The 72,089-nt window shown below is 36.9% G+C and overlaps 3 protein-coding genes across 6 annotated transcripts; 2 read left to right on the top strand and 1 right to left on the bottom strand.

Moving 5' to 3' along the window:
* The first annotated feature begins 33,771 nt into the window (after positions 1-33,771).
* Positions 33,772-40,711, top strand: LOC132636507 (PAP-specific phosphatase HAL2-like). Of its 2 annotated transcripts, XM_060353419.1 has the most exons (5): positions 33,772-34,191; positions 37,702-38,386; positions 39,069-39,430; positions 40,084-40,237; positions 40,328-40,711. In XM_060353419.1, exons 1-3 carry the CDS (start codon positions 34,029-34,031, stop codon positions 39,370-39,372), a joined length of 1,152 nt encoding a protein of 383 aa, XP_060209402.1. In that variant the 5' UTR covers positions 33,772-34,028; the 3' UTR covers positions 39,373-39,430; positions 40,084-40,237; positions 40,328-40,711. The 2 variants fall into 2 exon arrangements, with proteins under 2 accessions (XP_060209402.1, XP_060209401.1); XM_060353418.1 differs by having other exon boundaries at positions 40,084-40,711.
* A 1,591-nt stretch (positions 40,712-42,302) lies between these two features.
* LOC132636505 (peptidyl-prolyl cis-trans isomerase CYP37, chloroplastic) lies at positions 42,303-51,844 on the top strand. 3 transcript variants are annotated; one of them, XM_060353414.1, is made up of 13 exons: positions 42,303-42,555; positions 43,928-44,188; positions 44,790-44,879; positions 45,501-45,596; positions 45,757-45,864; positions 46,282-46,331; positions 46,572-46,616; positions 48,738-48,840; positions 49,482-49,535; positions 50,957-51,115; positions 51,209-51,331; positions 51,447-51,496; positions 51,591-51,844. In XM_060353414.1, exons 1-13 carry the CDS (start codon positions 42,382-42,384, stop codon positions 51,703-51,705), a joined length of 1,428 nt encoding a protein of 475 aa, XP_060209397.1. In that variant the 5' UTR covers positions 42,303-42,381; the 3' UTR covers positions 51,706-51,844. The 3 variants fall into 3 exon arrangements, with proteins under 3 accessions (XP_060209397.1, XP_060209398.1, XP_060209399.1); XM_060353416.1 differs by having other exon boundaries at positions 42,416-42,555; positions 43,920-44,188; XM_060353415.1 differs by lacking the exon at positions 46,572-46,616 and having other exon boundaries at positions 42,304-42,555.
* Positions 51,845-52,045: 201 nt separating this feature from the next.
* Positions 52,046-52,942, bottom strand: LOC132636506 (uncharacterized). Its single transcript, XM_060353417.1, has one exon. The coding sequence runs from the start codon at positions 52,477-52,479 to the stop codon at positions 52,156-52,158; it is 324 nt and encodes a 107-aa protein (XP_060209400.1). The 5' UTR covers positions 52,480-52,942; the 3' UTR covers positions 52,046-52,155.
* Positions 52,943-72,089: the final 19,147 nt, after the last annotated feature.

Genomic DNA, 72,089 nt, shown 5'->3' with positions numbered 1-72,089 from the left:
ATCGACTTGGTAATGTAATTTAGGAAGAATTATACACCTCCCTTTGTGGTTTTAACTTGTAAAGCATGCTAACTTGTGACTTCAAATATTATATAAACTTTTAATTTTCTTTACCATCAAGGCGCGTATAATTTAATTGTATTGATGGGAGTCTCCAATTGAAGAGTTACAGTATTTTTAAAATTTTAAGTGGAATATTTCATTATAGTAGGAGAATTTTATCTCACTACACAAGGTTCCTTGTGGGTTCAATACCCATTAACCCTTTCCCCTTTCCCTTCTCAATCCCCCTATGTAATGGATTTTTTTTTCATTTTTTTAGAAAATATGACCTTGCTTTCATGTTTTATATAACAAATTAAACTACATTTTCATCTCTGAAATACACGAATTGACATCTCATATATATTCTTTATCTTTCTTCTGGTTTTCATCTATGAAATGCACGAATTGACACCATATATATATATATATATATATATATTCTTTATCTTTCTTCTGGTTTTCATGACAAAATTACTTTATTGTATTTTCTCATCATTTGATCCTTTTATAGCATTTAACTTCGTCAAATTATGTGTCTTAATTAGAGTCCAGTTAAATAATGACGAAAAAAACTAAATTAATATATAATGAAATAAAAAATTAAATCTCTCTAGCTATTCTCTTTTGAACTTTTTTTTTTTGCATGCCCACACATATTTAATTTTTTTATTTGATTTGATTGTGTAATTAGGTTTATCCATCCAATAAATAGCAGAATAATAGACATGCATGGCACAAAAGAAGAATAAACTTAAAGCATGTAAAGGAAAATTTTGCCCATGTATAGAGTTATTTAGAGTAATTTAGGAGTAGTGTGTTACATAAAAATTTTAAAAAATTGAGGTTTACATGAATTTAAAAGGTATATGTCACAATCTAAAATAGAATGTGTAATTCTCCCCAGAATTTATATTATAAATCCTCCGGGAAAGATGATGCAAGGAGTTTAATTTATGTATTAACTCATGAGTAGCTCAAAAGTTAGAAAGAATAAATGAAGCCACTTGACGAGATATATATGAGCAATAAGCCCATATGTATGGAGTTAAGATGTAAATCATTGCTGGATCACTAGGTAATATTGGATTACTCAACAACAAATTCATGTAAGCTCTTCTTTAATTTGCATCACTCTTGTTAGTAGTAGAACCAAGAATTCCAATAAGGGAATATAATAATATGTTAGAATGTCACAACTGGATTTGAACTTGCAACTGAAAACAGTTTTTAATGCACCTTAGACATTAACTTGAAGCAGTGGCGGAGCCAGGAATTTGGCGAAGGGTGTGCAAATTTTCTTCTCACTTGTGTTAAGGGTGTGCAAAATTAAATATATACTCATAGTAGCTGATATTTAACCTATGTACACCGCGTAATTTTCCGACGAAGGGTGTGCACCTGACCACCCTTGGCCGAAGGTGGCTCCGCCCATGACTTGAAGTTTCTCTTGTATAAACAAGAATTCAATAGTTTATATATATACAAAAAGAATTAACTCATTCTATATATTGCACAGTACAATTTTTTTATGAAGAGATTCGACTGAACCTCTTTGGACCATGTAGCTCTCTACTCCTAACTCCAATAATACTGTTCTAAACAATACAAATTCCTGATCGATGATCAAGGACTCACATAGACCGACAAACAAAATTGAAGATTGACACTTGGAACCCAACTTCTAATATAGAAAAATACTTATGACAATCTACTTTTTGAAAGAAGAAAAAAGGAAAATGGAAGCAGAAATTTTAAAAGGAAGCACTCGTGGCACACTTACTATATTAATATCCGGGGGTGATCCCCATTTTCTATTCTACCCTATTCCTCTCCCTGATTGCCTTAAATATAGTATTTGATGTTAGTTGAAAACAAATACTCATCTCGTCCCAATTTAAGTGTTTTACTCTTTTTTTTTTTGTCTGTCCCAAAAAAAAATGTTTCTTTCTATATTTACTAAGTTGACAATTCAAACATCCTACGTCACAAGTTTAAAACCACAAGATTCAAATAACAGTTTAGTACATTATACACATCTTTAATTTAGGACCACAAGATTCAAAAGTCTCCTTTTATTCCTTAAACTTTGTGTCCAGTCAAACCAAGACACTTAAATTGGGATGAAGAGAGTAATTAAAAATTGAATTTGTGTTTGGACATGCATTTCACTTGAAAAAATATTGAGATTTTACTAGGGAAATTGGTAACAGTATTCAAACTTCAAAAAAGAAAAAAAAAATTAAGCTGGATGAAAAATTGACTTTGATATGCAACCAAACAGTTATCTCTAAATATAATCAAATCTCATTCTCACGAGACGTTTCAACTTTCAACCACACCATAAATATAGTCAATCCAAGGCTGTGATATGTCAATTTAGTTAAAATGTGTTTTTCACGTGTTTAATGCAGAGAACCTCATGTACTGTTTAAATTAGTTCAACTTGGCCGATTCAAGTCCATGCGTTTTTTTTTTTCCTTCGATTTATTTTAGTGAAAGTGTTTGATGAGAGTATTGACTATTATTGGATACGAAATTTAGGAAAAATAACTTTTCAAATATATGACCTTGAATAGTGTTTGAGCAAATAGACAGGGAACCAGATAGCCTAGCTAGCCAGTAGCCAGGGAAATAGCCCGCCAGTAAACTTAGAGTAGTCTTACAACAGCTATCATTTTAAATGTTTTATCTATCCTATTAGGATTTGTAAATAGCTAAAGGAGTATAGAAGTAGCAGAGATGCTGGGACGTAGCTTTGTTGTGGTGCTTCAAAGTTCATATATACTTAGTGATTAATACAAGTGATTAGTTCAAAAGAAAAAAAATAGAATATGATATTTGTATAATTTATAAAATAATGTCATCGGTGTATTATGAAAAGTTTGAAGTTAAAATGTCTATAAATCAAGAAAGATTATCATTGTATTGTAACATACTAAGAATAAAAGTACTATCACATAAAATGAAACAGAAATAATATGGCAGGAGATAGAGCTCCCTTAGCAAATGGGATTCAATGGGATATTTTAATTAATTTGAAGTTTATTCAACTAAAATTCTGATAGGGAGAGCTTCTCTCGAACCTTACGTAACGGGAATTCGTATCCCGTACATTCCAGATACCAAATAGCTATTAAGAAAATATTAAAATTCAGTATAAATATTAAGAAATCTACTAAATAATTTTTTGTAAACCCAATTTTTATTGTAATTTTTTAATATGAAATCATCATAAAAATTCATAAATTTTAAATTCCAGATCTGCATCTGCTTGAACATCATATGACGGTTGAATAGAAGCTACCAGAAACGGATCACAACCATTCATCAAAAGCCATCATCAAACATAAAAGCATCAAAGAGTTTAGGTACAAACTCTTGACATCTTTTTCACATATCAATTTGAGATTCAAAATTAACTCAGATTTAATTAGATATATACATGAAATTCTCACAAACAACATCTGTACATGTAAAGTTCATGTGGAGCCAGTTGAAGAGATAATATCGTTGTTGTGTTCAAGGTTACAAACATTTCAACATTTTCCCAAGGAAAACAGGGGAGGAAATTAAATGCTAACAGCAATCCTAAGTTAACCGGAACCCTTAGCCGCAAACTAAGAATATTTTAAACGTGTTCTCCCTTTTTTTTTTTTCTTCAACTCTATTTGCTCGCAATCAATTATTTTATTGAATACGTTACTTTCTATCAATAGTGGCGAAGTTTCAACTAATAAAGAGGGTTCAATTGAATACGGCCCCTTCATTAAAAATTTATACTGATTAAATAAGTAAAATAATATATAATCATTTAGATCCCCTCAAGTAATTTTCTCTGTAATATGGCAAATGAATTGTTCAAAAATTGCTTTAAGTTACAAGTTTCGAATGTTTTAAATTCCTTGCCTACTAGCACAGGTCTGCATAATTAACTTTGTCTACCAAAATTTAGAAATATGGAAAGAAATTTGCCTCAGCCTAGTCTTCATAGGTATCGTGGTTAGGTGATTCTACAATTCTTGATTTTGTTCTTATTCTAATTAATAAAAATAATTAGTCCGATTTTATTTTATACGCATTGAGCTGAGTAATACTTGCAAATGTGAAAAATGCTCGGATGTGCGTACGCTATTCCTTGATTAGACAATAGACATCCATATAGATAGTTTGATGGAGTAGTATGTGTGTTGGTCCTTCACATTAATATTATATAACCTTCCAAATATTATACTAGCACTATATAATCATACCAAGCAGATTAAGAACCTCAAAACTTAAAACTGATTTTTGCGCGGAGTGCCCTTCTTTTGGGCTGGTCTTTATATTTTGCCCCTCATTTATGCATTCTTTAATTTTTGCCCTGCCGCTGTTTAATGAAAGTTTTTTGACGAAATTATCCTTACCCCATTAAAACTCTTTCTATTTCGTCATTTGTCCTTTTCTTTTCTTTTTTTGCTTCTTTGTTCCTCCTCTATTTTGTGTCTGTCTTATCTGTTCTAAAATTTAGGTATGAATTTGGATCTTTTGATCGTTTCAATTTTTATGTTAAATTGTTGTTTGTTGAATTGATATCTTTGTGTTCGTCGTTTTTTTATATTTAATTGATCATTTTTTATTTAAAATTATAGTGTTTTGTTATAGTGTCTGTATGATTTTTTAAACTTTAGTTTCGTTCCCCATATATATATATATATATATTTTATTTTTTTTTGGTTTTTTGAATGTCGTATTATGAATGTCGTAATATGTTTTAGTTGATTTTGATATGCGTTTTGGTTTTCTCTTTGTTGAATCTTTGAAGTTTTGCCTGTGACCAGCTGTTGTTGTTTTTGTTTAATAATCTGGTTTTTGTGAAGAATGTGTTTGTCTGAGGCAACATATGCCGGGTCCGGCAGAGTTCTTGATTTTTGAAACTGAAGTTATGCCGGTTCCGGCATAAAGTTATGCCTGCTCCGGCATAACTTCATGAATTAAGTTAATTTATGTGTGTCTTGGTTTTTTGGTGTTGTCTTGTTAATAATTTTGATTTTTATGCAATTTTATGTGTTTTTGGTGTTATTTTGTTAATAATGTTGGCTTTTAATGCATTCTTATGTGTTTTGGTTCTTTCTTCTATTATGCAGATATTTGTGTACCAGTCTAGGGGCTGATTTTTTATTATGGTATATGTTAATTATTTTCATTCTCATTTTGGTTTATTCTTATGTAAACTCTTGGTTTCTGTTAACATTAATTTTTCTTTTATAGGAGGAACATCCCTTGGTTAAGTTTGAACACTGGGTTGAAGGAGGTGGCATGTGGAATGGTGATTTTCATTTTCGGGGTTTGATTTTGTCTTTTTTGAGTGTCTCTCAATTGGACTTGTTGAAAAAGGGTGTGTTTGGACAGTTTATGGATTTGGTTGATGTCCACTTGAGTGATAGTATTTTCCATTGCTTGATCTTATCGCAACTTTCATCTAGTAATGATAGTGCGTTAAAGTTTAAGATATTTGATCGCGTGTGTGTATTTGATTCCGAGTCTTTCTGTCTTATTACTGTGTTGGATTCTTGTGTTGCCGATTTTAGTGTTGTATCTAGCAGACCAAATAGATTGTTGAGACTTTATTTTCCAAATCAGGATAGAATAAGGTTGTCTGATCTCAAGAGTTTCTTATAGATCAAGTCAAGTAATCGTACTGGTGGTTTTTGGGAAAGATCTTGATCCTGTTAGACTTGCTGAGGTCTATATAATGGAGAGGGTTCTGTTGGGTCGTAACGAGAAATGTGTTGTTAAAGGTTATCTAATGAAGATAATTTATGATGACAGTCTTCGAGTGTCTTATCCTTGGGGTTCTCTTAGTTTTAATTGGTTGGTACGGTCGATTCGTGGTTGTGTGAAGACTTTCAAGAGCATGCCATGCATGCCATCTACACGTTATATGATTAGTGGTTTCCCTTACGCTTTAAATGTCTGGTTGTTGGAGGTTTTCCCTCTCTTTCGAGGGTTTTCAAGTTTTCATGGTCTGAAGTCTCCTCGTATGTTGTCTTGGGGTCCTTCAAAGCAAGTTGATTATAAAGTTATTACTGATAATTTCTTCCATTCTGAAAAAGTATGTGTTTCCATTTTGTTGATGCTTCTTTTCTTGGTTCTTTTTCCCTCTTGTTATTTTTTGTGTTTTTGTCTAATTGATGTGTTTATATTGTGTTATAGAGATTCAAGAAATTTATTTTCCATGCTGTTGTTGTTGGTACGGAACAAGAGATGCTGGATTATCCAGTTGCACTTAAATTTTCTAATGATTCATGCCCTTTTTCTTCCCGTGCGGTTTTGCCATCTGAAGTTACTTCTTAGATAGTTGATGTAAGTTATACTTTGCCTTTTGTGTTTTTGGTTGTTTAACTGAATTCTGAGTTAGAGGCCTTGTGGTAGAGTATTTTAGTAGGAGACATTTTTGTAGTCTTTTCTGTTTTGGTTATGGAAATTAAAGTTTATGCCCCTTGAAGCATACTTTTTGGTTTGGCAAACGTAGAATCTGCCCCTTTCGGCATACATTTCTCTCATATTTCAGTTCTGCCCCTACCGTCATACTGTTCTTATTTTGACACTAATTTTAGTAGGTAACACATTTTGCAATATTCTCTGTTTTGGTTTTGGAAATGAAAGTTTATGCCCCTTGAGGCATATTTTTTGGTTTTGCAAACTTAAAATCTGCCCCTTCCGGCATACATTTCTCCTTTCATATTTGAATTTTGCCCCTACCGGCAAACTGTTTTCATTTTTAGACTTCAGTTCTGCCGGGTCCGACATACTTGTTCAACATCAATTTAGTGACATCAAAAGTAATGTGTTGTTTTATTGATCTGTCATACAGGGTGTTTTGTCTAGTGTGAAGAAGCAACTTGATGATGAACGATCTATAATTGTCAATCAAGTAAAGGTATGGCTTTTTATTTTTTTATTTTTGATTTTGTTAATATGATATGTATACTTTGCATGCTGCGCTCGTTGTTTTTGTTTATTCTCATTTTCTTTTCTTCTTTGTTTAATTTTTTTTCGTTGTTTTGTAATCTTTGGATAGCCATTTCGAAGAATTGGATAAAAATTTTGTTGGTGCGATTAATGTTGTGGATAGCTTAGTTCGTGTACATGATGAAACAAAGTCATGTGCAGCAGCTTCTGAAATTGTTAAAAGAACTTGTTTAGAAAGTAGACTTGACAGTTTGGAAAGTAAATTTGATTATGTGATGCATTATGTTAAAAGTTTAGTTCGACTGCATAGCGAAAACAAATCTTGTAAAGCTTGTGCATCTGGTAAAAGACAACCTGATTTGGGTTATTCAGTGAATGATGAGGTGAAGTTAGATGCACATCTTGGAAAAGAGGAGAATATGCTTTGTAAAGCAAGGTCTACAAAAAATGAGACGTCTCCCATGCTTGATATGCTCTGTGATGCTGTTGTTTCTTCATCAAGTCAACTATCTGATAAAACTCAAACTCTTTCTCAGTTTGAAAAGGAATTTGTGAAAGAAAATGAAGATTGCGTTAAAGAAATTGCTGCAATTAATAATGCTTTTCAATGCGGAGATTATGTGTTTTCTTCTAATGAAGCATCACAAAATGTAAATGAAGTAGCAGCTGCTGTTGAAGATAGTAGAAAACGTCCGAGATGAGAAGATGGAAACAAAGAAGATGATGGTTATCCTAATTGGTATTTACTTACACCAAACAGTAATCCAATTGAGAAACGGTTGAGTTCTGCTGTTGAAGATATATACTGTACTGCAGAAGAGTTAGGAAAGTGAATTGATTTTTTTGTTGTTATTTACGGCAAGTGTTATTTTATTGTGTTTCTCCCTTTTTCGAATGATGTATATGTAAATTGGTCTTTCACTTCTGGACATATAATGAAGTTTCACTTTTTCAAACTGTGCTCTATTGTAGTCCGCCTTAACCGGCATACTTTTGCTATTTTTGTGAATATATGTTCTGCCCTTTCCGGTATACTTCTAAGATGGAAATAACTGTTTTTCCTAAAAATAAAAAAGATAATTAAAAAGTGACTCTTGTTCCAAAACATCTCGAATAAGTGAGATAGTTACTTACAATTAACGTATTAATTGTTTTGTTTTTTTTTAAAAATAAAAATGGAAAGAAAAACTGAAAAATTCTTTGTATTTTTGTCAATAGTTGCGACAGTTACTCCAATTTAAATTTGAGTCACTGTTTTTGATTTAAAAAAAAACTGCAAACTTACTGTATCCTCATCCAATTGAAATCCAAAGAGCTTAATTTGCAAAAGTCAAGCCAAATAATCTTGCCGCCTCCGGCATAAGTTTTCCCGTTGGGAACAGAAGTTCTGCCCCTTCCGACATACTTCTAAATTCGTAGTAATAGTTTTTTTTTTCGCTAGAAATAAAAAAAGATAATGAAAAAGTGACTCTTATTCCCAATATCTCTAATAGGTATTGCTACATTTACTTCCAGTTGAAAATGTATTAATTCTTTAAAAAAAAAAAACTGAAAAAATCTTTGTGTTTTTGTCAATAATTGCAACAGTTACTTCAATTCAAATTTCACTAACTATTTTGGTTTTTTTCATTTAGAAAAAATTGCAAAACTCCCTGTATCCTCATTCAATTGAAATGCAATCGTTTCAACAGTTATTCCAATTTAAAATCGACTAATTTGAACTTCTATAGAAAGCCACACAGTTATGCCTACAACGAAAAACTTTTATTCCTAACACACTTACATTATGCTGCTTTTGGAATAAGTTTTGTCACGTGGTTAGCACGTGTGCAGTTTAAAAAAAATGTTCAATATATATTTGCCTGCTCTTCCTGTAATTTACTTTTTATTTTCTTTTGTTCACTTTAAAGCTGAAGAAGGCAGTTGTTTTGTCACGTTTCCTATATCATCTTTATCATATTTTTCATTGATTTCTCTTAGTGGGTTTTCAATTTCATCTGTAAGTTATTAGTTACTATTTTATTACTTGTTGATAAGTTATTTCCTTCAATTGTTTGTGTCTGTATTTTATTTGAATAGGGTTTTCTGTTTTTGTTTTCCTTTTACGTTTTTGGTAATGCATTGTGGTAATGTATTTTTGTTGGTAATGTTTTTTACGTGTTTTTTTTCCTTTTTTTGTCCTGATTGAATTTTATGTTTTGCTCATGTCAGTGTGCTAAATTATGAGACGACAATTTGGACAAGTTGCTGACTATTATATTCCTTCGGAAGAGTGGACAGACACACGCATCAGTGTTGTATGGCGAGGGGATGAAAAGTTTGTTAAATTTGTTGAGAAATTTCTTACAAAAGAACAGTTGGTAATTTTGAAGAATCGTCCTTTTGGGAAATTTATGGAATTACATAATATATTTTATTTTTCTTTTCTTAGTTTTCTATTAGTTATTGCTTCTTGCTTCTTCTTTTTTTCTTTATTGCTGAATTGCTATTTTTGTTTCCTTAACACAGCATATTGATGTGATGCTATAATATTTGAGGAAGAAAATGATGTATCATTCTCCAGCTGCCAATGTTGTTAAGTACACAACCGTAGATATGATGTTTGATCAGCTTGTACAATTTGACATCAACAGATACTACGAAGACTCGGTTAATTACCACTGGTTTGCTGGCGGTACTGATGATGCATTTTTGCTGAGTAATATTGTGTATGGGCAAATAGGAAAATGTGGTATATCATAGGAGAATGTCGACAGGGTATTAATTCTTATTCGCCCAGGATATGATGATCCTAAAGCAATTTCTCACTATGTACTTGCTGTTTTCATGATTAATGAGCGTAAATTGGTAGTTTATAACTCACTTGATCATAATGATGATCGTTTGGTTCGCATTGTTGAGGCCTACTGTGATATGATCCCTAAGTTGTTGATGGTCAATGATTTTCAATTATTTAGGCCATCATACAGTAACTTCAGTAATCTGATATATACTTGGGCTGCCTGTCCAAAGCAAGGATCGTACGTTTCATTCTTATCTTTTTTTTAGATTTTTCCATTTTTTTTGTTGATTTTTTTTATTGTTTTTGCTTTTCTGTTGTTCTAAAACATCTCTTTTATGACTTTCAGAGATTATAATTGTGGTCGTTTTTTGATCAAGTTTGCTGATATGCTGATTAGTGGTCAAAATCCTGCTGATTGGGATGGTTCTGGTTTGATGGACTACATGAAAGAGTAGTCAATCAATTTGGTTTGTCATGAGAAAGATAAGTTGAAAAAGGGTTGTGACATGCCACCAGATACAGCTGGAAGTGATTATCACGAGCATAACTATATAGAGTGTGAGTATGAGATGAAAAAGAGAGCAAGATCTGTGAAGAAAGCAAAAAAATAGTTTGTTTTAGTTGAGCTAGATCTGTGAAGAAAGGAAAAAAATAGTGTGTTTTAGTTATTTTTGCACTATGTAATTTTTTTTCGTGTGTCCTTGTGTTTTTTGTAAATGTTATAAGATTGTATAGTTTGTTTGTGTTATAAATTTTAACTTTAAACCCCTTTGTAATTTGATGGTGTTCATTTTTAATCTCAACTTCTCTGTTCATAAAAGCTGTTAGTTTGTTGAAGATCCAAGTTATGCCCTTTCCATGACAACTTCATGGTTGTTATGTAATAGAATTTTGCGGGGTCGGTAAAGTTTCTCATTATGTAAATAGAAGTTCTGCCCATTCAGGCATAATTTAAGTTCAGAAAACTTGCCAAAACCAGCAACAAAGACAAACCCTTTGAAGTATTGACCAGCCAAAATGCATTTATTGGGGATTATTTGTGATGGAAAGTTGTTATTTTGTTGAAAACCAAAGTTATGCCCTTTGCATCACAACTTTATGGTAGTTGTGTAATAGGAATTTGCCGGGGTCAGCATAGTTTGTCATTTTATGAACAGAAGTTCCACCGTTTCCGGCAGAAATTAAGTTCAGAGAACTTGCCACAACCAGCAATAAAGACAAAACCTTTTAAATTTTTTCGCCAGTCAGAACACATTTTATTGGGATTAGTTGAGACCCCATAATTGTTATTTTTGTATGAATAAATTTTTATTTTTAGTCTATGTTGTTGTTGTTTTTTTTCCACTCCAAAATTTGTATGAATGAAATATTAGTATGAATGAATAAAATATTTTACTTAGTGTTAATTGTATTGTGTTGAATGTTTTGTCCAATTTTCCAGCATTTTAAAATATTGTATAAATAACAAAGAACATAAGTATGCCCCTAACGGCATATTTATTTATTTTGCAAGCGGAACACCTGCCGGTTCCGGCATAAATGTAAAATTTAAAAACATCAGATAGAAACAATATTGTTATGTCCCAAGACATACATCTATTAAACTTACCAATGTAGTCTTTGAGATACCAATTTTGTTTTCTCGGCAAAAACTGTTATACCTGCCACAAGAGGCATAAATTATAAAACTGGATAACTAAAGTTGATGATTTTTTTTCTTTTTCCTCAATGTTTTATGGTAGAGAATTGTATATTTCATGTAGGGGTATTTATCTCTTGCTATTATATAGTCTTTTATTATCAGCAACAAGAAGATAACAACTTAATAAAAGAAAATAATAAAAGAAAGAATGGACAGAAGAATAAATGTGTGATAAGATGCTTGAAGTCTCAGTCTTAGTAATACCAAAGTTTTGCCATTTCTTTCAGGCAGAGTGTGCATTATGCGTCAAGAATCATAAGATAAATTCATATAAACCATGTATAAGAGTGTGATGTTAGGATGACAATTTCCTCTTCCTGTATCTTCTTGAATATGGATTGAGAGCTGGACCGTGGTTACAGGTTTCCCTAGTGTGTCCAAAGAACTTGTAGCTACCACATCAGTATGTGTACTTTGTCGATTCTCTTCTTGGGTGATATCTTTTTGTTTGTTTTCTTCCAGGTCTTATTTTAACATCAGGCGGCGTTATTTTAATATCCATATTGTTTTGTGGAATAATCCATGAGTCTTGATTTCCAACTGATAGTATTTCGCCTTTGTATGTCTCTTGACAGGCTTGTTTCTTGAACCAGTCCGCATAGTATGTAGAGTTTGGCAAACTTCTTTTGTCTATAACTGCCATGGCATGTGTGCACGGTAACTCGTCAGTTTGGAACTCCAAGCACTCACAAGTCATATTCTTCAGGTCTACATTGTATTGATATCCTTCATCTTTCACAACAAATTTAACGGGAGTTATGTTTTCTACCTGTGAAAATTGACAATATAAATGAGTGATATTTTTTGTGGCAATTTTCAGATTATGTGAGAATTATGCCCTTTCCGGCATACTTTCTGTACAGTGAAAATAAGAGTCTGCCCCTTGCGGCAGAATAAGTATAAAATAGGGTCATAGTTGTTCCTTTGTCCAGCATAGCTTTTGTGTTTGGTTAATTTTAAACTATACATTGCTCATAAAACTAAGATTGAAGTGTGTGTTGGTAAAATCTACTTACTTTCATTGTGAGCATAAAAACAGTGTCATAGTTATGCCCTTACCAGCATAATTCCATGCTAGTTAAAATAAGAGTCTGCCCCTTCCGGCAAAATGAAGTATAAAAATAGGGTCATAGTTCTTCCTTTATCCAGCATAACTTTTGTGTTTGATTAAAATTAAACTATGCATTGCTCACCAAACTAATATCGAAGTGTGTGTTGGTAAAATATACTTACTTTCATTGTGAAGCCTCTACTTATCTATTCAAGCAGAATCTTTTCAGCCCAACATGTCAGGACGTGGGATGGTCCTGTTGCGTCCAATTTTCTCTGGTAAAACCAATTTTGTAGCTTGTTCTAGATGTAATCAATACATGCCATTATTGGCAACTCCTTTTCTTTCCTCAGTACAAAATTCATTGTCTCGACATTGTTTGTTGTGAGCATGTTGTAACGCCTGTTGTGGAATTAACGTGCCTATCTTTCCTGTGGTTCTTCTTCTATGTATTCTGCAACTTTTGGGTAGATTTGTTGCATATAGGTACGAAACCCTGCCTATTTGTAGGTAGTTGCTGCATTGTAGAACAGTGATAAGATCACTTCAGATGGGAAATATTTCTGCAAGTTCTTCTCCATGTGGTAGATGCATATTCCATGCTGGGTATCTGGATACAGTTCTTTGATTGCAGTTGCAATTGATGAGTGGCGATCAGAAAGAATTGATCGGTTTTTGCGCGTGCCAAAAACCTTTTTCACGTGTTTGAAGAACCACCTGTAGGATTTATTATTCTCAGAGTCTGTAATACCAAATACGAGAGGAAATATGTTGTTGTTTCCATCTTTTGCTACTGCTATCATGAGCACACCGCGGTATTTTGATTTCAAGAAGGTTGCATCCACCATCATTACTGGTCTGCAGTGTTTCCAACCCTCAATTGGTGTTCCATAAGCGAAAAAAGCATACTTAAACTTTTTGTCAGCGGTCCATTTGATGTTAGCAACTGTTCCAGGATTTCTTAATTTCATCATGTGAAGATATTGCAGTATAAGTGTGTAGTTATTTTCTGGGCATATTGCAGTATAAGTGTGTAGTTATTTTCTGGGCTTCCTCTTATGACATTATAAGCGTGTTGGAGGGAACGCCATGCTTTGTGGTAACCAATGTGCAAGCCATATCTGCTTCTCATTTCTTCAATGGCAAATTTGGGTGTTATCTCTTGTAGTGTAAGGTGTATTAGGTCTGTAATGTATTCTGCTACGACTTTTTAAGTTGCATTCCTCATGTCAAAGGTGATGAAATTTATTGAACAACTATGTCTCTTTTCAAAGTTAACTACTTTGAAAAGTTCTGATCCTTTGAACCTTGAACTGTGGAAACGCCAAATGCAGGTTAGGTCAATACATCTGATGTAATACCGTTGCGTGCATGACTTTTCTACCTTGTACTGTTGATGACGAGTAATTGCAATGTTATTCATGCACTTTTTCATGGTATCTTTGTCTTTGAATAAAATGCCAACTTCTATTTGATCAATCGATGCACTAGGTGTCAAAATTTGTGTATCATTTTGTATCCTCTTCCTTTTTAGTGCCTTTGTTTTGTTTCATGACTGTGTTTGTGTCTCTTCAACTGTCATGCTCGGAGTAAGTGATACAACATTCATTGAAGTTGGATGCTGAGAAAGGTCATTGTTTACAACTTGCTCAATGTTTGGCGGTTGCCATTGTAGCTACTGAGGTGTCTGGTTAGGAGTTACTATCTCGCTCTGCTCATGTGGAATCCCAAGGTTATGTCCAATAAGGCTGTGTTTTTCGTCATCCAATCCAACTTCAGACATGTCTTCTTCATAAGCAATGCAGAGTTGTCTGTCAATTTCCTCTATGGTTTGTCCTTCTGTCATTAGGATAGAGTCATTATGATGTTCTTGTAATGGGTTGTTCTCCGCATCAGCTGAATTGAACTCTAATATGAAACGAGAATTTCTGAAGTTGTCATTGTTGTTGAGCAGGTACTGTTGACACCCAATTTTGTCCCTCTTTTATTTCAATTTATTTGCTCGGGTTCTAAATTTATTGACGAGCTAAATACTTTATTTTCACTATTTTATATTTATTGCTACTACTATTAATATCGTTACTTTTATTTTTTTAACATTTACGGGCATTACTTTATCACAAATTTTAAATGGTTCGTCATCGTTTCATTTTAGGATTTGTACTCGTTAAATTAATTTTTACTTTATACACACTTATTACTATTTGTCTTCACATAATATATATTGTACTAGTTACTAAATTAGAAGCCCAAGAATAATTAAATAGGGGAGAAATAATCAACATTTTTCAGCCAATTAATGGCCCAAACGGACCAACCCATTACCACTATTTTAACTAATCCAACCAGCCCAAATAATCCCCTACCCGGTCCAGCCCAAATAATTACCCGGCCCAACCACTTCATATCATCAGCCAAAACAAACGAACCCTAATCCTAAACCTAATCCGCCTCCCTTCCCTTTCTCTTTCTTCCTCCTCTCCTCCTTCACTTTCTCTCCCGCTCCTCTCACGTTCTCTCCACTCCTCCCTGTCCCCCCACGCCTCTGCCATCCTCTCTGCCACTTCCACCACGCCTGTCCCCCGCTTCCTCTCTCTCATACGCTCTTCTCTCTCCTTTCTTAAACTCGAATCGAAACCCTATAAATAGAACTTTCTTGAGACGTTTGCAGGGGGGATTTGGCTGGAGAAAGGGGATATTCAGTATCTTTGGGGATTTGGGGGGGGGGGGGGGGGGGAAACACTCAACATTTCCTATTTTTGTTACTCTAAATCTGAGTTTGTTCAAATTCTCTTGTTAGAGTTCTTGGAGTGAAGACGAAATCAATCCTACGAAAAAGGACCGAAGGATCTGGAACCAAAAATCCCCTACAAATACAAGTTTTAATCACAAAAGAGAGCCTTACCCAAAAAAATAACAGCTAACGTATCACTCTATTTTTATTTTGGTCTGAAGCCTTAATTACTTTAATCGGTTTCGAGATCGTCGTGTTCGAGTAGATTCGAGACCGTCGACACCCACTTCACTGCACCCACAAAAGGTAATTTTTCTTCCATTAAGTTATTTGGTGTTGTTAGTTCATCATTTGTTGTCCGTTGTTTGTGTTTAGCTTAAGTTTTATGTCATTAGTTTGTTCTGTCATTATTAGTAGCAGTTTAGCATATCCGTTTAGGTTCTGCCTGTTAGTTAAAAGAATATGTGCTAACGTAGCCGTCAATATGATTTAGGGCTAGCTCAGATCAGTTTGGATTAATATTGACATATAGACATTTAATTCAAGCTTATTAAGGAAATTTCCCTATTTGATATTGGCCTCGTTGATTGGGATATCTGCTGATTTGAAATTGTATTTTGTGGACTTTGCCATGTATTTGATTTTCCCATATCTTCATTTTTGAGTTCGCGTTAGTCATACAACCCGTGGTGAATGTCATTCATGTTCTTCTCTTTACTTAATTGTCCACGGTCTGTTGAAAAGAAACGGGAATTCATATGCTAGTCTGAGTAAAAAAGAACAAATTATCGTTTCTGTGATATTTAGGATGCCTTAGTTCTCAGCGTTAGATCGAACCAAGTCAATGGTCTTTAAAAGTGTAAATGATAGGTTAATGATGGTACGAGCATGAATTTGGTTGTATACAGTTGCCTTAAGTGTTTACTGGTTTTATTTCTCCTTCCATTGTGTACAGTTTGAATTGGTTTTTATTGTCGAATGGAAACAAACTCCAAATCTGCCATGTTCTTTCCTTATACTTTCAACTTTAGCAGAGAGGATTTAACTACTCTAACCTATAGGTGTATCATTTGAGATATGAAATCATTCAGACCCTATCACTAATATGCTGCATAGAACCATAGGAAGGTCTGAAGCAAGTTGTTGTTCTGTATTGTTGGCTTTGGTCTTAGCTAGTTGAATCTGTAATTTCCTTAATTTTAAACACTATGGTTTGAACCCATATACTGTCCCCTGCTTGCTATGGGTATGTAGTGTATTATACATAATTTTAAGAGGGTCTATCCCTATTTGTCTTATTTTGTGTTGAAATTAGTTATGGCTATGAAACCTGTCTGATTAAGTCCAATAATTATCTATTACTTAAACTGTTACTCTATGGTTAAGCATTGTATGACAAGTCCTTTATTTAATCAAAGCATGTGATTATAACTCCCTATGGCTAAATCTATATCTGTCTGAACCTCCTAAAAATGCCCTTTAAAACCTTAAAGTAATATTGCCCCCCCATGTTTAAAGTGATAGTTTTGGCATGTAAGTGATGAGGAAGGCCAGAAACCTATGTGCATATGCTGTTACCACCAGAAATGTGTAGCTTATATGTTTGGGTAATTTGAATCCTGTCACTTTGTTCAAACATGAACGACCATATGCCTAACTTGAAAAAGGAAGATCTGTTTGATGCATTCTGTTAAAATATATCTGTCCAGAACTGTGTATGCCTATGGAATTGAATAAGAGTGTTGTTTTACTCTTTTAATTGAAGTCATCAGTTTGTGCTTGTGGAATGTACATTTGTGTCAATGACCTACTGTTCTGTTTATGCTGGATAGAGGAAGAGGTGGCTTTAAATCATTGTGTCTTTTCTTCTATTTTCATCATTCGCCCTTTATGCTTATGTCTACATGTTAATGCATCTTGGTATAAGCCAAGCTAAGAGTTATGCAAATTTAAAAGTCAGATTCTGTTTAGTTTTCTTGATGATACAAGATATAAGTCGCATTTTAGTCTTTCTTACTACTTTGGTCATTTAAATACCCTCACAGTTAGGTGTTATACATACAAATTGGGGTTTAGTCAAATATCTAGGAATATGACTTAAGAAAGGTTTTTGTTTGAAGGCTGCAGTTTGTTTAATAGCATCACTAGTTCAATCTTGCCATTCGTATGTTTGCTTGATTAATTCAAAAGATTGCACTAATTCATCATTGAAGGATCCCTGAATAGTTTAAGTGAAAGATAAATGGCAAATAGATACTACGCTCGTTGCTGCATTTGGGTTGATTGGTGTTATCTTGAGACATACACTTATGTTGTTATGTTTCTGCTGTATTCCTGAGGCAGACAAATGCTATAATTAATGTCCCAACATTACACTTTGAGACTGCTAATCGCTGCAAACTTTGACTAAAAATCTTATTGTGTTTTTGAGGCTGAAATCACTACTGCGTTTTGGCCAAGCTATGGCTGCACTTTGAGCAAATTTGATATGCATTGCTGTTGCACTTTGATACCCATTTTGGGGGGGAATTAACTGCTGCTTTTGTTCCATAAAAAATGAACTAATGCTTAGTTCTAGTTGTATTATACTTCCAGGTGATTATTTCCTGATTCACGAATGCCTACTGGCTCATTTTCTAAGTCCTAATATATAAGAGTTATCTATACTCAGATTCAGCTTGTTGTTTAAGAATTTGTTTGGGAATTACTAACATGCTGACTGTGAGCAGTCCCTGTTTAAATTAAAATCTTTAGGTTGTTAGTTGATTGCCACACTTAGTATGTATTTTATGGAGTCTCGAATTGCTATTTTCTACCCTGCACCATGTGTTCCAAAATGTTTCCCTGTTTTTCTCTGTTTATTTTCTCTTCTTGTGCACATGTGTATCCCCTCTCCATTTCCCTTTATCTGCAAAATTAACTCTGTGTATGAGTATGCCCGGTTAACATGAAAAAAAAGGAAACTGCCAAAAGACCTATTTACATAATCAACTTTATGCCTGCTGTCTATCTTATACTTATGCTCTAGAATGCTTATGTTGGTTTATCTTTGCATATTCCCTAGCTGATTTCCTGTTGTTGTATGGTATACCTCGAAGTATACACGAGTATATGAACCTTAGTATACCCCTGGTGTATACAAGGGTTGCATATCAGTATATACCCTCCAGTTATACCAAATATACTCTGAATACTGTGCATATATCAGTCACTGTATATGTCTGAACTCTCCCGCGTCTAATGCACAATAGATGTTATACGGTTTGATTCATCTATGTTGGTTGTTGCCTTGTTTATATGTAGTGTATGGTGGCTGAATTGTGTGCACATAAGATACACCTAAATACGCATAACAATATACATAATCTATTAATTTGTTTTATTTTTTGAGTTATATTTTACACGTTTTAACTTCATTCGCCGATCATATTCTAATCTTTTTCTTTCGTTTTATGCATGATTACCACATACGAGTCTGAGGGGACTCGTTTTCTTCCACATTTTGCGTTGGGCTAAAAGCCCAACATGACCTCTTCGAGTCAGCCCCCATATAGTAGCAGCCAATCCGCAGCCAAACAGGAAATAAAATCTGGGCCAAAGCCCAATAGGCAAGACAACAGCAGCAACATATAAAATTGCTACTGTGCCGAAACGCAATAGTAGTCAGATCCACAGCAGTCCAGAAAATGGGCCGAGCCCGTTTAATTTCATTTCAGTCTCTATTTTGTTTGTGTATTTAACTTGTATTATTTGACTAACCCGTTACTTTGTTTGTTTTCCTAACTTAGATGAATTCTAGTAAAATTAGTGGGTTAGCTTTAGCCTAATGGGTAGTTAATTTCACAAATTTACATTCTTTTCGGTTTACGTTCTAAACTATTTATTGCATCTATAATACTTGTTGGGATAATTGGTTTTTAAAATAGCATGACCACATACTTTGAGAATCAAGATTCACTATTACTATCTTAGCAATTTAAAGCGTTACAAATTTTGCACTGACGTTAACTTATTTTGAGAAATAAGGAAAACTAACTATTTTCATGGATAACTGTTCTAATTTAGCTACTTTCCCAACACTTGAAATACGTATTTGTTAAACAATCTTTTCACAGCTTATATTGAACTAATAAGTCTTCCTACAAAACCTTCAAAGTTTTATTACTAGTAATCTTACAATAACTCTTTTAATTTGTTAGTAGATATAACTTATTTTCTCTAATATTTATAAAATGCTATACAATCCCGCACTTTCTCAGTTTACCCACAACTAAACCCTTTTATGCAAATCATTATTTTCTACCAGTCTTACTTTAAATAGTGTTCTTATACGCCTATCCAAACTATAACAATTCTTATAAAGATGTTTTCTTAGCATAATTAATTAAGTCCGGTCGGTTAACCATTGTTAATGGGTCTTAAAGGATGCCTAATACCTTCCCTTTAGACTAATTGAACCCTTACCTAGAATCTTAAGTTTCGCAGACTTTTAAAACAGAGCTAACTTTAAAATAACTTTAATAAACTTTAGGTGTCCTAATTCACCATAAATAATTAGGTGGCGACTCCTTAAAATAAACAAAATAGGAATCCCCAATATGTCGTACTCTACTTTAACCCGGTTAAAATGGGGTATGACAGGTACAAGCAAGTGTGAAGATCAATGTCGTTTGTTACACGCATTCCTTTGGATGTTTTCTCACTGGTGTCAAACCATATGTTAGCCTCTTTTTGCTGAGTATCTTGTGTATGCCCCGCAAATATCTGTTGAGTGAATTTTTTAAAATTTACACCATCATTGACAAGTATTAGCTTGGTTTCATGATTAACATAATTGTAGGCGGCGTCCCATTTGCCGTTGAAGGCTACGTAGATGCATCTTGGTGTCATTTTTTTGTTAAACGTCCTGCATAAAGAGAGATTCACCTGAGAAAAAACCAAAATGAAATGTATTTAAGTTGTTAGTTTTGAAAATTTAAGTTCTGCCCTTCCCAACAGGCTTTGTATGTAAAGTCATGAAGTATTCCTGAAACGGCATACTCTACCATTTTGTAAACAGAAGTTCTGCAGCTACCAGCATTCTTCAAAAATGGAGTAACCGTTTCTGCAACAGTTATTCCAATGAAATTGCAACAATTATTTTCATCAAAATTGAAAAACCTCCTCTGTCTTTATCCAATTTAAATCAAATCCATGCAACAGTTATTCCAATTTAAAATGGACTAATTTATACTTCTATATAAACCAACACAACTTTTGGAAGAAGGAAAAAAAACATTCTACTTCTTAAAACCAGATATAGTCACATACAAAATGAACCAAAATCAACATATTGTACATGTTAATGGTGACCACGGGCAAGCACATGAACATGTCCATCTTCATAACCAAATCCATCCTAATATTGCAAATTTGCAAATTACTCATGAAATTGTTGATATCAAAAGAGACATAGATTTTATGAGGGCTCTTTACGGTGCTCTAAGTAGAGAAAATGATGATCTTCGAAAAGAATTACGATTTGTAAGGCAGAGGTTATTCCAGCACACTGGCCAAATTGACGATGGGGCAATTTGGAATGGGTACACATGAAATTAGAAGTGATAACGGTAGTTTGGTACTTATGAAGTTAGGATTTTATGTTTTGTGGACATATATATATATATATATATATATATATATATATATATATATATATATATATATATATATATATATAAATGTATGTTAATGAAGTGTAAGTTTCTTTAGGTTTGTAGAATTTTACTTTAATGGCTTCTAAACAGAAGTATTGCCTTCTACGGCATACTTGTTCAGAAGTTTGTTCAGAACTTTGCCTGTAACGACATACTCTACTACTTTGTAAATTGTACTTTTGCCTCCTCCGGCATAAGTACTTTTTGTTTTGCTTAACTTAATGCAGTAACTGTTTTTGGTTAAAAAAAATGAAAACCATCTCTACCTTCATCCAATTTAAATCAAATGCCTGCAACAGTTATTCCAATTAGAGGATTGACGCAATTGGACTAATTTATATTTCTATATAAACCAGAACTTTTGCCTTCTCCGGCATACTTGTTATGAAATTGGTTCAGAACATTGCCGGTAACGGCATACTCAACTCTTTTGTAAATTGAACTTTTGCCTCATCCGGCATAAGCATTTTTTGTTTTGCTGATGATAATGCAGTAATTGTTTTTGGTTAAAAAAAAAATGAAAACCTCCTCTACCTTCATCCAATTTAAATCAAATGCCTGCAACAGTTATTTCAATTAGAGGATTGATGCAACTGGACTAATTTATACTTCCATATAAACCAGAACTTTTGCCTTCTTCGGCATATTTGTTATGAAATTGGTTTAGAACATTGCCAGTAACGGCATACTCAATTCTTTTGTAAATTGAACTTTTGCCTCATCCGGCATAAGCATTTTTTGTTTTGCTGATGATAATGCAGTAATTGTTTTTGGTTAAAAAAATAAATGAAAACCTCCTCTACCTTCATCCAATTTAAACCAAATGCTTGCAACAGTTATTCCAATTAGAGGATTGACGCAACTGGACTAATTTATACTTCTATATAAACCAGAACTTTTGCCTTCTCCTGCATATTTGTTATGAAATTGGTTTAGAACATTGCCAGTAACGGCATACTCAATTCTTTTGTAAATTGAACTTTTGCCTCATCCGGCATAAGCATTTTTTGTTTTGCTGATGATAATGCAGTAATTGTTTTTGGTTAAAAAAAAAATGAAAACCTCCTCTACCTTCATCCAATTTAAATCAAATGCCTGCAACAGTTATTTCAATTAGAGGATTGATGCAACTGGACTAATTTATACTTCCATATAAACCAGAACTTTTGCCTTCTCCGGCATACTTGTTATGAAATTAGTTCAGAACATTGCCGGTAACGGCATATTCTACTCTTTTGTAAATTGAACTTTTGCCTCCTCCGACATACTTGTTCTAAATTTGTACACAGTTTGCCTTAATTCAAGTTTAAATCGATAAGCATTGCCTGATTTAAATTGAATTTACTATAATTACAATTTCAAGTAAATAAGCATTGTATACTAATTTAATTAAGGTATAAAGTAATTAATATTAGAACAAAGCATTAAATGGAATCAATTCTGTTTTGTTGATTAATTTTATCATGCGCAATGTTCAATATGAGTTGTATGTCATCTGTTTCTTAATAATAAGGTCATAGAAGATGATCTTTTTCAAATATTAACAATCTAAACTCAATAAAATCGTTAAATTGAGTTGAATTAAGAGTTGTACCTTTTACTGATGTTGTAGCAGTAAAATCAATTGAGAAATATGGCTTGAAACAACGATTTGAATAATGTGAAAAATTGGGAACGAAGTTGGGCTGAGTTAACAATATGAAAGAAGAGAAGGATTTGAGAATAACGATATTTGTGTTTTATATATAATGGTTAGAGGTAGTAATATCTTATTACTATGTTACTTTTGCTCGGAAGGACAATAATTAAAGATCACCATTTTAAGGGGCAAAATCTAAAGACCATCCCAAAAGAGGGGCATTCGCGCCAATTGCCCAACTTAAAATAGCATGTGAGCACCCACATGACCCTATACCTGTCAACCGGTTCCAACCGGAACCGGACCGGAAACCGGCCGGTTCCGGTTCCAAAACCGGAACCGCCTAACCGGTTCCGGTTCCGGTTAACCGGTTTTAAGATCCAAACCGGAACCGGTCCGGTTTGGATTCGTTATTTTTTTTTTTTTTTTTTGTATTATATATATATATTATAGTATTTATTTGTATATTGTAGGTATATTTACATATGTTATACAATTTTATAATTAAAGTTTAAATATTTACTGACTAACAGCCTAACAGCAAGTCAGCAATACAGAATAGTGCTTTTCGTACACATATATATGTATAACTTACATATACTTATATATATGTAACTTAATATATATATATATACTATATGTACTTATATATATGTACTATATACTCTATATACTTATATATATGTATAACTTAATATATATACTTATATATATGTATAACTTAATATATATACTATATATATGTACTATATACTATATATAGGATAGCTTAATATATATATAGGTATAACTTAATATATATACTATATATACATATCTACTATATATACAATATATACTTAATATATATACTATATATATTTATATAATATATATACTTATATACTATATATACTTATATATGTGTATAACTTAATATATATAGTATATATACTATATATACTTACTTATTATATACTTGTATATATGTACTATATATATACTATATATACTATATATACTATATACACTTACTTATATACTATATATACTTACTATATATACTTATAGACTATATATACTATTTTTTCTATATATACTTAAAATATACTAAGAATATACTATATATACTATATATAACTTAATATATATAGTATATATACTATATATACTTACTTATTATATACTTGTATATATGTACTATATACTATATATACTTACTTACTTATATACTATATATACTATATATACTTAAAATATACTATATATACTATTTTTTCTATATATACTATATATACTTATATACTATATATACTATTTTTTCTATATATACTATATATACTTATATACTATATATACTATTTTTTCTATATATACTATATATACTTATATATGTTTAAGTATACTATATAACTTAATATACTTATAAGTATATTCTTAGTATATTTTAGGTATATTCCTAACTTAATAAAAGTAAAAATATGAACACAAGTAAATAGAAGAAAGCTCAATGAGCCATATATTTTATTCATTCTTGGATAACATTTATTTGCAAGTTGTATTTTTTTTTTAACTTGCAAATAATACATGAGTTATACAAAAATAGTAGAATAATAAAATCACCAATTTTGAACCATTTCGTTAATTTCCCCCACATCATATTCGGTCATGGAAATATCTTCAAAGTCTTCCATTTGGTCCGGTCCACTAGCTATCAAATCTTCAATTTCTTCCTCTTCGCCTTGCTCCGCTTCTGAGTTTTGGTTGCGTCGCTCCGATCTAATCCAATCTCGAATGCACACTAGTACTTGCAAGCTAAAGCCGGATAATGAATGTCTATGGTCTCCAATTTGCTGTCTTCCTTGGCTAAATGCGCTCTCCGAAGCCACGGTTGATACTTGAACCGTAAGGATATCTCGAGCCATTCTTGAAAGTATCGGATAGCTTGCCTTGTACTTCTTCCACCATGCTAAGACGTCCACCTCATCCAGTTGGCTGATATCCACATTTGGCTGCATCAAATAAAAGTTAAATTCATCAAAGTTTGCAGTAGAAGAAGAAGTAGGCTGTGAATGTAAAACTTTTAAACCCGATAAGCCCTTTTTGCTACTATGAGAAGTAGTAGGGCGTGGAGCAACTGGTGTAGCACGTTCTTCCAAACTAGAATAATGAGTAAAAACTTTTCTAAACTCATCATCAATAGCGAGATCGGCTTCAGCTAAAGATGGTTGAACTCCCTCTTCAATTTCTAAAAATGTATAAATTTGACTAACCAAATTTTTAGTATAAGACACTTTTAAACAAGGATTTAAAAGGGAACCCAATATAAATAAAGTTGGAATGGGAAAAAAATACTTTTTAAATTTGATTATCATTTCAAAAATAGCCACTTGATAATCGGGTTTATATTTATACTCTTGTAAAACTCTAGCTATTTCCGCTAAGTAGGCTAAAATTCCGATTACCGTGGGATAGAATTATCTAGAAAAAGCAAGAGTTGCATTATAAAAATCTTCTAAGAGTTCAATACATTCTTTAACATCTTCCCAATGCCTATAAGTTAACCAATCCTCACTATCAATATTATATTTGTTGTGAACTTGTTGTATGGGAATCCTATACTCATATGCTTGTTGTAGCATAATGTAAGTGTAGTTCCACCTAGTCTCAATTTCTACTTGAATTTTCCTAGGTCTAAGGTTATTTTCCACACAAGCATTCTTAAAATCTCTAATTCTTCCCCTATTAGCATTACAAAAAAGAAACGCAACAGCATTTCTAACTTTTTGAACAGAATCATCAAAATGCATAAGACCATCTTAAAACTAAATACTTGTCCACATAGGGTACATGTAACTGATTGATTTTCCCTATCCTTAGTCATAAATTTCCAAACTTTAGCTGTTGGCCTACGAGTTCTAGGCGGTTTGTCTTGTGTATGTGATTGTGCAGGACCTGTATCTCCTATGGGATTTTCGGGGGGTTGTGTTTCATCATCATCATCATCATCTAAGTCTTCATTAAAAGTGTCGGTAAAATGTTGTTGCATTGCCTCATGACCTAAAAGTGGATTATTTCCACCAACATCAATACCTAAATTAGGTGTTTCTTCCACAAATGTTTCCTCATTAAGCGCACCCCTAACAGTACGACTACTACTACCGGCACCACGTCTTAATCTCTTTGACATTATTAAATAGAAATAATTTAAATCACAATCAAATAAATCACAAGAAAATAAATTACAACAAATTAAATTGCTAGAATTAAATTGCGTAAATTAAATTTCAAAAAATAAATTGCTAGAATTAAATTGCGTAAATTAAATTTCGAAAAATAAATTGCTAGAATTAAATTGCAAAAATTAAAGACAGAGTTGGAACGAAGGTACCAAATTGCCGGATTAATTTCCAACAAAGCGAAGACGGCTAGAATTGCAAATCCACCAAAGCTACTTCGGATTGTTGCAAAATCACCAACTCCACCAACAATATTATAATTGCAAAATTAATAATTGAAAGTTGAAACTATAATAAGACTTTGTGGCTAATTATTGCAAAGTAACTATAATTGAGAGATTGAGATTTGAGAGAAAGATGAAGAAGAGTGAATTGAAATGAAAATGAAGAAGGGTTTATATAGGGGTGGGGGAGGGGTTAAAGTGTTAAAAAAAAAAAATTGGGGGCCAAAAATTAAGAAAATGACCGTTTGGCAACGGCCATTTTTGCAAATGGACCGTTGCCAACGGTCCGCGAGGCCCAACGGCTCGTTACTATTTTTTTTTATTTTTTTTTATTTTAACCGGTTTAACCGGTCCGGTTCCGGTTAAAAAAAATTTGGAACCGGACCGGTTAACTAATATCCGGTTAACCGGAACCGGTTATACCGGTTCCGGTTTAACCGGTCCGGTTACCGGTTAAAACCGGTTACACGGAACCGGTTGACACGTTTACATGACCCTACATAATTGACTGATTGATCATTAGATTATTTCTTCAACTTCCACAAGATTGAGACATTAATTAGCGACATTGTTGATGTGATTTCTCAAACAAGACTACTTGCAACAGAGGGACCAAGTGTCATCCGATATCGTTTCATTAAAAATTCACCATTTTTTGTATAAAAAATACGTCTATATGCAATATGTCAATACCGCTTGAACACATTCCTAGAAGGTGGTATTATTTAAGTGTTGTTTAGGTGGATTATTTTTTGTTAGTATATGATAAGTAATATTTTACAGTTTAGATATATGTTGATTAGATTATATTACAAATTTATTGTTTCCTCAGATTCAATTTATGTGATACATTTTTTTTTTTAGTTCGACCTAAAACAAGATATATTTCTAAATTTTAAAATATTAAATTTACACTTCTTATTTTACCCTTAAGATGAAAAAAAATAATTAAAACTTGTGATCTAAAACAAACCTGAGAATTGGTTTTTGGCTATAATTCATTTTATTAAGGGTAGAAATAGAAAGTTATAAATGAAATTGTTACTAAAATAAAAATATACAGTTATTTTTGGACCGACTAAAAAAAGAAAGAATATCACATAATTGAAACGGAGGGGGAGTATGACATGTTTAAGGAAGACCATATATTCTATAAATTTGGTAGTCATACTTTATATCATAAAATTCTAAAAGTTATTATTTCTTTCTTAAATTCATGTCAATTCAAACTCTGTCATATAAATGAAAAGGGCGGAAATATCAAGCAAGTAGAAGATCTGGAAATATCATTCAATGACTCTGTCTTTCGTTTTTTGGCATGTCAGTTTGGAAATTTCATAACTAACCTTAATTAAATTCTGAAGATTAGAAGAAGGAAAATTCAAGACTCTCTCTTTTGGCATTCGATCATTGATTGGTCATTTATTGCTATCCTCCTTTCAAAAGGGTAAAACATTATTCATCGCTGTTTATCAAATCACACTACATCCGTTCAAGAGGAAGTATCGTTTTAGTTCTTTTCATGCTATTAAAAAAGATTAAGAAAAATAATAAATATAAGATAATTTACTAAGCTGTCTCTATTTATTGGATGTTTCTTGTGTAATAAGAACTATTAAAAGTAGTAGTTCATAGTACAGGATATAGAAACAATTAATAAGTATTGTCTCGAATTCCTAAAGCGATAATTATTTTGAGACAAATATTTTTTGCTAAAATAACACATGTTTTAGGACGAAGGGAGTACTGCTTTATTATGGTTAACGTCACGACTAAAACTCGTAAGTTGTGATAGCCATCTAAAGAGTTACTACCCAATAACAGGTAAACCTGATACTTCTAAGTTACCACAATCCAGAATAAAATATACCCAAAAGATGTAATCTTCAATACATTATATCTAGTGGTGGAAGAAAACGTAAGTACAATGTTGCCAGAACAATACTAAATTCCAATACCAAATCAAGGAGCATCTAAACAAATCTGGATACAACTCTTGAATGGTCACTACCCAGTGTAATCCCACAATAGTGGGGTCTGGGGAGGGTAAGATGTACACAGCCTTACCCCTACCTGGGTAGGGAGACTGTTTCCGATTGACCCTCGGCAACCCTCCTCCTTTATCCGGGCTTGGGACCGGCAATGTGAGCGAGCTCACATAGGCGGAGTTTGGATACAACTCTTGAATACAGTTCAAAAATAAAATGAAGCAGTACAGAAGAAAAGTTAAGGCGTCAACATAAACAGATGTGATTGACTCACTACAACGGAAAATTCAGGATTGTCTCAAACAAGATCAAGTATGATCACCAACAATATTGTAACACCCCGTACCTTTAACGAAAGTTTTGACCACGATCCTAGACTTAGAAAATCAGATAAAGAATGTGGGAATTGAAATTTTCCTATTCAGTTGTGATACGGTGGTTTACGCCCATGAACAGTGGTCGTATTTCAATTTACGCCCATGAACAGTGATCGTAAACTGAAACCAAGAATTTCTGAACATTCTGGAATTTGACATTTTGAGGTCATATGGTTAAATACGGACCGTATTTCACTTTACGGCCCGTATTTCAAAACTTATTTGGAATTTGGGAAACCTTCCTTGATGAAAGTTGTAGATAATTTAAATACCTTTCTAACGGTATCTTACGGGGGTCAAACGGACATCTGTGCACAGAGTTATGGCCATTTTACTGAAGAGACGCAGTGCAGTCCGTATTGCAAAATACGACCCGTAAATTCAATTTACGACCCGTAAATTGAAAATACGGCCAGCACTGTTCATAACGTAAACTACAATTTCACAGGGCAGTATATATTCATCCATATCAGTTCAAGTCATTATTTTTCATTCCCTCAAACCCTAGAACGACCTCCTACTCTCCTCCAACATCAAGAACACCAAGGTAAGTCCATTCTAATTTTTCCAACTCAATTCTAACATATATCCTTGTAATCTAAACAAGAAATCATCATTCCTAATCTACGGTTTTCAAGAAAACCCATCTCAAGAATCAAGATTTAGGAAATCTTCTCCAAAATTCAAGTCTTTAATTCAAGTTTTGAAGCAATTAAGGTATGTAGAACTTCCATCTACATGAAGGAATCTCTATGTTCTTCCCCATGCTTCGTTTCCTTGATATCCATGAAGTTCAAATCTTAGGGCATTAAACCCAACATATTGGTAGCCCGTATTTAAGTATTTATGTACATGAATTTTTTATCTATATTCGTTGTTGTATTCCTAATCTTCCATTACGGTTATTAGGAACCCTAGCTTAATCCATGAATCATGAATTCTTCCTCATGTGTTCTCATCATGTTCATATGAAACTTTATGATTTTACTTTGCAAGTTACAAGCATGTTTTCAAGTCAATTACAAATATATGATTATGAACTATTGTATTACTCATAAATCAAGAACATGTTTACAAGTTATTTCATGAAACCATGTTTACAAGTTATTTCGTGGAATCATGATTACAAGACAAGTACAAGTTAATTCACGAAAGTCATGGGCTTCTTAGCCAACTATATTATGTTCATGTTTTTGGGAGTTGCACGAATTACCGAGAAGGCTCAGATAGCCTGAAACTATGTAGCCACCATAGGACAAGGATCGCTCCGCCCAGTTAGGACGATACCTTAATTTTACACTGAATGGATCCATCAGGCACGTTACCACCTTATACCCTGGCAAGGTATAGAGGCTCTGCTGGTCCGACGAGGTACCAGACTCCACATATCCACGTGGTGATATCATGTTGTCGGTTTATGAAATGCCCTCCCTACTTATCATGTTTTTACTTATGTTATATATATACATATGTACGCATGCTCATGTTCATGTCCAGGTTTTCAGTTTCAGTTCTTATCATGTTATTCCATGTCCCATGTTGTTTCTTTCGGTTGTTTTACATACCAGTACATTCAATGTGCTGACGTCCCCTTTTTATTGCCGGGGGCCTGCATTTCACGATGCAGGTACGGATTTACAGGACGACGCTTCTGCCCATTAGGATTTTCACGTACCAGCTTATTGGTGAGCCCCATCTCATTCGGGGTTCGGACATTGTCTTTCTTTATTTAGTTTTGCATCTAAAGGTATGCTGAGGGCCTTGTCCCAGTAAGTATGTTTTCCAGTCAGGCTCATGATAGAGGTTTCATAGACTAGACAAGTCAGTTATGTCATGTCAGACATTCAGAGTCGTATAGCCATTTTGGCTCATTCATGTTATTTCCGCACTCATGTTTAAACAAGTATTTTTATTAAGTATTATGACTTACTACGTTTTATAAAGACTCATCATGCATTCACATTATATTTCCGCTCATGTATGCCTCATGATAGTTCAGAAAGTCATGTGGTTCGCTTGGTCACATGCTGTCAGGCACCGAGTGCCGTGTTACGTCCAGGCCATGGTTTGGGGCGTGACAAATTGTCACGACTCAACTAGAGGGCCATGACGGGTACCCAGGCCTAACCACCGAGCACCCCTCGTTCTACTACTTATCATGCTCATTAAACATCCTTTTATCAAAAACATACTCAATTAATAAGGAAAAAAATCATGTTTCATTCAGAAACATAAATACCTTTATATGCACAAGCCTTTTGGTCATTAAATAATATATATATATATATATATAGCAACCACGTGAGACCATCCAATCCACACTGCGTATCTACGAGCCTCTACTAGAGTACTAGACATATGGACGGGACAAGACCCCGTCGAGCCCAAAATATACATGTACATATATACCAAAAGAATAATCAATGGCACCTCCAAAAAATGGAAGTGCTCTTCAAACCAGCGAACAACTCCTACAAACCTAGATCAAGATCACCTCTCTATCTACCTGTGGGCATGAACACAGCGTCCAAAGAAAATGGACGTCAGTACGAACATTGTACTGAGTATGAGAGGCATAAACAATAATGATATGTCAACGAAATAAGGAACATCTGTATCTGAGTGTCAAGTATAAAGAAAAAGATGCATGCTGGCTTACTCATAATCATCATCATATCATATATGCACAAATGTATAAGCTGCCCTTCCATATCGGATCGGTGTGATAATCATTAGCATTAGCCTGCGTCCAGGCCTCCCGCGTCTGGGGTACCATATCATGCTGCCCACTAGTGGTGTCTGCCCATGCCTTCTGGCCATGGTGTATACGTTGCCTGCCTTAGCGGTGACTGCCCGGCCATATAGGTGCGGTGTTATAACATCATCACAATATGCTCATTATAGTACATGCATAAAGACTCAAGGATAACTACACTTTATCGGGGTGGCGTAAGGTCGTGATCCTTCGATTTCCTTATGTTACACTCATTAACATTCTGCCTCACCTTGAAGGGAATAGTATATGAGGCGAGTATAAGCAATAAATGTCATCATTAACGTTTTAGGAACATCATGTCATGAACATCTGGAATCTCTATACTTTAACTCATCATCGTCATTTTTGGGCTCATAACATAACTCTTACCTTGTATAGCTATTCAGGAACATAGGCTCACAATTTTTTCAAAATTTAAGAGACTCATGAAGAGGAAGGAAAATCATACTATAGGATTCATGCCATGAAAAGAAATGACTAGCCTCACATACCTTTTACATTTAACTAATCTATCGTTTGCTTGTTCTCCTTCAATGCTCGCGTTTCTACCTTCAAGAGGATTCACATCAACATTAGTTACTCGGCTATAAGGACATTTTACTATTTCTAGGGAAAATTGGGCAGCATTTCCTTTGTTTCTACTAGTTTTCCCATATTCTATATCAACTCCTAAACATTCATAACAACATTCACAATATCGCAACAACAATTACCAATCATCTATATTTATCACAATTCACCATTTCCCTTCAATTCTCCACAATTTGTAGTTATAGCTAATTATCGCATTCTCTCACACATAATACTCATTCCATGGTCTAAATGTCATTCATAATCTATTTAAAAATCACCACACCAATATTCATAATTCACCCCAACTACTATTCAACGATGACACTATTCCCATATTTATGACCCATTTTTTACCTCTTTCTACAATCCAAGTGTTTCAACTTTCAACACCTTAAATAATATGTAAATACCATAAAACTCACCTTGGATGATGGATGAACAACCTTTAAGTGGAAGTTCTCTTCTTGCACACCCTAACTCCCTTCTCTTGAGTTTTCTTGGCTTAGATGAGCTTTTAATGGGTTTCATACACTTGATTTCATGGTTTTGGTGTAGTTGATCATGGATTTCCTTTGATTTCTTGGGGATGAATGATGGAGAAGGTTCTAGAGGTTTCTTGAAGAGAGGAGAGTGGAAAATGAAATGAAATGAAATGAGGGAATGACCCTTATATTAATCATGAAATCAGTCCCGACCGAGATGTACGGTACGATCGACGGAGCGTCGATCGAATCGACGGGGGCGTTGATCTGGTCATCGAAGTCGTTAAATTTCCAGTGAGCAATCTGCCTTTTCCTCTCATTCTACGGTGAAAAGGACGGTCCGTCGAACTGATCGACGGAGCGTTGACCTGTTCATCGGATGGTCTTTGCTCTAACTCAATTTTACGATATGATCGACAAAGCGTCGACTCGTCTAACGGTACAAAGAACGGCCATCGAACCCCCCTCTCGCAGAACTGTGATGGAGTTTTATTTATTGAACTTTTCTCCCTTGCCTCTAACTTCTTTGGAATCTTAATTAGAATTATTAAGCATCCCTTCTTACTTGTAGGGACATCATGTTCACCTTAACTTACGTTAATCCCTTCACCGCTCAACAACCCAAAGTTTCGAGGTTAACATGAATGTCCAAATAAAATAGGGAAAATAACACTCTGTGTCTATTTAAAAAAAATATTTACCCGAAATAGCCCATAATTCGAATATTACCCGAAATGCCCCTTTTATACATTATTATACACTTTTATACAAGGTTTATATATTGTCTACAATCAGGGGCGAAGTTAGATAGAAATTTTGGGGGACATGAACACATGGTTTCTCCGTAAAACTAGATATTTTATGTATATATTTTCTAAAATTGGTAAGTATAATATTAATTGCTGGAACACATGCTACAAATAGGATAAAATGGTGCACTTGGTTGAATCTTGAGTTTTTACCTAGAGAACTAGGGATCAATTCCCACTTAGCACATTTTTTTCCTTCTTTTTCTTAATGGAGAGCCCATGATCCAAAAATACTAGATTCGCTTCTGTCTACAATAAATGCATAATGTTGCATATCGTGTGTACAAAAATTGTTGCAAAAAACAAAGTTGGCTATACGGATGTAAATTAAAAATATGACTACCTGGATGTAATATTTTATACTGAATTGTATATTATTGAAATTATCCTAATAAAATACTAGATTCGCTTCTGTCTAAAATGATCCAAAAATACTAGATTCGCTTCTGTCTACAATAAATGCAGAATGTTGCATATCATGTGTACAAAAACTGTTACAAAAAAAAAAAGATTGGTTATACGGATGTAAATTAAAAATATGACTACCTGGATGTAATATTTTATATTGAATTGTATATTATTGAAATTATCTCAATAAAATATACTAACAAGTTTAGGAGGGGTCAATATATTAATTGTTTTTTAAAAAATAAAATAATAACACCGGTCATATTTTATAGGTGTGGGGCATGCACATGTTTGAAGAAAATAATGAAATACTTTCAAAAGGTGTGCTACAAGCTGGCGGTTAATGAATGTATTAAGCCGTAAAACAAAGAAGATGCAAAATACAGATTAATAACACCACCTTTCGTGGAATATCGTGGCTGAGATTCTCTTTACTCTCACAAAAAAACCAAAAATGAATTTCAATGCCTAACTACCACTACATGTGTGCTCACTTTTTCAGTGTTCTAACGCAACCTTCCACTTTACCAAATCTACAAGTGGGTCTGTCGGGTCGGATCCGAATTGTACCAAATGGACAAAGAGAAGTACTCTGAGGAATTGAATGTGGGTGTTAGGGTAGTGCATATGGCATGTGGTTTATGTCAAAAAGTGCAAAAGGGTTTGTTAAGTAACACATTTGATGATGATGATGAGGTTAAGTCTAAGGATGATGATTCTCTTGTTACTATTGCAGGTAACCTTTTTATTTTTCTTTCATTTTTTTTGTTTTTATTTTATAAATAACGTGATTGTATGGATAAAGTCTGGGTACACTCTCCGGACCCTAGTGGAATTATAATGTGTATGTTGTTGTTGTAACGTGATAGTGTGGGTCCGCTTGGGTGTACCTCGATTAGTAAAGGTGGACACAAGATTTGAAATTTATGGGTTCGGAATTTTAGTCCTTTGTAAGTTACTGGTTTCTAAATTTGTACTCCCTCCGTTCCAGATAAGTGGGTTTTTTAGGCTTTTCAAGTTTTTTCTAAATAAGTAGTGCATTAGGATTTCAAGAATACTTTGGACAGATTCTTTCAAAATTGACCTTATTTAAAGTATCAAGATTCATTAACTACCTTTTCGTTTTCAAGTATACTTAGGGAATTGGGAGTGAGCAATTTCTTAAGGGTGTGCATGAGCTAAAAGAATCACTTATTATGGAACGGAAGGAGTAATCTGTACATATTAAATGAATTTCTTAAGACAATAATTTGTTATTCCACTATTGCGGGTAGCTTTGTTTTTTTTTTTTTTGCCTCGTTTTTTGGGGTTCTGCAGAATGCTTTGCTTTTTAATTGTTGTTTTTATTTTATAATTTGATTGTATGGATCTGCTTGAGTGTGCTAATCGAGGCGGGGCTGGGATTTGAAGCTTATGAGTTCGGAATTTTAGTCCTTTTTAAGTTATTGGGTTATAAATTACTCCCTCTGTCCCAAATTTATGTGGCACAATTCGAAACAGTTTAATTTTGATCATAAATTAGTCCTTTTTAAGTTACTGGGTTTTAAATTAGTAATTTGTACGTGTTAAATCAATTTCTTAAGACAGATGATGTGTTGCTATTGCAGGCTCCTTTATCTTTCTTCATTTTTATCGTTTTTGGGCTTTTGCAGAATTTGCTCGAGTGCGCCTCGATTAGAAGAGGCGGAGCCGGGATTTGAAGTTGATGGATTCGGAATTTTAGTCATTTTTAAGTTACTGGGTTCTAAATTACTCCCTCCCTCCCTCCCAATCTAAGTGTCTTAGTATGACTGGGCACGGAATTTAAGAAACAAAAGGAGACTTTTGAATCTTGTGGTCTTAAATTAAAGATGTGTGTAGTTTTTTAAATCTCGTGGTCTTAAACTTGCTGTATAGAATGTTGTAATTGGAAAACTTACTAATATAGAAAGAGCTACTCTTTTTTGGGGTAGATCAATAAGGAAAGTAAGACATTTAAATTGAGTTGGAGGGAGTAATAATTTGTACATTTAAAGAATTTCTTAAGACAAATAAAGCTACCGGGTTTGGATGAACCCGTAAGCTATAGTCTAGCTTCTCCCCTGTCGATTAGTAGACAGTTGGCAAGCACGGGTAAACAATCCCATTGAAAGGAAGCGTGCTTCCATTGAGAGTTGTAATGGGGATTTGAATTTTGAACCCTTTCCCCCCAAAGGAACTAATGGTTTTGGTTTTTAATACGAAACTCTTTGAGCTAGACTTTGCTGCCGTTTGTTTAACTAGAAATGAACGTAGTAGGTTTAGGTGTTGAAAGCACCCTGCAATATGGCATTTTGTTTGTTTATTTCATATATAATGGGAGCTAAAAGTAGGACTAATGCTGCCCCGCAGATGGGTATTAACACCATAAATTGAGTCTTCAATTGAACTGGACAGGTCTTGGTTCATTAAGGGCAAGATGCATCATGGGGCTTGCCAACATTATCATCAGACTATTCTTTTACTCTGGGGGTGTTTGGATTAGCTTGTGCACACTTCAACAATTACACTAGGTACTTGCTATCTCCCAGCACATATATCGTGTAACTCTATCCCCGAGACTTAGATAGATAGCATGAGATCACCTAAGGTTTTTTTGCCTCTACTGGGATTTGGACCCTGGTCTCCCATGATTTTCATCCTATTTCATTAATCTTTAGGCCACGCCCTTGGAGTTCTTTACAAGGCACAAAAACTTCACTGTGTTGTCTTCTGCTCTTAATACTTTATAACTGATCTTTATGCTTAACAAGCACTTTAAGTTCACTGAGATTGCGAGACAGTTGTGATTGTTATGTTAAGAAGCAGCAGCAATAACACTAAGGATCACTTCGATACTCACATACTGCTAGCTTGAAGCTTTTTATTCTTTCTACTCCTAACTTAAACAAGGAACAGAAATCATCAATAGTTTGAGGAGACGCTCTATGTTCACATAATTTGGCCCTCTTATTTCTTATTTCTTTTCTCATTTTCCATGAGGTATTCACTATGTGGTCAGCTTCCAAGCCGAAGGTCAAGTAGTAGATTAGTTTCAGTCTTTAAGATGAGCCTTAATTTCTGTCTTACTTGATACAGCCACTCTGAGTTTACTAATATGCAAGAGATCATCCATAAAATTGGCTTGCCTTGCTAGACTTATGTATGATTTTCCATGTAGCCAGTCATGTTGTGTCTTCCGGGTTTGACCAGTGAAGGGAATCATACAATTAGGCAAAATGCCAGTAAGAAGGTGCAATGTTGAATGTCTTCACCTTGTTTAGTTAACAGGATTAGTGATACTTTCAGCTGCTAAATTTTGTATTTGGGGTCAACAGTCCACGTCTTTTAACATATTATCATTTGAATGCTTAGCGGCGATCCTCGTACATGGTGAATAACCAAATTCCAATTGAAATGAAATCTTTAGGATAAATCAATGCGATTTAGGAGGAATCAATAATCATCGTTGAGAAAGAGTTGGCCGTGGTGACGTAATTATGCTGATAAAACTTCTTATGTTAGTACGGATTGATGGATGTCAAATCCTAAATAATCAACATGTACTTTCATTGTATACTATGATGCATTGCAAATGATGCAGTAACCTAAGTTGCGCTTTGTCAATTATTAAAAGATCAAACATGCGGAATATTCAGATATTAGCAATTTTTCTCTCTCTCCATTGCTGAATAAAAGAAGTTCAGATGTTTTAGGTTTTATTTTGGCTGCTTAACGATTCCCATTTTTGACGTTTTAGGATAGTGAAACAGCATATTTTGATTGTTTGCTCAGACTTTTTAAAATTGTACTGGATGTTGATAGTGTTTAATAGAAACCTGCACATCTAACAGACATGGTTTTGCTCGTAGGAAGGAGGAAAGAATTATTATGTAAGAATAGATGTATTCAGAAACTAAAAATTAGTGTAATGCTGATTTTGCTCTATATAATGCTGGATTTTTTGGGTACCTTGAGATACAATAGGATCCCTGACCAGTTTTTCTGCTTCTTGTATCTGCATTGTACTATCTTAGTAGTGTGCTCCATCAATAAAATTACCTTATCAAAAAAAGGGCATAATTTATATTGTTTGTTTCTATTCCTTAAATTATTCAGGGCGGAAGAAGTTCTTACTGTGTCTACCTGCAATTTGCATTATATCCATAAGCGTGTATCTTTTATAGATATTGCATAGATTGCCTCCTATGCACACTAAGTATTTCCCTCAACTTGTTTTCATGGATAGATTGGAGTGTGCAAGCAACTGTAAGCTGGATCCTTTCAGATACTTTTGGTAGCGAAAATGTCTCCATAGTAGCTGAAGAAGACGTTCAAACTCTTTCCAAGCCTGAATCAGCAGGTATATTGGGTAAAGTTGTTAGCACTGTCAACGAATGCTTAGCAGAAGCTTCCAGATATGGTCTGAAAAGTCCGGATAAATCCCTGGGGCCTTCAGAAATTCTGGAGGCTATTAGTCGCTGCAATTCAAATGGGGGCCCTCGTGGCAGGCATTGGGTTCTTGACCCAGTTGATGGTACACTAGGGTTTGTGCGTGGAGATCAGTATGCTGTGGCTCTAGCCTTGATTGATAATGGGGAGGTTGTAGTGGGAGTGCTAGGATGCCCCAATTATCATATGAAGAGGGACAGGCATAATAAGCAACAGCAAAATAATATTTCATCAGAAGTTTCAGTGCCCTCACCTGATACATTGGAAGACGGATGTGTGATGTACGCGAAAAAAGGTACTGGTGAAGCTTGGGTGCAGCCAATGGTTTATGGTGATATGAAATATGAATGGCCAAATTTTGCCAAACAAGTTTGTGTTTCTCCAATTGATGATCCAGCATTGGCAACTTTTTGTGAGCCAGTTGAGAGAGCCAATTCAAACCACTCCTACGCAGCTGGACTTGCTTCCTCTGTTGGGCTTAGGTTTGTTGATAAATTACCTCTAGTTTTTTGCTGCCAGTCTCCAAGAATTCATTTAGTTTTAAAAAGCTTAAAAGGCGTATTTAGGTTTTCCGTTATCTGGACTGGGAAGTTCGTCTCTTCTTTCTTCTTGATAAGTTATTTGGCCTTTGTGAATAATTATTTTCAACAGTTTAAAAGGGCAACCCTGTGCACAAAGCATTCCGCGTTAGCAGGGTTTGGGGAAGGGCCGCACCCCAAAAGGGTGTGATACCTAATGCAAGCATTTGTGACTGCTTCCATGGCTCGAAACTAAAAATTTGAGTTGTGGGAACTCCCTTGGTTTCAATTTTTTTGTACTAGGTTCGCTGGGCACGGAATTTAAGAAAGTACTTGATATGTATAATGTACCAAAATGCCCTTAATCTTATGGCCATAAACATGCCATGTGGAATGATGAAATTAAAGAGTTGCCAAATTAGTAAAGAGGCATTCTTTTTTAAACGGACTAAAAGGGTAGTAAGACAAACAAATTGAAACAAAGGGAGTAACACTGTTGGTTATCCATTATTCATCACACAATTGGATCTCTCCACTGTTCTCTTGTACTTCATGTTGGTCCATAACAGTGTCAGTAATCAAACACATATGTGCCTTCTCAGGGATGATAAGTTGTGTTCTCTAACATTTTAATCTCCACTGACAGAAACAAGCCCCTCCGTGTTTATAGCATGGTAAAATATGCCGCCATAGCACAGGGAGATGCTGAAATTTTCATGAAATTTGCGAGAGCTGGGTACAAAGAGAAGATTTGGGACCATGCAGCTGGTGTTCTCATTGTACAAGAGGCTGGTGGTGTGGTAACTGATGCAGGAGGGCGTTCACTTGATTTCTCTAAGGGGATATACTTGGAAAGTCTTGATAGGGGAATAGTTGTTTGCTCTGGCGATAAGCTGCATGAGAAATTAATTGGAGCTGTTTATGCCAGCTGGGAGTCCTCTAGTCTATGAATCTCTCTTATCTGCGAGAAGGACAGTGATGGAATCCTATCTAATTACGTGTTTCCAGGTAAAATCCTTTGCTATAATTAGGTGTCACTCGCTTGCTTTTGTTTCCCACGTTACAACAACTATGCCTCAATCCAAGCAAGTTGGATTAGGTCATATGAATCCTCACAGTCTATGTTGCTCCATTTAAGGGGCTTTTTCAATTTTGGCCCGTTGTCCAAAATCAATTACGGGGGCTAGCTAAAATATACATAGCCTATACACTGACTATGTACATAATATGTATATTTATACTTAATATACACAACATATACATTTGCCTACTATTATTTTTTAAAGCGGTCAAAAAATGTAATTATCCCCATTTAAGTCCGTCACATCATAAATTGACTAATTTTAAATAGGGTGTCAACCTACTGCAACCTTCCTCTAGAGGGGCTTGCGATCCGCAACATGGGCAAGCTCACATAGGCGAAGTTCTTCTCTACATTAAGTTTCATAAAACCAAGGACCTCATATTTCCTATGCCCAACTCTTGCTTGCATAAACCTTACATTCACCCGAATATAGATTCCTATAAGTGGTTTTATGTTTGGTCACTTTTTTCTGGTAGTCTCATACCAAAGTCTGGTTCTATTGTGCATGATGCCTGCCCTGTACAAAGTAGTTTTTGGAAAGGTCGTTTATTAATGGGAAATTTTATTGCGAATGCAGGTGGTAAACATGTGTTCTATTGTCATCCAAATTTAGATAGGTACTTTTCAGGCGACGAACTTTGACAAATGCAGCACTATTGCAATTGGTTCATGAGTTACGTGTTTGCTCTGGGAAGACATAAAAAAAGGCGGACTGGTTTCCCAAGAGACAGGTATATCTGAATCCAATGTTGCAGAGAAATGTTTGCTAAATGGCTAATTGGTTTTCGGTGAAGCACAAAAATCTGACGCTCCTATTGCAGAGAAGAGTTTACTTGTCGTTCTGGGACCATGGAGGGGAAACTTCTTTGCTTCAACGACCAAGTTAAAAGTGCATATACGTTCCGCTCTTCTATTCCCTTCCTTTAAAGAAGATGCAGAAAAAGTCTGTTACTGGATTCTGATACTATTGGTACTTGGTAGACAGTGTTTTAAAATTGATTAGAATGTCTACTTGTCTAGTTACTCGATTTGACTCCTGGGAAATGTTAACCATAAAATAATCTTGTGTATTCTGTTGACACACATTTTAATTTAGTTACCAAACTGCCAGACTTGTATCATTTAAGAAAGCCTCTATAGGTTTGTTCGCCTTCTGAGGAAATGACAAAAATGGTCCCTTAAATATACTCGAGCAGTTTTTCCAAGGTTGAGTGGCCTGTTACTGTACACAAGCCCAAGTGTCGGCTACATTTGTTACTTTACACAAAATTTGGAATCTCCAAGTTGTTGTTCCTGCACCTCAACCCGTCAGTCATTTCCTTGTCAAATGCTCATATATTTTCTTTTGAAAAATATCAAATACCACGAGTATTATGTTGCATGCGTTGGGAGGAGGGAATAATAAACGATGCTGAAATATGCAGAAAATACTTGGAGAAATCCAAAAGTTTTGACTAATTTGCCATATCAATCACAGTTTTGGAGATGAAAAAAAAAAATCTATTATTTTGGAAATTGATAAGTAGACCTTGTGACAAGTGGCGAACAATTTATGTTCTCCTTTTTTTTTTTTCGCTTACAGACAAATATTCAAGCAGTAAGTTAGTCTTCTTGCTTTATACTTTGACTGTGTTCAACTGTTGTTTGAAAGTTAAATTTAAAATTAAGTTTGAAAGGACTATACCATGTCCTTCAAAATTTAGAATTGAAATATTGATACAAGCGGCGGCGTATAATGAAATACTCCTCCGTTTCAATTTGTATGTCTCGTTTTGACTTGGCAAAAAGTTTTAAAATGTAAAGAAGTTTTTTTAATTTTGTGGTATTAAAGATACCTAGAATGTACCTAAATGTTCTTTAAATTTGTGATCTTAAACATACCATATGGAAAGCTGGAATTAAAGAGTTGGTAAAAAAAAAAAAAACATTCTTTTTTAAACAACGAAAAAGGGTCAAAAATACCCTTGAACTATAAAAAATAGACCACTTTTATCCTTTGTATCAATTTTACCCATATCGTCTAATATTCGAACCACACATATCCTTATATTTAACATACCTGCACACAAAGCTATCAACATGGAAAAAAATGAGGGTTTTTTTTTTTCCCAAGTTGTCAGCCAAGTCAATTTTTTTTCCCCAGTCTTGGCAGCTTGTGTGGAGATCTATTAAACATAGAGCCCGTTTGGATTGGCTTATAAGTTGTTTTCAATTTTTTTGAGTGTTTGGCTGGCCAGCTTAAAGTCATTTTGTGCTTAAAATAAGCTCAAGAAAATAATTGAGTCCATTTGACTTAGCTTATCTAAAGCAGCTTATAACTCAAAAAAAATAAGTTAAACTATCCAACTTATTTTTTTTAGCTTATAATAAGCTGTTTTCCGCTTATAGGCATAAGCCCATCCAAACAGGCTCATAGTGGTATGTATATGTGGTCCCAAATTTAATCCAAAAACTTAGTGAAGGGTAAAAAATGGACTATCTTGGATAGTTTTTGAGTTTTTTTTTTTCTCTTTTTCATTAGACAAAAAACAAACAAACAAACAAATTGAAACGGATAAAAGTAGAACAAACAAATTATTCCTTCGTTTTAATTTATATGAACTCATTTGACTGGGCACGATATTTAAAAAAGAGGAAAAAATTTTAAAACTTGTAGTTCAAAATAAGCCTTAAAAATTTATGTAGTTGTAAATCATTCATAAATAAATTTATTTTTAAATAAAAAAGGAGATTATTTATTTTGACACAAACTAAAAACGAAATAGATTCAAATAAAGAGAAACAGAGTGAGTAATAGTTACCCGTATGAAAGACGGCCAAGATATCCCCCGCAAAGATAAGGCTTAGGACGAGGCGCGCGAAAAACCTGTCATCAATGGCGTTCCCTTTATCCTGCTCCATCATCTGTCACACTCACAGGCCAACTTCCAATCTCTCATTCCTCCATCGTTTTCAATTAAACAAAGCCTTTTTCCACAGCACAACTTCAGCAACACGAATTTATGCTAGACTCACTCGTATTGCCCCAAAGAACAATGCTTCTTCCATGGTTAGTTCAATTCTACTCAATATTTTACCTGTTTTCCAACCTTACTATTCTGTTGTGTGCCATAGTTTGGGATTAGGGAGTGGTTGATGGAATGATAATCTTTCTGTCCCAACTTATGTATCACACTTTCCTTTCTAGTCAGTCATCAAAGAAAAAGACTCACCTTTTTACATTTAGAAACGATTTAGCTTTAAAATTGTCAATTTTCCTGATTTTATACTACATAAATGTCTAATTGAGCCTATTTGGCTTGGCTTATTTTAGGTGGTTTTAAAGCTTGTTTTAGATCACAAGTTTCAAAAGTCTTCCGTCTATATAAAATTCTGTATGTGGCCAAACAGTGACACATAAATTAGAACGTTGGGATGGAGGGAGTACTCTTTTCTGCTCAAGATTTAGCTATTTGCAAGCTTATATTTTCTGAAATTTTTATCATTCCTTTGTGCCATCTATTCCGGGGTCATGAATAGTAAGCGGTTGAGGAAAAGTTGATGTGATGATTTACATGAATGTACTTATCACTGTTTATCTGAGATTTAATTTTGGGCAAAGAATTCTTGTTTACCTCTACCGGTTGATCCTGATTAAAAAAATTAGTTAAAAATGAATGTGGATCATCAAAAGTTTAAATTGCCATAATTTAGCCAGGGAGGAATCTGATTTGGAGGTAAAACTGTGGAACTTTCATGTCAGGCCAAATAAGAGCAATTGGTATCCTTGAAAATTGATACCATCACAAATCCTTGTAGTGCATGCAAAATGTTACTCCCTCTGTTCCATTTTTATAATAATCGAGTCGTCCGGGTCAGTTTGCGGCTTTGCGCGTACCTCGACTAATTCCATGAGTTATGTGCTTTCTCCCCCTAGCACAAGTACCAGGTAACTTTGTCCATCAATACTTAGACAGATGGGAAGAAATCACCTAGTGGTTTTGCCTCTGCTAGGATTTGAACCCTCATGGACCATTAGCCACTTCCTTAGTTCCATTTTATGTGTCATAGTTCGGAGTGTGAGGGTCAAATTGACTAATTTTTGGTGTGAATTTAAATATAGGATCTTCAAGTTTCTAAATTATAATTTACGTATTTAGAAATTCTCCAAGGATAATTATATCCATAAAATTAGTTTACAAAGAAAAATTTCTAAATGTAACATAGGCTATGACTTTTCTGATTTTCCTTCGCTTTTATTTTTCTCATGATACTAGCATAATGCATTTGTAACCATACATCTCCCTCTCTCATGCATACTTGCAGCTACATCAACATCTTATGGAGCACTTATGTCTGCATACCAATGTTGTTTCAAGAATGATGAAAAATAGAAATTTGGTAACCTTCTCAGCTCCTTAACGGGTTTTTCAGTTATGCAGGAATTGACAAAGAGGCCAACTTCTCCTTCCATTTTGTTAACACATTTGGAGAGTTCAATGAAACAATTTCAGAGCTTAATGGCTGTAATCTTTATCTTTATCGAAGTTGCATCTCCGATACCTTTGTATGGTTGGCAAGATTTGTCCATTTCTCCTGCTGAGGCAGTGCTTTATTCCCCTGAAACAAAGACTCTCCCTAGAACAGGAGAATTAGCTCTCCGAAGAGCTATCCCAGCCAACACAAATATGAAAACTATACAGGTACACTTGTTTTGTTCTGCAGTATGTTGTGGCTTAGCCAGACTAACATTCTATTTAGGGGTCATTTGATAGGGTGTATTACGTAGAATAATGCTGGTATAAAATTTAGTACAATGTTTGATTGCAATTTTAAGTCTAGTACAACTAATACCAGCATTACTTATACACCCTATTCAGTACTATTCTTATACTTATACACGGGGGCGGAGGGAGGAAGGGCCAAGGGGATTTGAACCCCCTTCGGCAGAAAATTACACTATTTATGCATGGTTAAAATTATTTTTTATCTATATATATATATAGTAGACATTGAACCCCCTTTAGCTTCTTCGTGTGTTTACTTTTTCATATTTTGAACCCCTTAGTGAAAATCCTAGCTCCGTTAATACACCCTATTTAGTACTATTTAGAAATTATGCAATGTGTGTTATTTTAAATACAACAAACCAAACAGTCAATAAAAAATAATGCCAACATAACTATCCCAGCAAAACTTGTCTTCGAACCAAACGACCCTTTAGTCTTTTCATATTTGGTTGTGTGAATAGTAAATCGTGTAGTATCACATTCTTCCTTTTCCCCCCCCCCCCTTTTCTTGCAGGATTCTCTTGAGGACATCTCATACTTGCTCAGGATTCCACAGAGAAAGCCATTTGGAACAATGGAGGGTAATGTGAAGAAAGCACTTAAGGTATTGCGTAATATTTTTGTCGCAGGGAAATTAGATATAAGCACTTGAGTTTTGATCCTCCACCAACGTTGCCATTCTTCAACATGAATCACGGCAATCCAACAGAAAAAAGAACAAAACATAACTTTTGGAATGACTCCCTGCATAAATAACTGGTCATTTATGTTTGCTTTCCAGAAAAAACCTTTCCTTTCATGTGATTCTTTTAAACCATCCATCACACAGAGTTACAGTATAGAGAATTCAAAGAGTCCCAAAGATGTTGACATTGCGTGCTAACCGACTGTAACAGATTGTTTGGTTCTGCAAATAAAAAATAATAAAATCACTTATAATGAAAGGATGTGAAGTTATGAAATACTCTTATTCAATGCTGATTCAAATTAAGTATAGGATTGTAGTTACATTATCTTCTCTGAAAATCATATCCTTAGAAATTAGACAATCATAATAGAAGTACATATTAAAAAGCGGTAGCTGGCAGGGAATGGTTTTGCACAATGTTGACATATAACTACCATTCTTTTTAATCTCACGTGAAGGTATTACACTAATCAAATGTGAAATCAGAACTATTTCGGGTGTTAAGTATAATGTTGTAATGTTTCAATATCTCTACAGATCGCAACAGATGAAAAAGCATCCATCTTGGCTAGCATACCAGCTGAACTGAAGGAAGAGGGTTCAGTCTTGTACACATCTCTCATAGAGGGAAAGGTAACACGAAACAACTTAGATTGTTTAGTTCAAAAGTGCTTTAGGTTAGATGACTTCAGTTTCCACAGATTTCTGAAATTTCTTAGAGATTTCATCTAAACAGATGATATCTTTAAACATAAAACTTCAATCAAGATGACTTTCTTTTTTATCTTGTCAGGGTGGATTACAAAAACTTCTTCAGTACATAAAGGATAAAGATACAGATAGAGTATCAGTTGGTCTTGCATCTACACTTGATACTGTTGCACAGCTGGAGTTGTTACAGGTATTTATGAGCTCCTTTGTACACTAAACACCTAATTAGTAATGTCCATGACGTTTATAAATGATTCCGTAAGCACTGTCACTCTTCTGTGGTGAAAAGGGGGCAAATCGGTAGTGGAAACCACGGTTTCTCTGTTTGAGTAGTCCACATTTACCTTTTAGAGCTATTTTCCCTTTTTCCGGAGCTTTATTAAGCAATAAGATTTTGTATTAAGGTTCAAATCGTGCGCTTAGGAAATGATATTGTGCTTTGAAGAATATAACAAAGGACAAGATTTGAGGCAAAGCGCCTGCAGCATCAAACTATCCAAATCTCTCATGCATCACGCTTTTTACGATAATACATTTTCTAATAAAATTATCATAGTAAAGCTTATAATATTGTTGACAATATATCAAAGACATAATCTCTCTACAGGCCCCAGGATTATCATTTTTGTTGCCTCAGCAGTACTTGAAATACCCAAGGTAAGGCCTCTCATGATTTCTCTTCTAAATATGGCATTTATAGTTTAGGCATATAGATTGCTCTCCTTCTCCCTTTTATTTATAACGGTGGTATCTAAGCGAGCTTGTACGCACCTGGGCTAATACAGTCCACCTTCATCTCTCTCTGGAGAGGGAGAAACATGGTTGTTTTTCTGATTCTTGGGATATTTATACTGTGTTACCAAGGCAGGGGTTCATTTAAGTTCTGGAATGTTGCAGATGCACTTGTGTAACTCCCTTTATACAAGCAGCACCACCAAGGAGGTATGCTTATGTATAAAAGTTGGCCGGAATTTGATCTTTTAAGTATGTAAGGATAAAAGGTCCAGTACATCTATATCATGTACAAAAGAAGACTTGTACCAATACTTTAAATTTGAACCTATGGATTCTTTCTAACCAGTCTTTCAAAATATATAAAGAGGATCGGTCTTCCAGCTCTGTTTCTGCTCTTGCCTCAGCCTTCGCCCTTCCAATTGCACACAGCTTACTCCAAGTTGCAATACCACAGTGTACCTCATAAAGGCTTAAAAACATTAGAGTTGTCAACATAGTTTCCGTGAAACATAATGTGATTAATAGTTTCTGAGTGTTCCTTGCACAGAGAGCACCAGCTGCACATATGGAAACCTCCCTTTTGCATGTTATCTTGTGGTCAGCCATGCATCATGTACTTCTGTCCAATCAAAGCATGGTATTTTAGTTGGAGCTTTGGTTCTCCAGGTCATATTCCATGACTGTCTATAGTCCCTCTTGTTTCCGCTCTTAATAGGCATGACATCACATAGAATTTCCTGTCCTTTGCTATCCAGAAGAGGGAATCTTTTTGTCGTGCATCCAGAATTACTCCTAATATTTCGAGTAATGAACAAACTCTCCCAACATCCCAATCATTTTCATTCTGACTTGAATGCTCCAGCCCTTCCATTACAGTATTCAGCAATATTACTGTTTCTGCTGATTCCCATGCTATATCTTTCTGGAAAGATTTCTGCTAGAGTATCCTCCCATGCCGTTTGTGCAGCCTGTCTCAACTCTCCTTCCATTACTAATAGTGAGTCATTACTTTATTCTGGAATTCATTCCATAAACATCTGTTGTGTTTTCAAATGGCCAGACCATGAGAAGAAGTGATGGCTAATTTCCAGAGTTCTGCATCCCATGCTTATGCTTGATCATCTGCTTCCATAGTTCTTTCTTTTTATCATTAATTCTCCAAAATTCTGAACAGTAAGCTTTTCTTATATAATCTTAGGATTTGATACCTGGTTCCCACCGACCTTGTCTTGCATCAATCTTTGCCATTATACCAGTTCCCTTCCTCCCTGATTTCCTTCTCAAAGAGTTCCTCATCTGATCTTGTTCAATTGTTTTTCTACTGTTGCTGGGATAGCTGTGCGTGAAATCAAGTAGGCAAGGATGCCATCAAGTGCACTATTCATTAGTGTCAGTTTTCCACCAAAGGAGATACTGCTTCTTCCATGAACTTACTTACTTTCTCTCATTTCTCTACTCCAAACGCTTATGTTTCATGTCTGGATCCTAATGGTTGTCCAAGGTGTAATGTAATAGCTGCTCCTATTCTACATCACACAAAACCAAAATATAAACATAAAGAAGATATGACAAATCTTCCTATGGGGAATAAGAGTAACAGGGAAAAGATGAAAAATTGTGTATGTGGTAGGTGAGGACCTTATATTTGTTGTTAACCCCAACAACCCCCCCCCCCCCCCCCCCCCCTCCCTCTTTCCCTGTGAAAAAAAAATAACAACAAAAGAAAGAAAAAAAGTGAATCGAGAAAATAATTGAGTAGAATTTTTATATTGACATGGCTTCTTCATTTCCGTTATTTCATTTTTCGAACTGCTTTGAAATTGTTTTTCCTTGAGCCAAGGGTCTATTGGAAATAGCCTCTCTACCTCCAAGGTAGGGGTAAGGTCTGCGTACACTCTACCCTCCCCAAACCCCACTTACACTGGGTATGTTGTTTATGTATAATAATTGAGTAGAATTGGTGTAGGTTTTGTCAAATTATCAATGAGACAATGCCATATGACCTTTGGAAGGAAATAAAGCAACATTTCCACTAGTTACAAAGTGAGTTTTTCAATGACAAACATGTACGTTCATCGACTTTCAAATTCGAGGACAATCACATATGCATAGTAAATGTGATGGTGCCTTTGGATATCCAAATGTTCAGATCATGGTTTCCTAGCACTTCAGCAACAACATTATTGCATTGCTTTGTAGGAAAACTTGAGTGGGCTATTCTTTTTAAAGCACTCTGTGTTCAAGTTATAAGCAACCATGTTAAAACAACTACATAATGATTTCTTTGGGAAGATGGTTTGTGTTATATTCTTCTACTAAATGCGTCAGGCTCACAGGGAGAGGAATAGTTGAATTTACAGTTGAGAAAGTAGATGGTTCAGCATTTTCTCCTGAAGCTGCTGGTGAAGCCAAAAGCACTGCAAAAATTCAGGTATGCTGAATCCTTTACTTGAGAATCAGATTAAAACTGTGATGACGTGGGTGGTCTATTTACATTATTATGTCTGTCCTCTTTCAAGCGATCTTTTCCTAATTAAATAATTCATTGTCCCCAAAACTCCAAGGGTGGAGAAATACTAAAGTTTTTAAGCATCAATCTAGACCTTTTAGTTAAGAGGACATATTTCTGAAAAGTTATTTGCTAATGACTCAAAACCTATCATTTTTTTGTTTCCTTGAATGCCAACCATAATCTCATGCAATAGCTTCATCTTGGAGACATTAGTGCAATTTAATCAAATCTCGAAATGGCTGTACTGTCTCTTTCTCTTTCTCTTTCTTTGAACCGCCTACTAGGCGCTGTGCGTATCGATCCGTGCAGTGCTGTAGCTAATGCGTTAAATATCCCGCCTGGGGAGCATGTTCGTAAGAATGTCCTCTATTGCGATGAAGTATTCCCCAAAAACATTTTCTTCTGCTTTTCTGAGGGGGTTGACAATGTCTGTCATCTAATAGAGCCTAGAGCCTGCACCAGAGGAGAATGTTTTATATTCTACTATTATAACTTGTAATATTCTTCAGATAGACATTTTGTCAACAGAAAAGTATTAACTGTATAATGACATGATTCAGGTTGTTATAGACGGATATTCAGCACCACTGACTGCAGGGAACTTCGCAAAACTGGTAAGGTAGTGAAATCTCACTTCATCCTTGTAAGTACTCATTGTGCAACAAAAACAATAACTATGCCTCAATCCCAAACTAGTTGGGGTAGGTCATATGATCCTCGACATCATTGTGGTCCAGTTGTGTCCGCTTCGTTCCAATATCAGTAAGTTGTCTTTTAGGACAAATTGGAGGATTGTAAGTATTCATCATGGTGTGTGAAAATATTCAACCACCTTTGAGTGATGAGCTGAGCGCAATATTCTTCTTGCATTTCTTTGGCTAGTATCACTCTGTGATTGTGTAGCCCTCAACATGTACTTTAGCCTCTCTACCCCACAAAGGTAGGAGTAATGTTTGCTTACATCTCACCCTCCTAGACCCCACTTGTGTGACCACACTTGGTGTGTTGTTGTAGAAATTGTTTTGGTTCTTGCATGTGTACGTCTACTTTCTACACTCTACATGTTTATGTTTTCTTTCGTCTTCATTAAATGCTTTCCATATTGCTAGTTCTCTTTCTGGATAGCTTCTTTCCTCTGTTGGATAAGAAACATCTACATCACAAGGATAAGGCCCTCCTGTACCACTGTGACCTTGACCCTAACTCAACCTGAAAAGCTAGCTCATGAGGTGAGGATTTACAACACTATATAAGGAGGCAAACAACCCCATCCCGCACCTATGTGGGACTCTAACATCCCCCACCCCCACCCCAAATCCGCATGTCAGGATTGGACATCTGAAGCGTGTAAATATTACATGGGGGCCGAATATAGGGTAAACAAGAATTGGGATGAGTCTGGCTCTGATACCATGTTAAGAAATGAACCTTGGGCTTAACTCAACGGCAAAAGCTAGCTCACGAGGTGAGGATTGCCCAAGATCATATAAGGAGGCAAACAACTCCATCCACTGATGTGGGACTCTAACAACTTCTATCAATTTTCTCTCTTCCTATCCCATTTGAGGATGTCTCCGTACTTTCGTTAGACAAACTGATCAGACTTCAGGTATTTCTACACTTGAAGCATGTTCAACACCTAATGGTGGTTATTTCTTCTTTCATTTCCCACATCTTTTTTGTTGGGCCTGATAACTACTTTACTTCCTTTCCATAGCTCTAGGTTATCAACTTGTCATTGTTCTAAAATATGGAAAACCGTCATTGTGATGTCTTCAGGAGTTACATTTATATAAAGAGAGCATGGGAAATAACTTTTGCATTTCTTGATTATGATATACTTGCTGACCGAAGATCATTGTAACTAGTGGTCCCTTATGTTTCAAGCTACTATCTCACTATGATCTAGTTCAGACATCAGCTATATCTTGTTATATTTTGTCCTGTAAAAGCTTGCATCCTTGAGACTTCTCATCTTTAGATTTATTTGAATGAGAATTTCTGCCATGGTAACAACAAATCTATAATTCTTTAGGTGGTTGATGGGGCATATGATGGGATGAAGCTAACTTGTGCAAACCAAGCAATTCTTTCAGACAGCGAGGTGGGCAAGACCAGTGGGTACAGTGTTCCCTTAGAAATCAAGCCATCCGGACAATTTGAACCCCTTTACAGAACAACTTTAAGCGTTCAGGTATTCACAGGTTTCATGGTTAATAACAGACCGCTCTTTGGCATTTATTTCTGTTGTGCTTGTGCTTATCGTTTATTCCTTTTGTTACGGAAGGATGGGGAGCTGCCTGTGCTGCCATTATCCGTTTATGGTGCAGTTGCAATGGCGCATAGTGATGTATCAGATGAGAATTCATCACCAAGCCAGTTCTTCTTCTATCTTTATGATAAGAGAAATGTAAGTAGCAATTCATCAGTATAGACTAATCTTGTTTTTCTTCTTCTTGTTCTTTAAATTATCACTCTATAGAATACTGCAACCTAGCTTATCCAATTAAAATGTTGTTTGTCAGTCTGGCTTGGGAGGTTTGTCGTTTGATGAGGGTCAATTTTCGGTTTTCGGGTATGGTTTCTTCTAAATTTTTGTCTAGTAATTTGTGAAAAGCTATTCTGTCTTCAACAAATCAGTGTGATAACTCTTATGTTATGATGCATAGATATACAACTATTGGAAGAGATACCCTTCCCCAGATCAAAACTGGAGACATAATTCGATCTGCAAAGCTGGTGGAAGGACAAGACCGCCTCGTTTTACCACCACTGGAGAACTAACATTATATCCTACAATTTTTTAAAATTTCAACATGTCATTCTTTGTTGCCGGTCATTTATTAGTACCAAAAATGGATGCTTCTTCTTGTAAAACAGAACAACTGAAGTGTTTGATTCTTGATGTGTATCACTTTCACTAGTGCAGATTGGAATTGGCTTTGCAGAGGATAATAATGTATCGGATATTATATCAGTTAGTCAATTTTAAAAATAATGTAGTTCAGTTCGGACTGAAGAATGAAAAATTGAAATGGCTAGCAATCTTGGAAAGTCCAGAATAATCTATATAAAGAATAAACAAGTGAAACTAATGTTACCATTCTCAAAACTATATAAAGAATAAACAAGTGAAACTAATGTTACCATTCTCAAAAAAACAAGTGAAACTCTGACGTATTGAGTTTCTTTTGTACATCACATCCTATATCCAAGAAACTACAAAGACCAAAACTATGCTGCAGACATATTACAAAGGCGACTAGGAGTTGGCTTAAAATCCAACCATCTCAAGGTTGGTCGGCGAGCTGGTGGTGTTAATGCCCTCTTTATGATCTCTTTGTTCGCCGATCCATGAACTTTTCGTAGACTATAATGGCTTGTTGCTGTTGTCCTCACTGGTCTTCTTGAAATGAGGGGTGATGAATCTCTGTGTTTAGACCTTGGTGATGCAAGAAACTTACTAGTTGGCCTGTTGGTTCTGCCAACTAGTGGTGACTTTGCTGGTGGAAATGAAAGCTTTGGAGTGATGGTTTCATTGGAACGGAGAACCTGCATGTTTCTTGATTGGAAAGATTTTATACTGCTAGATGAAAGAAAAGTTATCTTTGATATTCTTGATACTATCACTTTTGAGAAATATTTGTGTTTCTCCCAAACAACTCAAGACTATCGAGGGAAGGAGTTTTGAGCGAAATCCGCTGACAAAAAAGATAGAACTCTTTGAATTTAGATGTCTAGCGTCCCCTGATAACTTAGGATTAATGGTGATAGAACTGATGTGGTATGTTGGAAACTGGGTTTTGATGGTATTTGTAGAGTGAATTTTATCTTGAAAATAGGGAAGTGTTTTCAAGAATCAGAAAAAGAAACTAGGATGGGGGTTAAATTGTTTTTCTTGTGAACAAAAGGAAAGTGTTTTCAGAATGATAAGGAGAAGAAAGGATGATGGATTTGTTAACTTTGCCAAGAAACATTTTATAGTGGCGTTGGTATCTAGGCGTGTGTTGACCAATTCGTTTGAGTTTGGGAGACTTCGTAAGCATCAGCAATTATGGAATACTTTGATTTTCTTTGGCTGGCAAACTTCCAGAAAGGAGTATTAATACTATAATATATCAGGCCTTATATTAAAAAAAAATAAAAAAAAATAGTACTCCTGGTCTCAAATTATTTATTGTTTGAGAAGTTCAAGACACAATTTTTTTTTACACATAAATAGAGTAAACATTGTAATGGAGAGAAATTATAACTTAGACATAAATAAGGGTAAAGTTAGTCATATATCCTTCCTAATTAATATTTATTAAGGGGTTTGTAAAATAAAAAAAATGACAAATAATTTGAGACTGATGAAGTATATCAAACCTTGTAAAAAGAATACGCATATCTATCTATATTATTTTAAAAGTATGAATACAAATGTTGGTTGATCAACATAACCTTCAAATATTGAACGACTTTTATACCCTTCAAAAATTATTAGAATTGATAATTCCTTTTAGGATAAAATTGTAATATTAACAACTTTGACTTCAATTAAAATTGCACCTACAATGATTGAAGAGTCCATGTCCTTCACGGAAACGTTTTGCTAAATGAGTCTCAATTTAAATAGGATAGTTTCTAGCTACTTTTGATTAAAGAATTTCCGCAACATTGCGTACGTAGAAGAAGCAAAACAGAGAATTGGGTTAGCATTGTTCCATTTACTTGGACTTTTGCAATAATATTGAGAGAGAACTAAGAATAGAGTTACTGATATTTGATTCTTTTTATTTTGTTGATTCAATACAAATCGTTTTTGCGGTAGCTAGCTATACAGTTTGATGCTCTTCAAAAACTGTGGATTATCGGTTGGTGGATTAAATTATCTGTCACTGTGTTTATTTGATTTGTAAATTACATCAATGAATTGTTTTAATACAATTACTAAGTATCTTTAATTTGTTCTGTCTTTGCACTTTAATATTTTATTTGAAAAACTATATCTATGTATCCAGTATAATTGTTTTCTCAGCCGTACGCCGCAAACTGCTCAAAGGAATAGTTTGACATAAAAAGTGAACTCGCGGACATGTAAGGACATGCATTCAAGTCTAACGTCTAAAAGAACCGAAAAATGTTAAAAGCGAAAAAATATGACGTAAATTGAAACAAAGAAAGTAACATTTTGAAGTCGAGTAATAATATAATTTTGTTAATTTGTAATGAAGTGTGAAGTTTAAATGCCATAACCTATTACAATGAAATTATGTCATGGAGAATTCACCTTAGACCGTAAACTAAGGCTACAATGATAGAATATGTATCAAACTCCACGATTCAAAGTTGTTTGGCTAAACTTTCAAAATCAACTTATTTTGAAAAGTGTTTTTTCAAAAAACTAATTTTGGTGAGAAACTATTTGTTTTTGCCGTCAATTGAAAAACTTTTTGAGTTTTGAGCAACAATGTTGGGTCAAACCTCTAAAAAGTGTTTCTAAGTGTATATTAAATTTGTATGTCATTTCATATTTTCATTAAAAGGAGAGACATTTCTAATTATAAACGACAATAATTGAGGTCCAATAAATGGAAAGGGACCCTTTTTAACCCAAAGGGCAAAAACTAAAGTTAAAGACAATAGACGTCCAAAGTAGCGCTCATTTAAACCATTATCAATACATTAGGGGAATTTTTTATCCTTTTCCATTTCATGTTTAAAGGCATTGCACATAGGTTAAGAGCGTCTGAAATGTTGATTCAATAATATTGATCGATTTTTATTCACTTCAAAATTATATTATTTTTATAAGAAATTATTTTGTACTAGATAAAATTGGAATACTTGATAATTATTTTCAGAATATATATACCGATAACTATTGCACGTGTTGGCTTTATGGTCACTTAATCCATAATATTGAATTATCTTAGTCGTAACATATTTTCGATATGAGAAAAAGAAGAAAAGATAAATACCGAGAACATAATTCAAAGAAGTATTAAGTAGATACAATTGTATGACTATAGTAATATTTTGTAATTCATATATATATATATATATAATTACAAAAGTTACTATCTAAAAATTACGCTATATATATATATATATATATATAATTACAAAAGTTACTATCTAAAAATTACGCTATAATTGAGATTGATTGGGAATAACGTGCAATTGCATATTCATAAAGACTAGTTAATATGAAAATTGATAAAAAAATTCTTCATGGGCAATAGTGGGTCATTCAGCAGTCAATGGTTGACTTGTCAACTCTTGAATTGCCTTCAAATTTGAACATATCTACTCCAGTCCAGTCTACGACTTGAATGCTGACGATGGATCAGAGAAAACTCACATGTTTAGGGCTATTGAGGTTATAGTATCAGTCTATGAGGTTTGATGGGTCCTTTGCACGATTGCCCTTCAAAGGCAATGGTCTTCAATTTTTGTCTCTCAAATTGGTGGTCTTTAAATTTTGTTCTTAGCCTAATATAATAAGGCTTGGAGTTTGAATTCCGGCTCAATAAAAAAAAAAAACGCAAGACATAGTTTCGTAGCAAAATTAGGCCTTAAGGCAGGGTTTTACAAAAATTTAACTGATTTTAAAAAAAAATGGCCTTAATGCAACCTCTACCTTAAGTTAGAGTTTTGTCTTCAGGTATTAAGGCAGTGTTTTGCCATGCCTGAAAGCAAAACTCCACCTAATCAGGCAGAATTTGACTGCAAAACTCAAACTCTGCCTGATCAAGTAGAGTTTGAGGCAAAACTTTGTGTTGCGCATCCAAATTCTCTCTTGCGATTTTTTTTTTCAATTTTTGATTAAGCAGGAATTTGAACCCAAAACCAAAAGTTTTTAGCGAAGGGTAAAATTAAAGACCACCGATTTAAGGGGCAAAAATTAAAGACACGTGCCTTTGAAGGGAATTCCGCACAAAAAAATGAGGTTTGATGGCTTTCCAAGAATTAAAGGGGCTGATTTACGATCATAGCTCTAAAGGTGGGTGACCCGCTTGTCAAATTTTGACTTTTGACTTTTAAAGTCTATCCATGGGACAAATGTGGTAAAAAAATTTAGACCTTCCATCTCCAAAATGTAATTTTGTAGAATTTGTATACGGTGAAAACCGGATGAGGGCCAATTCGGGGTACCCGTGGCTCGGAGGAGGAAAAGAAGGGAAAGTTCGTGTATAAGCATCGGGTTTTCGGATAAGCATTCGGATCAAAGCCGAGCGGAAGCATCATCGGTCCCGGTTTTTAAGCCACCGAAGGCTCGGATCTCTTTCCGGGGGGTTACCGCCGGTGGTCCGGTACCCGTGAGTCCGTTGGTCCGTTATGACCGTTATTGGGGCGCAGCAGTGGTGTCACATCATGGTCGGCTACCAACTATGCGTGTGTCAGACGGCGCCGTCAGTCAGATCCCATCACATCCATACATGGGCTGTCCTTTTATTATTATTTTATTAATTCATATTGAGGAAGGCCCATGGGTTCATCACTATAAATAGGGCATTCCCTCCTCCCTTTGGGGGTTGGTTGATCTTTTATTCAAAAGAACACTTGTAACACAATACATATATATATATACAGTTCTTGCAATCTCAATATTGATATTTGCCATTGTAAGTTTGTCATCTATATCATATTTCTTCAGTCAAATTGGCCATACGCGGGGCAAGGATAATAGTTCTTGATCCACCGTGGGGCAAGGATAATAGTTCTTGGTCCTGATTCTTGTCGTTCTCACCTCCAAACCGTAACACTTCCGCCCCGTTTGTCTCGACAAAAACTGACTCATGGCTGATGTTGAGCAGTCCGGCCATGTCAATAATACCCAGATTGTGGCAGAAAACGAGAAAAGCGAATTACGGGGACTACCGAACCCCGCTGACCCGAACCGCGTCGACTCGAGGGAGGGCCTCAACCGACAAAACACGGTGGATCAAATTAACGCCGCCCTACCGGCAACTGATCCCCTAAGAACTCGCAACTCCGTCACATTGTCTCGGACCCGAAGCCAGAAGGAGCCGGAGGCACCAAATGACGGCATTAATTTGCGTTTGATTTTCGAAATGTTGCAGGAACAAAGAGCGGCAATCGCCGAGCAAGGGATGGCGATTGCCCGGTTACAGAGCGGGCAGGGGGAGCCTGGGCCGGAAAAGGCCAAGGGAACAGCGGAAATCGAGAGAAGCAGGCCGCGGACAGTCGAGAGCAATGATTCCGGAGCCGGTTCTTCCACCGAGGTACTAAAGATGCTTGAAACCTTGGCGAAACGAGTGGACTCTACCGAAAAAAGGGTAGAGACTTACAATTCTCTGGTAGATCAGATACCGGGGGCTCCCCCTTTGCTGAAGGGGGCTAACTCGAAAAAATATATTCAAAGGCCTTTTCCCCCGAGTGCAGCACCCAAGTTGATCCCGAAGAGATTCAAGATGCCGGACATTCAGAAATACAACGGCACCACGGACCCGCATGAGCACGTGACCTCGTACACCTGTGCTATCAAGGGTAATGATATGGAAGAAGATGAGATAGAGTCAGTACTGTTGAAAAAATTCGGGGAGACTCTGTCAAAGGGGGCGTTGACGTGGTACGACCATCTGCCCGAGCATTCGATCACTTCTTTTGAGATGCTCGCCGATGCCTTTGTGAAAGCCCACGTCGGTGCAATAAAGGTGCAGGCCCGTAAGGCTGACATTTTCCGGATAACCCAAAGGGACGGCGAGTTATTACGGGAATTCGTCACCCGGTTCCAGAGGGAACGAATGGAGCTACCCCCGGTGCCGGAAGAGTGGGCCGCACAGGCCTTCACAAAGGGCCTCAACATGCTAAGTTCGGTGGCCTCGGCAAAATTGAAAGAGAGCTTGCTGGAATACGAGGCCGTAACATGGGCCGACGTCCACAATCGGTATGAGTCAAAGATTCGGGTGGAGGATGATCAATTCGAGTTCTCTCCGGTAAGGACCAAAATAAGTAGAGGTTTCGAGCCGCCAAGGAAGGGATACGAGGCCATGTCTGAATCATCGAAAGAAAGGTTTCGGCCATATCCCTATCCGGATAAGCAAAGTTTCAGGTCGGAAAAGGCAATAGAGAGCCCGAGCCATTTCTCAGGACGGGGCAGCAAACGAGTGGAGCGGCCATCGAACAGTCGGGGACTCTCGTTTAGGAGCGATGCCGGAAGTTCCGCCGGCAATAAAGTTCCTCCAAAAATTTCAGAATACAACTTCAACGTTAGTACTTCAGGACTTGTCTCGGCTATTGGACGTGTCCCCGATGTAAGGTGGCCTAAACCATTGAGGTCGGATCCGGGTCAGCGAGATCCGGGTGTAGTGTGCGAGTAGCACGGGACCCACGGGCATCGAACCGAAGATTGCCGTCAATTGAGAGACGAGGTAGCCCGGTTATTGAAAAATGGTCACCTCCGAGATCTGCTGAGCGACCGGGCCAAAAATCACTACAAGGAAAGGGAATCTTTTCAAAGGTCCGAGCCTGTCGAACCCCAGCATACGATCAACATGATAGTGGGCGGGACAGACGCCCCTCGAGGGCCGGTAATGAAACGGACGAAGATCTCTATTGTTCGTGAAAAGCGCACCCGAGGCCATTCGGCCGAGGGATCCATCTTCTTTAATGACGGAGACGCAGGGGACATCGTTCAACCCCACAATGACGCATTGGTAATCTCTATACTAGTCTTTAAAACTAAGGTTAAACGTATTCTGATTGACCAGGTAGCTCGGCCAACATCATCCGATGGAGGGTGGTTGAACAGCTAGGACTGCTCGGCCAGATCGCACCAGTGGCCCGGGTGCTAAGCGGGTTCAATATGGCGAGCGAAACCACAAAGGGGGAAATCTCATTGCCTGTAAATGTGGGTGGCACCATTCAGCAAACGATGTTCTATGTGATCAAGGGGGACATGAAATATAATGCATTATTGGGCAGACCTTGGATACATAGCATGAGGGCGGTGCCCTCAACACTACATCAGCTATTGAAATTCCCCACGCCGGAAGGAGTGAAAACCGTCCGGGGCGAGCAGCCCGCTGCAAGGGAAATGTTTGCAGTAGAAGAAGCGGCACCTCGGCCCGAGGGGCCGGAATGGAAAAGTGCAACCGGAGGAGAGATTCCCAAATAGCAATCAAAGTGCGCCGGGTTGAACCCGGTACATAAGGAGGAAGATTACGAGGTACCCAGATCGTTCGTCATGCCAGATGACTCGGATGCAACTCAGTCAACTGTGGAGGAATTGGAGCAGATCATCCTGTTCGAATATCTCCCGGACAGGTATACCTGGGCACGGGGCTCACCCCGGAGCTCAGGCGTCGATTAATTGAATTGCTTCGTGCTAACGCCGATTGCTTTGCATGGTCGCATATAGATATGACAGGTATATCACCAGAAATAGCAACTCACAAGCTCAGCCTGGATGGGAAGTTTACTCCGGTGAAACAGAAAAGGAGACCTATGGCGGAGGCTAAACACGCATTTGTGAAGGACGAGGTAACAAAACGTTTGAAGATAGGATCCATCCGAGAGGTAAAGTACCCGGACTGGCTGGCCAACGTTGTGGTAGTACCCAAAAAAGGTAACAAACTTCGAATGTGTGTCGACTTCAAAGATTTAAACAAGGCATGCCCGAAGGACTCGTTTTCGTTGCCTCATATCGACAGAATGATCGATGCGACGGCCGGGCATGAGATGTTGAGTTTTCTCGACACTTACTCCGGGTATAACCAGATCCGGATGTACCCGGAGGATCAAGAGAAAACATCCTTCATCACCCGGTACGGGACCTACTGTTATAACGTCATGCCTTTCGGACTAAAAAATGCCGGTGCAACTTACCAACGCCTAGTTAATGAAATGTTCGAAGAACAGATAGGGAAAACAATGGAGGTTTACGTTGACGATATGGTTGTTAAGTCCCTGGAAACAGAGGACCATTTAAAGCATTTGCAGGAAACCTTCAATGTGCTTCGCAAATACAACATGAAGCTTAACCCGGAGAAGTGTGCATTCGGTGTGAGATCTGGCAGATTCCTAGGTTTCATGGTGTCAAACCGAGGGATCGAAATCAACCCGGAAAAGATCAAAGCCATCGAAGATATCGAGGTAGTGAACAGCATAAAGGGGGTTCAAAAACTCACCGGGAGAATCGCAGCACTAAGTCGCTTCATATCGAGATCCTCGGACAGGAGTCACCGGTTCTTCTCCTTGCTCAGAAAGAAGAATGATTTTATCTGGACACCGGAGTGCCAAGAAGCTCTGCAGGATCTGAAGAAGTACTTGTCTAACCCCCCTCTACTGCACACGCCGAAGGCAGGTGAGACACTATTTCTGTACCTAGCGGTTTCCAAAGTTGCGGTAAGCGGCGTTTTGGTCCGAGAAGAATCAGGTACGCAATTCCCTATCTATTACGTGAGTAGAACATTGGGGGATGCGGAGACCCGTTACCCCTATCTGGAAAAGTTGGCGTTGGCACTAGTAAGCGCCTCCAGAAATCTTAAGCCTTACTTTCAAAGCCATCCCATATGTGTAGTAACTACTTATCCTTTGAAAAACATCATGCATAAACCCGAGTTGTCGGGTAGGCTAATGAAGTGGGTTGTAGAGGTCAGCGGCTACGACCTCGAATACAGACCCCGAACGGCCATCAAATCCCAAATCTTAGCCGATTTCATAGCAGACTTCGCCCCAGCCATGGTCCCCGAGGTCGAAAAAGAGTTCCTGCTGACCTCGGGAAAGGCCACGGGCATTTGGTCTCTGTATACGGACGGGGCTTCGAACCTTAGAGGTTCCGGGCTTGGTATTGTCCTTAGGGCCCCGGCCGGTGATGTCATTCGACATTCCATCAAAACTATCAAGCTAACTAACAATGAAGCCGAGTATGAGGCTATGATTGCAGGATTAGAATTGGCCCGGAGTATGGGGGCAGAAACTATCGAGGCAAAGTGCGACTCGCTTTTGGTCGCAAACCAGGTGAATGGCACGTTTGAAGTCAAGGATGAACGGATGCAGAGGTATCTCGAGAAAACCAGAGTGATACTTCACCGATTTAAAAAATGGAGCCTGCAGCATATACCGAGAGAACAGAACTGTGAGGCCGATGCATTGGCAAATTTGGGATCTGCGGTCGAAGGGGTCGAAATCAACTCCGGAGAAACGGTGCTACTGACAAGAACGGCCATAGAAAGCGGACACGCTGAAATATACTCGACAGGTCTGAATTGGGATTGGCGCAACAAATACATTGACTACTTGCGTGATGATAAGCTTCCAAGCGACCCGAAGGAGTCGCGTTCGTTACGAACGAAGGCAGCCCGATTTTGCTTAGTGGACGGCCAATTATACCGACGCTCCTTCCACGGACCCTTGGCTAAATGTTTGGGCCCCGGGGAAATGGAGTATGTGATGAGGGAAGTACATGAAGGGACCTGTGGCAATCACTCTGGTGCGGAAGCTCTGGTCCGGAAGCTGATCAGGGCCGGGTATTACTGGAATCAGATGGATGAAGACACGAGAAACTTCGTCCGAAAATGTGACGGGTGTCAGAGGCATGCCCCGATGGTTCACCGGCCCGGGGAGTCGTTGCATTCAGTGGTCTAACCATGGCCGTTCATGAAATGGGGAATGGACATCGTGGGTCCGTTACCCCGGGCACCAGGTAAGGCACGCTTTATTTTATTTATGACTGACTACTTTTCTAAATGGGTCGAAGCGCAGGCCTTTGAAAAAATCAGAGAAAAGGAGGTTATCGACTTCGTTTGGGACCACATCGTCTGCCGTTTCGGCATTCCAGCCGAAATAACTTGTGATAACGGTCCTCAGTTCATGGGTAGTAAGGTCAACAGTTTCCTCGAGGGGTTGAAGATCAAGAAGATTGTGTCGACCCCATATCACCCGTGTGCAAACGGACAGGCGGAATCCACTAACAAGACTATATCCAAAGTCTAAGGAAGCGGCTGGAAGCATCGAAGCACCGTTGGAGAGAAGTGCTGCCCGAGGTACTATGGGCTTACTGAACCACGGCCAAGTCCAGCACGGGCGAGACCCCTTTCTCGTTGGTATACGGGACCGAAGCCCTTATCCCCGTCGAGGTTGGCGAGCCGACTCTCCGTTTCAGGTATGCAACCGAGGAGTTAAACGGGGAGGCCATGGTCGTAAGGCTCGACCTGGCAGATGAGATGCGCGAAAGAACATTGGTCCGAATTGCGGCTCAAAAGCAGAGGGTGGAAAGGTACTACAATCGGAGAGCCAACTTTCGGCATTTCCGGGTTGGGGACTTGGTACTTCGAAAAGTCACTTTGCATACAAAAAACCCAAACGAGGGAAAGCTAGGACCAAACTGGGAAGGGCCGTACAAGGTGACCGGTGTAACAGGCAAAGGATCGTACCAGCTGGAGTCCATGGATGGACAATGCCTACGCAACAACTGGAACATAGCCCATCTGAAAAGATATTACTGCTAAGGTATGATCCTCTCATATACCTTCTGTTAACCGTATTGTCTTTTTGCAGGAAATCGAACACGACACAAAAATAGAAACTTAGGACTGAAAGCACGTGTTGCACTCTTTTCCTTAAGCGCGGTTTTGTCCCAAAATGGGTTTTCCGCCGAGGTTTTTAATGAGGCAACGAGTACAACGTGCTACGCAATAAAGGCCAAGGGCCAGAACTCGGACACCCGAGGTTGCATCTTCCGAGTGAGGGCTTGGTAACACTCACCCGACCTCGAAGCTCGGATCAGTGTTAAGGGGCCACAGTACCCACATCGAGGCATGGCACGATAAAGAGAAACAAGGGAAGAAATTCAGCATATGCCACGGCAAAAGCATAGGCCGGCCACCGGCCTCCGACTTCGATGTAAGGACCAAACGATCATAATGAATCGTGTCCCATTCAACATTTGCCACGGCAAAAGCATAGGCCGGCCACCGGCCTCCGACTTCGATGTAAGGACCAAACGATCATAATGAATCGTGTCCCATTTAGTGTTTGCTATGGCAAAGGTACAAGGAATGAAAATTCTCCTATATGTACGAACACTTGTAATACAAAAGTCATTACAATAACCAATATTTTGGCAGTACTCAAGTTGTACGCCCAAAAAACTGGGCGAAGTGAGGTCATCTCAAATCGGCCTTAAAGATAAGTCCCACGGGCAGAATTAATCAACGACCACGGATCATCTTGTCTGAAATTCGGACCAATAGTTCAAGGCAGAATAAAAACAAGCAATCAAACGAAGACACAAGAGAAGTGTAACTTTCGTATACGCAAAGGATACTTTTATAAAGAGTACATTTACATCAAAAATAAAAAAGATCCTATGCTACTCAGCACGGTTAGAGTCAGAATAATCGGACTCGGTTCGTTCGGAGTCATCCGAGTCGGACCCAAGGGCACGGTTGGCCTCCTCCTCCATCTCCTTGGCCTGGGTAATCAGGGCCGGAAGATCGGATAATCCGCGATCGGCCTCTTCAAGGGTGAGCCGCCGAGACTTCCACTTCTCATACTCGGCAACAATGGCAGTATGGGCCTCGGCCGTCTCCACGCCTTTCCAGGCTTCTTCCAAGTCGGCCTCAACCTTAGCCAACTTAGCCTCTAGCTCAGCTCGGCCTGCCACAGCGATAGTCCTCATGTGGACAGCAGCTTCTAGCTCGGCCTTAAGAACGTCGTTGGCACTCACCGCCTCCTCCAGCTCGGCTTTTAAGCCCTCACTCATCCGAGACCGCTCCTCGGCCTTCTCTTCGAAAACTTTCATGTGTTTTTCGTACAGGGCGGTATCAGATTCGAGTTGCCGATTCCTCTCGGCCAAGATAGTCGCATCGGCTTTCACCAAGTCAAGTTCCCCTCGGAGTTGAGAGACAGTGGTCTCCAACTCGTCCAGCCTTGACGAAAACTGAGCTTTGTCTCGGCTGAGGCAAATCTTATCAGCCTCGAGGCTTCGGTTATAATCAGTCATGGCGGCCAACTCATTTTTTAAACGACGACTTTCGTCCTTAGCCGCATCGAGTTCAGGACGAAGGTTGGCGAGAACGGCGGCCTGGCTCAACTCTTCCTCTTTCTCTCGGAGGAGGTGCTTGTATTTCTCCGTTTCTCGGCCCTGGGCGTCTAGTTGGCCTCGGAGATCATCCATCTCGTGTTGGGCACGGATGAAGGCTTTGTTCACCAGTACTACACTCTGCAAGGAAAGCAAACATAAGGAATCAAAACCAAAATGAGCGCAAAATCTGATTGATATGCAAAGATGGTTGTAAGTTCTACCCGGTTGCCCGCGTGCATGCCTTCGTTCATGAGGCATTGCCAAGTGACCCCGGTCATTTTGCGCTTATCCGATCGGAAACAAGAGGACGCAAATAACTTGCCACTCCTACCGGACGTGATAGAAAGCCACAATCCTCGGGGACGGTGACTACGGCCGATCTGGTCCTTCTCGGCTCAACGCTCGGGGCTGGGAAGATGGTCACCAGGTTGTCCCTAGAGCCAGATTCTGTATGTCGGTTGGCCGACCTCGTGACCCGAGGAATTGAAAGATGACCAAAACCCGCAGCTTCACCGGTAGCCGGAGGAGTGGTTGAAAACATATCTTCGAAGTCTGCAACCCTCGGGGCAGGGGTAGACGAACTCGGTATAGACTCAATATTCCTGGCGAGGGCCGGGGGCTCGGAAGTAGAAACCGGTTCGTGGCCGGGCGATAGACGAGCCTGAGTGGGGGCTTCGGTCTCCGGAACTGGAACGGTCCCTTGATCGGTTGCAGCAACAGCCGTTTCCCCGGCTCCTTTTCTCCTTTGCAGGGGAGTATCTTCCGAAGAAGTTTCACCTGAAATGTCGACGAAGTCAACCGACCGAAGAGGGGCCGGGGAAAGGATTTCTTCCGCGCTTGAAAGAAGAGCGGGAATTAAGATACCTTCATTCATAGAAGGCAAGGGCGGTTCGGAGGCAGTCTCCTCGGGTACTGGGGCCGCTAACGGTGCCGGTTCTACCCTCCGAACAATAAAGTCGGACTCCACCTCCTCCCTCGGTGGCCGGGCAACACTCCTTGCTTTCTTTCGTTTGGACGGTTGGCCCTTTTCGGGGGGTCGTTTCCTTTTGGCGGCTTCGGCGAGAACGCGAGCGGAACCCGCCATGTCGAACGCGGACGCCGGTGCAGGGGAAGCAGCCCCCGACTCCGATCTAGATGCCACCGAACCCTTCGGCAAGCCTGAATGACAAAAGCATAGGCAGGTTAAGGAAATTGACGGCCTCGAATGGCTAAAGAGGCAACGAGATCAAAGGGAAGCCAAATATTACCATGATTTTGAGCGATCCATCGACCGCGTGATAAGTGGGCCCAAGTCCGGTCCTCATAAGGAAGCTGGTTGAGGAGCGCCGTGACCCACTCAGTCAGATCTCGAATAACCGGGGGAACAAATCCATTTGCTGTAAAGTAGCGAAAGGGTGGTGAGAAAACAATACCGTAAGCAACTAAACATATGATGACGATTACTCAAAGGATCGAACTTACGTTTGTCGTTCCATTTCTCCGGAAAAGGTTGATAGGAGGCCGGGATTATGTCCTCGGATTTTACCCAGACGTAGCGTTCCAACCACCCCGTGTCCCGGTCTTCGTCCATCTTCGAGAAGAGCGGGTTCCGGCTGCGCTTGGTTAATCTTATGACACCACCCCGGAATATCCTCGGGGAATACAAACGTATTAGGTGGCCCAATGAGAATTCCTTCTCAGCCCTGATGGCCAGCAACCGGAGGCAGGCAACGACCCTCCAAACAGTTGGGCCGATCTGAGCCAAAGTTACGCCATAAGTCCGGCACATATCCAGTATGACCGGATCAACCGGGGGGTCGAGCTTAAGGGTGAAGGGGTAAGTGTACACGTACAAAAACCCCTCCCGGTGGTCGGTTATGGATTCATCTGGCCCGGGTGCGAAAACCCTTACCGGGCGTGTGTCCCACCCGCAGTCTGTCCGGACTGTGTCGACCCTGTCCTCGGTTATAGAGGAAGGATATCGCCTCACGTCGTATCCCCGGTCTGAAACGACGGAGGGTTTTTCTACCTCCAGGTCTTTGTTGAAGTTAAATTTTGCCGGTATAATATCCGAGGCCGCAGTTTCGGGGTTACCCTTTTGTTTGACCGGGGATACGGCCTCGGCCCTCGGGGACGAGATTGAAGGAACGTCTGTAGAAGTGGCTTCAGACATGATTGAAAGAAAAGGAGAAAAGTAGGGAATGGCGTAAAGGAAACGAAGGAAGTGACGATTTGAAGAAGCAAAGAAGCAATTGACGAGAGTAGTGACAAAGCTAATTCCCTTTCCTTTTTTTTTTTTTTTTTTTTTGTATTGGTAAGAGAAGGTTTGGCAACGAATTTGTGAACGGAAAGGATGGTTGTTGACGCACAGAAGGAAGAAGAAAATGGAGAGCAAACCAAAAAAGTGAAAAATGAGGAAAGGAGGGGCTTTATATAGGCGTAAGGGAGGAACGGTTATCGAGGGCGGCCAATCGAGGATCGCCACGTGTTGCGACATTAATGCGAAACGACGTGTAAAAGGCGGTTGACAGGAACGAACAAACCAGAATTGGACACGTGGGCGACAAAAAGGAAGACGAAACGCAGCCGTTCCCGCCAAAATAAAGTGATAAGAATTGGCCGACCGGGTGGCCGGATGTACGATTCATTCACTTCCCATCACTCCGATAGATCGTTGGTCCGGGAAGCGTGGGGCTATCTGTATACGGTGAAAACCGGATGAGGGCCAATCCGGGGTAACCGTGGCTCGGAGGAGGAAAAAGAGGGAAAGTTCGTGTATAAGCATCGGGTTTCCGGATAAGCATTCGGATCAAAGCCGAGCGGAAGCATCATCGGTCCCGGTTTTTAAGCCACCGAAGGCTCGGATCTCTTTCCGGGGGGTTACCTCCGGTGGTCCGGTACCCGTGAGTCCGTTGGTCCGTTATGACCGTTATTGGGGCGCAGCAGTGGTGTCACATCATGGTCGGCTACCAACTATGCGTGTGTCAGACGGCGCCGTCAGTCAGATCCCATCACATCCATACAGGGGCTGTCCTTTTATTATTATTTTATTAATTCATATTGAGGAAGGCCCATGGGTTCATCACTATAAATAGGGCATTCCCTCCTCCCTTTGGGGGTTGGTTGATCTTTTATTCAAAAGAACACTTGTAACACAATACATATGTATATACAGTTCTTGCAATCTCAATATTGATATTTTCCATTGTAAGTTTGTCATCTATATCATATTTCTTCAATCAAATTGGCCATACGCGGAGTCATCTGTCACTTGCGCTCCTTGCACGCTTATCAATAAGCATTCTCATCCACGGTTTGTAATAAGCATTGGGACTCAAGCACATATCCTATACTCACACACAAATTCAATTGATTACCGAATCCGGGGTAAACAGAATTAATATTTGTAAGAAAAATCAAATTTATCACTTTCAAATTTAAAAAGGTATTATCACTTTCAAATTTAAAAAGGTATATTCATTCTATCTGACTATTTTCTATATCTTGATTGTTTTTTTCCTTTTGAAGTAAAAGACTAAAACCATATTCCCCTTACAATCTTAATCCAAATGATTGGGGAGATCAGGACAGTTAAAAATCAGAAGGGAAGGCCCTGTGATTCTGAGCAATAAATAATGGTGATTTGCACAAGTAGAATCTCTTGGCAATCTTACGGGAAATACTCGATCACGAACACTGTAGTGAATTCTTCAAAGCTTGAGGCATGTCAATTAAGATATCGTCCTTAAAGATATTTCACTCGGTGTAGGTGTATCCCATGATTCAATAAACTCTTCTAGTACAAAACTAGGAGTCATAATCTAACAAAAAATTATTTTAATATAAAAGCCAGCAAAATAGTATGAAAGGAAGAATTTGTAGTGATATATTTCTCTTATTAAAAAAAAAAAAAAAAAGGAAAACGTGTCTTGATTTATGGATGAGAAGACCACCAAATGAGATGGATGGAATCCTTCAACGTTCATGAGAAATTGATGGGAAATTAATAGCCATAAAGAGTGAGGTTTAATGACTAATGAAGACCAAATTAAAGGGACTGTAAAACACGTTTAGAATTTGAATAAGAAGAGCCTTTGACCAAAATAAGCTATTTTTTAAATCAATTTACCAAAGTAATACGTTTTTTATTTTTTTTACGGAACTAGCATAAACGTATTCCTGAGTAACGTATTAGGCATTATTTTATTCAAAAATTCTAACGGAAAAAATTAGGTCGGGTTAACGGTGTTAAAAGCTAATTCGTGACTGTTAGTAACGTATTGTTCCTAATACGTTACTGTCAGTAACGACTTTAGAGAATCCAAATACGAACAATCCTTTTATGTAATCTGACATTGACTGATGTTAAAGCCGTAACTAGGAGTTATGATTTTAGCATAAAATGTAACTGACAGTTACGTTTCTAGTCAAACTAGGCATGCGCAAATCTTGCCGAGAATCCTGCAAATTGGGAATCTTTCTGATTGATTTGACTATAAAACGTGATTAATAGTTACGTTTTAATTGTAAAACATGACACACAATAACGACACACTGCTAAAGTCCCTCTTCCTCATACTTTTTGAACAAACCACATATCATTATAAAATATAATGTATGAAACGAATGTTCAAACACATTCGAACAATTTTCATCAAAGCTTCTACTTGTGTGGCCTATTGTCGGAACAACATTAAAAAATTCAACAGGTATAAGTTAATTAAGTCAAATATTTCGTAATATGTTAAAATAATACTATAGTTTTAATTTATTTTTCTGTTATATTAATAATAATAAGTGTCTTATTTTCGTGTGTAGGAGTAAAGATGACCAATTTTGAACATAATGTGATGGTTGCTTTGTATTGGGGTGGCGAAATAATTACTGAAATGAACGGATTCAGGTACACTGAAGGTGCCAAAATGATTGTCAGCATGTTTATTTCAACGAACTATGCTGAATTGGTTGAACTATTGCATGAGAAGATGGGGACAAATAGTGAAAATATTCAAATTGATATTTCTGGAAAATATTCATGCTCATTTCAAGGTAACAATACAAGGTTCATTGAGTTTAAAATTGAGAATGACCAGTCCTTGCTACAATTTTTCTCCATACGGCAAAAATTTGCGGATAAGATCGATATAAATATTTTGGAGATTTATGTAAAGACCAAACCAGCAAATCAAAATAATATAGTTCAAATGAGTGGTCAGCATGGTTATCACATGAATTTGTTGGCTCAAAATTATGAATTTGCTATGGCCAGTCAGCCTCATCTCGGAATTGAACAAGTTTTTTTTTTTTATAAATACAGTTAATACTTTTATTAATATTTTTAGGTATACCTGTAGTAGTGGTAGGAATCCCGCTATCTCATGTTGCTTAGCCTGTGAGGCCTTACAAAGATAGTGATACTTAAATACACTAAGTTTTTTCAAACAAAACTTACTTCGGGCACCTTTTCAACCCCTAAAATGACGATCCGAACGTCTACGTATCCTTGATGTATTGGGCCTACATTATTGTACGCATAAAAAAATAACAGGTTCTATATAAAATATTGACGTTTCGCAGTCTTGATCCACGACTAATCGTTGGTCAAAGTATGGAAAAAACACTAAGTTTTTTCAAACAAAACTTACTTCGGGCACCTTTTCAACCCCTAAAATGACGATCCGAACGTCTACGTATCCTTGATGTATTGGGCCTACATTATTGTACGCAGAAAAAATATCAGGTTCTACATAAAATATTGACGTTTCGGAGTCTTGACCCACGGCTAATCGTTGGTCAAAGTATGAAAAAAACACTAAGTTTTTTCAAACAAAACTTACTTCGGGCACCTTTTCAGCCCCTAAAATGACGATCTGAACGTCTACGTATCCTTGATGTATTGGGCCTACATTATTGTACGCAGAAAAAAATATCAGGTTCTATATAAAATATTGACGTTTCGGAGTCATGACACACGACTAATCGTTGGTCAAAGTATGGAAAAAAACACTAAGTGTTGCAAAAAATAAAGTTTGGCCAATTTTTTTTGCTTTTTGGTACTGTTTCTATAACGCAGTATTTTACTGCGCTAAAGGTAGTTTTGTAACTTTTTTTTTTGTTGGAAGAGCGAAACTAGAAGCCTGGACACGGGTTTCGCCAAACTCAATAATTTTTGCTCAAATAATATATTTGTGTTAAGAAATTTATTAAATATGTATAAATAATAAGTTTAGAACATAAGTATTAAATCTGAAATCGTCGTTCTAAAATCTAAAAACATAAAGTTGAACTCTTGGCTCTGACTCTGCCATCTAATCACGTGGGTAACAATATCCAATTTTTTTTTCTTTCTATGTGAATAAAATAATCACATAACTTGCACACTAAATTGTGTAAGAAAATGTTGTCAGCATGGAAATGACATTGAGATAACAGATAACAACTATTAAAGGTAAGTGTACAATTTTATTGTGTGTCACGTTTTACAAATAAAACGTAACTACAGATAACATTTTATAGTCAAATCAGTCAGAAGGATTCCCAATTTACAGGCACTACAAGAAATTAGGCTTACGACGACATTTTATAAATGTCATATTAAGTGCCATAAGTGTCGCAAAATCACTTAGCGACATTTATTTTACATTTAGTACAAATGTCGTAAATTTGAGGGTCGGGAATTTTCCGACATTTATATTAATGTCGGTACATAATTTACGACATTTATTTACAATTTTTTAAAAACGTCACAACAAAATTTCCAACATTTAGATTAATGTCGGCAAAATAATTAGCGACATTTATTTGCAACTTTTATTAAATGTCACTGATTTTGAAATTAATTTAATTGCGACATATAACGAAATGTCATCAAATCATACCATCCTTACTACGCATACATAGAAATGTCGGAAAATCATCTCTAGTCAATAGCATCATTTTTCTTTTTTATATACTGAAAAAATCTAATTTAATGCCACGATGAATCATATAATTCCAGTACACAAGTTATACACTACAATAGAACTTTGAATTAAACAAAAGAGTCACTTCGACAAACTTTTGAAAAATCTCGTGAACACCATTAAATATATGGTTCCCGAAGAATACAAAATTTTCTCCTAAGCTGAGAATGCTATAAATAAAATCTAATATTGACTAGTGACCACAAAAACACCAATTCATTGATTGTCACTTGTTGAGCCTTCATACAAAGCAGCATCTTGAATCTCTATGACAACATGCATCCTCTTCAAAAGACTTCTCTTCTTGACTCTAATTTTTGCATATCGACTTCTGATGAAGATGAGAAAGAGATCTCTGACAGCAAACCAAAGATAAGGGCAAATATTAGAAGTTAGAAAAATATGGTTTAAACAAAATAGCAGGCAACTTTTATAGAAGACAAAAGATCGTGAAATAAGAGTATTGCTACATTCACGGTACAGTTAAAAAAGTAAAATACAGATCTCAAAATTCAGTGTCAATCCTAAAGCCCACACCACAGAGGATTACCTTCACATCCACAAAAATATGATCCAATGCAACAACCATATTATACAATTAATCTCTTTCGGGACTCCACTTCGTAAAACCTACAAAAGAAAAAATAAATCAAGAAAAGTAAATGACAAATAAAATTCAAGCAGAGAGAGAGAGAAGAGAAATGGAGAAATTAGGCCGCCGGTGCAGCCTATGACGTAAAGGGAATTGGGGGAAGGGAAAAGGTTAGGGCTCCAGCTTTTATTCGTGGGAGTAGTATCTGATTAAGTTTAAAATTATTGGGGGGAAGATTTAGTCTTTGGGGATTTTTTAATTTTTTGGGGGAAAAGTCTGGGTCCAAATGAAAAAGAGTATTAAAGTACATAGAACCAAAATAAAAAAAAATACTGCTCCTATTTCTATAACTACTATAATTTCATAAGCTTTTTTTTATTAGTAGTAGCAAATAGCATTCCTTGCAAAATCAATTACTTTAATAAGAGCTTAAATAAAGTTCAAATGCATATAAATAAAATAAATATGACACGAATTGTCCCGTAGTAAAATCGATTGTCGTCGATGCCTTTTTCTCGGTTCTTTCCTCCATTACAAGAGTTCGAACAAGAAAAAAATAAGAGTGCCCTATGAAGAATGTTGTAAAAATTCATAATAG

The sequence above is a fragment of the Lycium barbarum genome, chromosome 4 (assembly GCF_019175385.1).
Source record: "Lycium barbarum isolate Lr01 chromosome 4, ASM1917538v2, whole genome shotgun sequence".
Taxonomy (NCBI): Eukaryota; Viridiplantae; Streptophyta; class Magnoliopsida; order Solanales; family Solanaceae; genus Lycium; species Lycium barbarum.
The sequence above is the reverse complement of the archived record's forward strand: the minus strand, read 5'-3'. Positions and strand labels throughout refer to the sequence as shown.

What these genes read in the sequence shown, in the direction of transcription:
- LOC132636506 (XM_060353417.1), bottom strand. Translation starts at nt 52,479, where the DNA reads ATGCAGGTTCTCCGTTCCAATGAAACCATCACTCCAAAGCTTTCATTT.
- LOC132636507 (XM_060353419.1), top strand. Translation starts at nt 34,029, where the DNA reads ATGGACAAAGAGAAGTACTCTGAGGAATTGAATGTGGGTGTTAGGGTA. An exon ending in TTCTCTTGTTACTATTGCAG is followed by an intron (nt 34,192 to 37,701) that starts GTAACCTTTTTA and finishes TTTCATGGATAG; the next exon opens with ATTGGAGTGTGCAAGCAACT. An exon ending in GCTTCCTCTGTTGGGCTTAG is followed by an intron (nt 38,387 to 39,068) that starts GTTTGTTGATAA and finishes CTCCACTGACAG; the next exon opens with AAACAAGCCCCTCCGTGTTT.
- LOC132636505 (XM_060353414.1), top strand. Translation starts at nt 42,382, where the DNA reads ATGGCGTTCCCTTTATCCTGCTCCATCATCTGTCACACTCACAGGCCA. An exon ending in AGAACAATGCTTCTTCCATG is followed by an intron (nt 42,556 to 43,927) that starts GTTAGTTCAATT and finishes TCAGTTATGCAG; the next exon opens with GAATTGACAAAGAGGCCAAC. An exon ending in AAAGCACTGCAAAAATTCAG is followed by an intron (nt 48,841 to 49,481) that starts GTATGCTGAATC and finishes GACATGATTCAG; the next exon opens with GTTGTTATAGACGGATATTC.